Source organism: Schistocerca americana, chromosome 1, assembly GCF_021461395.2.
Source record: "Schistocerca americana isolate TAMUIC-IGC-003095 chromosome 1, iqSchAmer2.1, whole genome shotgun sequence".
In the NCBI taxonomy this organism is placed as follows: Eukaryota; Metazoa; Arthropoda; class Insecta; order Orthoptera; family Acrididae; genus Schistocerca; species Schistocerca americana.
Window position 1 is genome coordinate 1,111,878,710 of NC_060119.1, and position 72,089 is coordinate 1,111,950,798.

Here is a 72,089-nt window from a genome sequence, read left to right on the forward strand (position 1 = left end):
TGTGACGAAACGCGCCGCTCTTCTTTGGATCTTCTCTATCTCCTCCGTCAGACCGATCTGGTACGGATCCCACACTGATGAGCAATACTCAAGTATGGGTCGAACGAGTGTTTTGTAAGCCACCTCCTTTGTTGATGGACTACATTTTCTAAGCACTCTCCCAATGAATCTCAACCTGGTACCCGCCTTACCAACAATTAATTTTATATTATCATTCCACTTCAAATCGTTCCGCACGCATACTCCCAGATATTTTACAGAAGTAACTGCTACCAGTGTTTGTTCCGCTATCATATAATCATACAATAAAGGATCCTTCTTTCTATGTATTCGCAATACATTACATTTGTCTATGTTAAGGGTCAGTTGCCACTCCCTGCACCAAGTGCCTATCCGCTGCAGATCTTCCTGCATTTCGCTACAATTTTCTAATGCTGCAACTTCTCTGTATACTACAGCATCATCCGCGAAAAGCCGCATGGAACTTCCGACACTATCTACTAAGTCATTTATATATATTGTGAAAAGCAATGGTCCCATAGCACTCCCCTGTGGCACGCCAGAGGTTACTTTAACGCCTGTAGACGTCTCTCCATTGATAACAACATGCTGTGTTCTGTTTGCTAAAAACTCTTCAATCCAGCCACACAGCTGGTCTGATATTCCGTAGGCTCTTACTTTGTTTATCAGGCGACAGTGCGGAACTGTATCGAACGCCTTCCGGAAGTCAAGAAAAATAGCATCTACCTGGGAGCCTGTATCTAATATTTTCTGGGTCTCATGAACAAATAAGGCGAGTTGGGTCTCACACGATCGCTGTTTCCGAAATCCATGTTGATTCCTACATAGTAGATTCTGGGTTTCCAGAAATGACATGATACGCGAGCAAAAAACATGTTCTAAAATTCTACAACAGATCGACGTCAGAGATATAGGTCTATAGTTTTGCGCATCTGCTCGACGACCCTTCTTGAAGACTGGGACTATCTGCGCTCTTTTCCAATCATTTGGAACCCTCCGTTCCTCTAGAGACTTGTGGTACACGGCTGTTAGAAGGGGGGCAAGTTCTTTCCCGTACTCTGTGCAGAATCGAATTGGTATCCCGTCAGGTCCAGTGGACTTTCCTCTATTGAGTGATTCCAGTTGCTTTTCTATTCCTTGGACACTTATTTCGATGTCAGCCATTTTTTCGTTTGTGCGAGGATTTAGAGAAGGAACTGAAGTGCGGTCTTCCTCTGTGAAACAGCTTTGGAAAAAGGTGTTTAGTATTTCAGCTTTACGCGAGTCATCCTCTGTTTCAATGCCATCATCATCCCGTAGTGTCTGGATATGCTGTTTCGAGCCACCTACTGATTTAACGTAAGGCCAGAACTTCCTAGGATTTTCTGTCAAGTCGGTACATAGAATTTTACTTTCGAATTCAATGAACGCTTCACGCATAGCCCTCCTTACGCTAACTTTGACATCGTTTATCTTCTGTTTGTCTGAGAGGTTTTGGCTGCGTTTAAACTTGGAGTGGAACTCTCTTTGCTTTCGCAGTAGTTTCCTAACTTTGTTGTTGTACCACGGTGGGCTTTTCCCGTCCCTCACAGTTTTACTCGGCACGTACCTGTCTAAAACGCATTTTACGATTGCCTTGAACTTTTTCCATAAACACTCAGCATTGTCAGTGTCGGAACAGAAATTTTCGTTTTGATCTGTTAGGTAGTCTGAAATCTGCCTTCTATTGCTCTTGCTAAACAGATAAACCTTCCTCCCTTTTTTTATATTCCTATTAACTTCCATATTCAGGGATGCTGCAACGGCCTTATGATCACTGATTCCCTGTTCTGTACATACAGAGTCGAAAAGTTCGGGTCTGTTTGTTATCAGTAGGTCCAAGATGTTATTTCCACGAGTCGGTTCTCTGTTTAATTGCTCGAGGTAATTTTCGGATAGTGCACTCAGTATAATGTCACTCGATGCTCTGTCCCTACCACCCGTCCTAAACATCTGAGTGTCCCAGTCTATATCTGGTAAATTGAAATCTCCACCTAAGACTATAACATGCTGAGAAAATTTATGTGAAATGTATTCCAAATTTTCTCTCAGTTGTTCTGCCACTAACGCTGCTGAGTCGGGAGGTCGGTAAAAGGAGCCAATTATTAACCTAGTTCGGTTGTTTAGTGTAACCTCCACCCATAATAATTCACAGGAACTGTCCACTTCCACTTCACTACAGGATAAACTACTACTAACAGCGACGAACACTCCACCACCGGTTGCATGCAATCTATCCTTTCTAAACACCGTCTGTACCTTTGTAAAAATTTCGGCAGAATTTATCTCTGGCTTAAGCCAGCTTTCTGTACCTATAACGATTTCAGCTTCGGTGCTTTCTATCAGCGCTTGAAGTTCCGGTACTTTACCAACGCAGCTTCGACAGTTGACAATTACAATACCGATTGCTGCTTGGTCCCCGCATGTCCTGACTTTGCCCCGCACCCGTTGAGGCTGTTGCCCTTTCTGTACTTGCCCAAGGCCATCTAACCTAAAAAACCGCCCAGCCCACGCCACACAACCCCTGCTACCCGTGTAGCCGCTTGTTGCGTGTAGTGGACTCCTGATCTATCCAGCGGAACCCGAAACCCCACCACCCTATGGCGCAAGTCGAGGAATCTGCAGCCCACACGGTCGCAGAACCGTCTCAGCCTCTGATTCAGACCCTCAACTCGGCTCTGTACCAAAGGTCCGCAGTCAGTCCTGTCGACGATGCTGCAGATGGTGAGCTCTGCTTTCATCCCGCTAGCGAGACTGACAGTCTTCACCAAATCAGATAGCCGCAGGAAGCCAGAGAGGATTTCCTCCGATCCATAGCGACACACATCATTGGTGCCGACATGAGCGACCACCTGCAGATGGGTGCACCCTGTACCCTTCATGGCATCCGGAAGGACCCTTTCCACATCTGGAATGACTCCCCCCGGTATGCACACGGAGTGCACATTGGTTTTCTTCCCCTCTCTTGCTGCCATTTCCCTAAGGGGCCCCATTACGCGCCTGACGTTGGAGCTCCCAACTACCAGTAAGCCCACCCTCTGCAACTGCCCGGATCTTGCAGACTGAGGGGCAACCTCTGGAACAGGACAAGCAGCCGTGTCAGGCCGAAGATCAGTATCAGCCTGAGACAGAGCCTTAAACCGGTTCGTCAGACAAACTGGAGAGGCTTTCCGTTCAGCCCTCCGGAATGTCTTTCGCCCCCTGCCACACCTTGAAACGACCTCCCACTCTACCACAGGTGAGGGATCAGCCTCAATGCGGGCAGTATCCCGGGCAACCACAGTCGTAGTCCGATCAGGGGATGCGTGGGACGAGCTGGCCGTCCCCGACAAACCCCCATCCGGACCCCCACAGTGATGCCCATTGGCAACAGCCTCAAGCTGTGTGACCGAAGCCAACACTGCCTGAAGCTGGGAGCGAAGGGATGCCAACTCAGCCTGCATCCGAACACAGCAGTTGCAGTCCCTATCCATGCTTTTCTTTCTGTTGGCTATTATATTCCTCTCTGCTTTGGCCAACATCAGTTATTTTACTGAACAAATAGCTTAACTCACCTACTACTTTTAGTCTCTCCTTTTCTTGACTAACTCTCTCAGCATCTCCGGATTTCATTCGATTTACCTTCCACTATCCTTGTGTTACTTTGTTGATGTTCATCTTATGATCTCTTTTGAAGATACTATCAACTCCGTTCAGTTTTTCTTCAAAATCGTTTCCTGTCTCTGACAGAATTGCAATGTCGTCGGCAAACTTTTTTTTTTTTTTTTCTCCTTCAACTTTAATTCTCGTTCGAAATTTCTCCTTCTTTTCATTTCTTGCTTGCATACTGTACGGTCTGAATAGTTCTGGCGTTGGGTACAATCCTATCTGGCTCCCTTCTGAACTACAGCTTCCCTTTTATGCCCATCGATTCTTACAACTGTTGGATCCTTTCTATACAAGTTGTAAATAACTTTTCACTCCCTGTACTTTGCACCTGCTACCTTCAAAATTTCAAAGACTTTGTCCAGCTAACATTCTCTAAATCTACAAGTGCTATAAATATAGGTTTACATTTCCTCAGCATATCTTCTAGGATAAGTCGTAGTGTTAGTACTGGCCTGCGTGTTCCTTCATTTCTCCAGAACCCAAATTGATCTCCAGAGAGGTCAGCTTCTGACAGTTTCTCCATTATTTACGTAAAAATAAAAAGGATAATTTGACATCGATCGCGCAAAACTTCTAATTCTCTGGAGAGTAGTCCAATAACACTCGTCAACTTCGTCTCACTCATATTAACAAAAGACTGACTAAATGAGTTCCTTGCTTTCCACGTCGATTTATTAGCCACTGCGTCCACAGTAATTCTCCTTCCATATCAAGTAGCAAACAGAAACCCACAGATGTAATACACTCAGCAAAATGTGGGAGCCGGTACACAGGGTCCTGTTCTGGGTCCGTTGCTTTTCTTGATACGAACCAATGATCTGCCATGACACATGACTTCAATGTTCTTCTGTTTTGCAGATGACACAAGTTATTGGGAAAGATGCTGAATGCAATGCAAGTTATGTAGCTACTACGATAGTCGATGATACCAATAAAGAGATTCCGGACAACAAACAAAATACAATTTACACAGTTTCTGACATGAAACTACTGCAAAACCAAAGTTTACTATCCCAATGTGGTCAGCCAGTGAAGTCAAGCACTTTAAATTCTGAGGACTTAGGATGGATAAACTCTTTCTTGTCAGTATCTTTACTGCAAGAATAATCTCCACCGTCCGTGACACTGAAACGAGAAAGTTTGTTTGCTTATTTTCAGTATATTATCACGTATGGTATCATAATTTGGGACATCTCAGTGCATTAACTAAGGATATTCTTTGTCCATATTTGCGTTGTCAGTTCGCGAAGTTTTCTCAGAATTCTAACTGGGCTGTCCTCGTACATGGAACATGTTGTTGAATCTCTCAGAAGAAACATTCAGTAAACAGGAGAAAGACATACGATTTGCACTTGAATAACACTCCTTTAAGCATTTCACAAAGGTGTACACCATTAAGCAGATTTCATTTTAAATAGGTTTCCGGCCGAATTGAAAGAAAAAAAATATTGAGTAGTAAACTGCAAGTCTTCAGATTTAATGTGGAAAGCTTCATTATAGCATACTCCTGTTCTGTGAAGGAATTCTGTGCACTACTTGAAGACTTTTCTCTGCAATGTATTATTTCTTAGTTTATTCTCACACAGCTGACGACCTAACATTCTAAACTTGCTAAGTACCATTTGATCAAAATTGATTTTACTTGCTCGAATGGCTCTGCAAAAAATACTACGAGTACTGTGAAAACAATTCCAGCAAAATTCGAAAAAATAGATGTGGGCACTCCGCTTGCGTACTATATGGCTCTATTGTTGTCGGAACTAGGTTTGATTCTAACATGACTGGGAAACTGTGTAGAATGTCTGCATTAAAGTATTTATTTTAGTGAGATTCGTAGACGTTCCTAGTATAATAAAAAATTTCAGATGAATTGCAGATGTAGAATATCATGCAATTCTTTGTAAAATGAATTAAGAACAAATTTAATTCACGACTTCTATAAGCAAAATGAAACTATTCAAGTCACATTTCTAATTTAATGAAAATCCTACCAGTCTCCATGAAGTGCAGTGCTAAATACGACGAACCTGATGAAAGTAATAATCAATCAAGTGTGATATATATGGTTCCTGGTGGAAATGGAGGTCATTCCAGAGTTTTTCGTAAAGCATTCATTGACGTGTTCTGTGTTTCAGTAGGGAGGATTATGACATTAACCAATAAACTAAAGATGGGTGAAGTGACTTGATATCAGAGATGTTTCATACAGTTGCAGATACACAGAGGACGACATGCTACTGACAAAGCTACACATAATGTCTATACCAAGAGAGGACATCTATTATAAGAGAATTAAGTCTTCTAATATTAGTCGTTTATACAAAACATTTAAAGTCAAATTTTCAGAGGCCAATGGTTCTGCAAAAGCAATACAGAAATATACAGCATTTTTAAATAATTTCCAAATTTATCATTTGGAAGACCAAGGTCGGATACTTCTTAGAAATGTGACTTATTGCACCTTGTGGTTAAAGGACACTCACCAGACAACAGAAAAGTTCAGAAAACAACGTAGGAAGGCAGAATGTGCAATTACAAACATGAAGAATGATGGGACTTTTTCAACCATGCCTGGAAGTAACACTTGTACATTAACGATCGATATGCATGAAGTATTGTTTGTCCCAACTCTACCGCACTCCAATATGCTCTACTTAGACCAGCTTTCATGTTACAACTCCTGCGTTCATGCTCATGGAAACAGTGAGGCAATCATGTCTTGGTGGCGTGGTGGTATATGGCCAAATAGAACTAACAATTTATCAACATGTCAATTCCACGTCCTGAAATACTCCAAAAATACTGTAGATGTATTTTATATATATATATATATATATATATATATATATATACTCCTGGAAATGGAAAAAAGAACACATTGACACCGGTGTGTCAGCAGACCCACCATACTTGCTCCGGACACTGCGAGAGGGCTGTACAAGCAATGATCACACGCACGGCACAGCGGACACACCAGGAACCGCAGTGTTGGCCGTCGAATGGCGCTAGCTGCGCAGCATTTGTGCACCGCCGCCGTCAGTGTCAGCCAGTTTGCCGTGGCATACGGAGCTCTATCGCAGTCTTTAACACTGGTAGCATGCCGCGACAGCGTGGACGTGAACCGTATGTGCAGTTGACGGACTTTGAGCGAGGGCGTATAGTGGGCATGCGGGAGGCCGGGTCGACGCACCGCCGAATTGCTCAACACGTGGGGCGTGAGGTCTCCACAGTACATCGATGTTGTCGCCAGTGGTCGGCGGAAGGTGCACGTGCCCGTCGACCTGGGACCGGACCGCAGCGACGCACGGATGCACGCCAAGACCGTAGGATCCTACGCAGTGCCGTAGGGGACCGCACCGCCACTTCCCAGCAAGTTAGGGACACTGTTGCTCCTGGGGTATCGGCGAGGACCATTCGCAACCGTCTCCATGAAGCTGGGCTACGGTCCCGCACACCCATCGTTCTACCATTCCTAGACCGGCAAGGGAACTTGCTGTTCCAACAGGACAATGCACGTCCGCATGTATCCCGTGCCACCCAACATGCTCTAGAAGGTGTAAGTCAACTACCCTGGCCAGCAAGATCTCCGGATCTGTCCCCCATTGAGCATGTTTGGGACTGGATGAAGCGTCGTCTCACGCGGTCTGCACGTCCAGCACGAACGCTGGTCCAACTGAGGCGCCAGGTGGAAATGGCATGGCAAGCCGTTCCACAGGACTACATCCAGCATCTCTACGATCGTCTCCATGGGAGAATAGCAGCCTGCATTGCTGCGAAAGGTGGATATACACTGTACTAGTGCCGACATTGTGCATGCTCTGTTGCCTGTGTCTATGTGCCTGTGGTTCTGTCAGTGTGATCATGTGAGGCATCTGATCCCAGGAATGTGTCAATAAAGTTTCCCCTTCCTGGGACAATGAATTCACGGTGTTCTTATTTCAATTTCCAGGAGTATATATATATATATATATATATATATATATATATATATATATATATATATATATATATATAAACACCCTAAAGAAGGACAAAACTGTTGACGATTTCATTAATACACAACTTTCAGTAGTGCAAAATTTTCCCCGCCTGTCTGCTGAAGAAAAGGACTTGCCAGCTGTAGTGCCCTGTAAATCACATCACTATCGCCAGTTTTTCGAAGGCTTGTGCAATGATACTGCAAAGTGATGATTTTTGTTTCGTACTGTTTAAGATATATATGTTTAAATACGTTTTGTTAATCATTAAAGCATGATACCTCTGGTGCGTTTAGCCCATTTAGTAATGCGTAAGCCACCTTCAGCTCTCAATTTATTAATTTTGTTTTCTGGATGGTTCAGAGTAATTTTGTCTGGACTTGCCGTATGGTTTATGTTTCTTAGATGATAATAAATTTTTAATATTATAAAACATGCGTGTTAATTGCGTATGTGATACAATATTGTTTTTTTGTTATAACTCAGAACATTACCTTTGGTCCTCAGGACGTTTACAATCTTACGTCTTCAATTGTTTTTCAGGTGTTATTAATTAGCTTCTTTTGCTTACAAAATTTCTAATTAGAACTTCGTAATCCATGTGTTGGCTCGAACCATGACTAAACAGCTTTGGCTAACGTAGTCTTGCAGAACCTAACAAATGAGATTCACATGTCTCGAGGAAAATTTAATTGTGTAAGATAAATAAATCAAAATAAATATACAAGATCTGATAGTTACAGTACCTTAGAAGTACCTCATAAGGATTACATTAAATCTAACTCCAGTATCCCCCATTCAACCTACGGCTCTGGAACAACGCACTCAGTAACCTGCATACAATTCAGAAGTGTACTGCATTAAAAAGAAAAAGCTTCACTCGTTATCACTAGAGTAGCTCCCCTCTCGACATATCCCAGCTACTTTTCTTCTATTCAGCAAAGACACAGTATTCCTGTCAACTGTCAACCACATCCTCACTTTACTCATCCATACTTTCCTGTTTTTCCTTCCATTTTTTTCTAACTATGATCTAATGTTTCTTCGCCCTAACTCAGATGAATCAACTTCTTATTCACTTAGGCAGTTTCTGTACCGCTTAAGCACAGCTCTGCTACATCTCATTGCTCATTGCCCCATCGACACACACACACACACACACACACACACACACACACACCCACACACACACGCAATGTACGAATAAATAAATATCAATCCCCCAGCCATAAGCAGTCTTAAGTTGACATAATCTTAAGCCCATTGTTGTTTCTGGTATTCCTCAGAAAATTTCCATTTGTGATTTGTAAACAAAAACCGTTTATGTGGTTGCAGAATGGGTATGTGCTAGAACTTACGATTGTGTAGGAAACAGAAGTCAGAATTATTTTGGAACGCAGAAGGTTGAAGTTAACAGTACAGATAGCCTGCAAAAATCAGCAGAGTCGTCTAACTGGGGAGGTAACAAAAACAGAGTCCTACAGGGTTCATTCTTGGGTCCCTTATTGTTCTTAACATATTTCAATGACTTGCCACTCTTCATTCATGAAGAAGCAAAGCTGGTTCTTTAAGTCTAGAAATCACAACAAATAAACAAGAATTGCCCGAGGAAATTGTAAATAATGTCTTTCAGAGAATTATTAAGTGGGTCTATACAAACAGACTCTCACTAAATTTTGAGAAAACAGAGTATATCCAGTTCTGTACAGTAAATGGAATAATAACATTGATGAATATTGACTTTGAGCAGAGGTCTGTTGCTAAGGCGGAATATTCAAAATTTCTGGGTTTGTGCATTGATGAGAAATTGAATTGGAAGAAAGTCATTGATGATCTGCTGAAACATTTGAGTTAAGCTACTTAAGCTATTAGGGTTATCGCAAATTTTTTTGATAAACATAGCAATAAATTAGCCTACTATACCTGTCTTCATCACTGATTTCAAATGGTCTCATATTTTGGGATAATTCATCATTAAGAGAAAAAGTATTCATTGCATAAAAGTGTGTATTCAGAATAATAGGTGGAGTCAGGCAAGATCATCTTGCAGACACTTATTTAAGTAACTCGGGATATCCACAGTACCTTCGCGCCGGCCAGACTGACCGAGCGGTTCTAGAGGCTTCAGTCTGGAATTGCGCGACCTCTATGGTCGCAGGTTCGAATCGTGCCTCGGGCATGGATGTGTGTGATGTCCTTACGTTAGTTAGGTTTATGTAGTTCTAAGTTCTAGGAGACTGATGACCTCAGATGTTAATTCCCATAGTGCTCAGAGCCATTTCAACCATTTTTAGTACCTTTATAATACACACATTACCGAACGAGGTGGCGGAGTGCTTAGCAGACTGGACTCGCATTCGGGAAGACGGCGGTTCAATCCCGCGTCCGGCCATCCTGATGTAGGTTTTCCGTGATTTCCCTAAAATCGCTTCAGGCAAATTCCGGGAGGATTCCTCTGAAAGGGCACAGTCGACTTCCTTCCCTAATCCAATGAGACCGATGACCTCGATGTTTGGCCTCTTCCCCCAAATCAACCAACCAAGCAATACACGCATTCACTTATGAAATTTGTAATTTAAAAACAAATTAAAAGAATTTCTGAATTACGACTCCTTCCACTCAACAGATAAATTTTTGATAGGAAGTGGTGCTAAACTGACACATTTCACATCATTACGAGATGTATTCACGGTCTATGGAAAAAGTGTTAATGTAATGTAAATCTAATCATTGGTCTTCTGACTGCGCTTAAGCGGCCCCTCGCGGCTTTCTCTTCTGTGCCAACATCTTCATCCCAGGGAAGCACGTACACCCAACAGCCTTGATTATGTGGTTGGATGTGTTGCAGTCTCTCTCTTTTCATATCTTTTTACTGTCAGCAACTTCCTCTAGTTCCATAAAAGTTACTTCCTGGTGTCTTAACACATGTTCAATCGTCATCATCCTACCCCTTCCTCTAGTCAGTGTTTTTCAGATATTCCTGTCCCTGTCGTTTCAAAAAAAAAAAAAAAAAAAAAAAAAAAGGTTCAGATGGCTCTAAGCACTATGGGACTTAAAATCTGAGATCATCAATCCCCTAGAACTTAGAACTACTTAAACCTAACTAACCTAAGAACATCATACACATCCATGCCCCAGGCAGGATTCGAACCTGCGACCGTAGCAGCAGCGCGGTTCAGGACTGAAGCGCCTAGAACCGCTCGGCCACAGAGGCCGGCCCTATCCTTGTCGGTTCTGCCAGGAATCTGGGCGTTTATTTTGTTTTCAGTTCACTTAAATTTCAAACGCTTAGATTTTTTTTTTTACGGTCCCACACTGTATGATTAACTTTCACGCAACACATTCTCAGAAATGTAGTGCTCGTATTAACACTGATACACTTCTTTGTTTGTGCTAGTCTATTCCCTGTATCTTTCTTCCTTCCTCCGTCATGTGTTGATTGGCTTGTAAGGCAATGGAATTTGATCTTTCACGTACTTCCCGAATTTGTTTTTACTTTTGTTGCTGATCTCATTTCATCTGACGTTCTTTACTTTCATTTCTCTTTTGTTTATACTCATTCCACACTCTGTATTCGCTAGACTGTTATAATCTGTTGGGGGTCAGACGACAGAACAGTGAAGTCATCAGTCCCTCGTTCATGGGTCAGCCAATATGGAGCTGTGACATCAGCCAGATACATGATAAAATTGTGAGTGTAGGAGTGTCGAATCGAGGCGATGGTATTTTTAGACATGAGAAATAATTGAGTGAAAGATGAAAGTATATAATTGCTCTGAGCACTATGGGACTTAACATCTGAGGTCATCAGTCCCCTGGAACTTAGAACTAGAACTAACCTAAGGACATCACACACATCCATGCCCGAGGCAGGACTCGAACCTGCGACCGTAGCGGTCACGCGGTTTCAGACTGAAGCGCCTAGAACCGCACGGCCACAAAGGCCGGCTTGAAAGTATATAGTTCGGGCTGATCGGCAGTCCAGAAACTAGACGAGGAACCTCACGGGCTCATCAGCAGCCAGAGGCACCACGCTCACATCTCAGCCCCATTCCCCTGTCTACCCGACACATGGGTAAGAGAGTTACGGAATAAACAATTACTGGTTGAAGCGGTGACTCTTCAGTTAAAGGTGAAGAGGATAAAAATGTAATGAACGCCAGTGAGATAGACAACAGCAAAACAAGGTGAGAGAAGTTGTCAGGCCAGTAAGTGGATGGCTGGAGTCGGGAGTCGAGCGGGGATCAACAGATGACAGGAATGTCTCTCCAACAACCTACCCTCCCCTGACACGAAATAGTCAAAGTGTTTAAGTTGGGAATAAAACCCTCTAAAAACCGGACTAAAAGAGGAATTGCTTGGGTGTCTGGAGAAAGTGGTGGTGTTGAGTGTCTCCGGGCTCAACATGTGGCGGAAGGTACCCCAACCCCAACAACTCGGCCCCATCCTCAAAGCAAATTCAAATGTTAGATCTGAGGATAAAAACCATTCCCTCAGAGAAAAGGAAGAGGCAGTTCAGTCCTCCGTATTCTTTCTGCCAACGTTAGAGGCAAAGAATTTGGAAGAGCATGCTTGTACTGGAGAACCAGAAAGAGAACTCATTCGACCAGGGTATGAGATCTGCAACCGCAATATGGGGGTGGCTCATTACGCAAGATGAAACAGTGGGTCAGCTCTGGTATAAGGGATGTGAAGCCAACATAACCTGGTGGAGTCCTTTCGGGAGGAATGTAAAGAGAAATACAATGCAGCCGTAGTCTTCTTGATAATGCTGAGTTGATTACAGGCAACACTTTATAAAGGCAACTGAGCATATCAGAGGGAAAATCGAAAATTGCACGTATCAGTGACATGAGTAATACAGATCAATAGCCTGGAGACGGTAGAGCCATGATACTCCTAAAAATTTTGGAGGAACAGATGACTGAAGCTGTAGGTCCTTGAAGAAAAAAAAACGGTCTGGTTGCTAAACAACGAGGAGTGCACGGGACTACACGAGGAACACATTCCAAGGAGAGCCGAGGCTGTAGATCCTGACAGAGAGTCATAAGGTGCATTCTAATTAAGAGACCCAACTGAGATTGAGTGTCATTAATTGGACAACTCTGTACAAAGAAATATTTCATTATATTGGATGATTCGGAAATGATGGTATGGTGATTGTGTGGAAAGGCAAGAGTTACTACCATTGGAATTGAAAAGGTAACATCCCTGCTTTGGCGAGGTGATTACCTACGGTGAGGAAGAGGCCAGTGATCAGTCTTATTCCATTATGAAGTACTGTGCGATAATTGCAAAGCTGAAGTGTCTGCTGAGCCGTACACTTGTCAGTCGTAGTTCAGTTGGTGCGACCTATGCCCTTTTTCCGATCGGGGGGGGGGGGGGGGGGAGGGGGGAGGCGGTTAGTTTTACTGAAGAGACATTAACAGTTTTAGTTGATGAACATATCACAAGCCAGACCCGCGCCTCGATCATTACTGCTTTTTGTTCTCTTACCATATACGTCTGACTTATTTATCACGTTTACAGTGTAGGGTGTTTCCTGTACGTCACAAGCAATGTGCACGGTTACAAATACAGGGGACGAGGGCTTCATGGCTTCACTCGCCGCAGATGCTTTGGACTGTTTCTCGGACTACGATAGGTGGCGTATCGATATTAGCCGAACTAGACGAGATAGGAGTGGCCTCTGGAAGATGTAGTAGAAACTCGTTGCAGCATTTAGTAATGCAGACGGGCGAGCATCTGCTCACATATCTGTGCACAAACCAGTGTGAAACATTACACAGTATTGATAGTGCAGTGACTGAACAGTACACTATCTGACCAAAATAATCTGGACACCTATTGGTGGACAGTAATATGGAATGTGTGCATCTGTCGCCTTGATGGCGACTTCAGCTCTACTGGGGATGCTCTCACTGAGGTATCTGAATGTCTGTCTCAAGAAGCGAACCAGAGAAGTAGTGATGCTAGGGTCTGGACCGAGATCAACGATGCATTTCACCTCGAAGGTGACCAGTGGGGTCCACTCAGGACTCCGAGCATGCCAGTCCATTTCAGGAAAGTTATTGCTCACAAACCATTGCCTCACCATTGCCTTTACAGCTCACCTCAAAAGTGTCCAGTGGTTCCGGTTAGGACTCTCTGGATGCCAGTGAGCCATGCATGGATCGTGTTCATGCCATTTATTGTTTGTCACCTTCTATTACGGTGCTGCCGCCTCGTTTTCTTATTCCATTTACTGACGTCACTAACTTCCTGCCTCACTGGCCCGTGAGCGGCAGCAGCAGCGTCTATCGATAAGTGCACTGACGTACCTTCTGTAGAGTGACCGATAGTATTTGCGGGTTTTCGTGGGTCTGGCAGTGAGTTGGAGACGGACCAGCAGTGTAGTCGCGACAGAGCAGCAGTCGCGGACGGACCGACAGTCCAGTCGGTCGGTTTGCGTGGCGCAGCAAGCAAGCCCCCGTCGCGTGGAGTCGGGCTGGAGTCGCTGGCGGCGTGCACGCGCGGTTGGAGTCTGAGGTGCTGCTTGCGAGAGCTACGAAGTTCGTCGCCCAGCGATCTTGGACATGAAACTTGAGTCCTCACTTAACTTACTATCGAGTCTCAACTGTTTACATTCCTTCATTTGATCCTGGTTGTCGCTTTTGGGACATTCCAGCAAGCAACAACGTGTGTGTATTTAAGTCAGCTAAGATTCCAGCCATCTTCCTGTGGAGTTTAACTTAATTTAATTTATTCCCTGTTATTGAAGTTGTAAGTAGGCTGTTTAGGTTCTTATATTGGTAACGCCATCGCCACGTAGCGCTCTGTATGAAAATCGCTGGCTGTGCAGTCTGTGGCTGGGTGGCATTGTTGGAATTTGCTATTGTAGCGTTGGGCAGTTGGCTGTTAACATCGCGTAGCGTTGCGCAGTTGGAGGTGAGCCGCCAGCAGTGATGGATGTGGGGAGTGAGATGGTGGAGTTTTGAGAGCGTATGATCTGGACAGAGACAGTAAATTTGTAAGACTGGATATCATGAACTGATATATACATATTATGACTTCTGAACACTATTAAGGTAAATACATTGTTTGTTCTCTATCAAAATCTTTCATTTGGTAACTATGCCTATCAGTAGTTAGTGCCTTCAGTAGTTTGAATCCTTTATTTAGCTGGCAGTGGTGGCGTTCGCTGTATTGCAGTAACTTGAGTAACGAAGATTTTTGTGAGGTAAGTGATTTGTGAAAGGTATAGGTTAATGTTAGTCAGGGCCATTCTTTTGTACGGATTATTGAAAGTCAGATTCCGTTGCGCTAAAAATATTGTGTGTCAATTTAAGCACAGTCATGTGCAATTTTTCTAAGGGGACGTTTCAAAGTTAACCAGCGGTATCTTATGCCTTGTGGCCATTGACGTTCCGGTTTCCTGCCCTGGTCGTTGACGTAATTTTCGGTGGTGTATTTTCCTCGTCGTGTTGTTGCTGTCCAGCGTGGCGTGTAGTTCGACAGCTGCGAAGTTGCTGGACGTTGTGGGGGCCAATATTCTGGTGTCATTGTGGTCGTTTTTCTGGTTGCGTCGAGCCAAACTGATTGCTTGATTCGTCGGTTGGCTGTCTGTCGGTTGGGTTGCCTTCAGATTAAGAAGTCGTTGGACAGGCTGCCTGTCTCACCTAAATGGACCTAAATGGACGTTAGTGTTACAATCCCAGGCCGGCCCTTGGAAACATCTGGGCACCGTTCATTGTGTGCTACATAGTAATTTCCCTGTTTGGGTTTTAGTTATTTGGTTGATGTGCGGCCTTCAGCCGAGTTTCAATATTTCTTAAATTAATGTTCTTGTTTTGCCCTTTTGCATGAAATGTTTTAAGGTAAGGCCTTCTGCCTTTTGATTGTAACTTTTCTTGTTGCTTAATATGCGGCCTTCAGCCAAGTTCCATCAAAATTAAATTGCTAAGTCCTTGAGCCTGTTTAGATTGAAGACTTAGAAAATGTTTTTGGCTGAAACCTCCAGAAGAACCCTGTATTTCAATTTCTTGGTTAAGCTCTGTGTCTTGGATTTTGAGTGTGGCCTACAGCCGATTAAAATTTTAAGTGTTTTACATCCTTGTTGTAATATTTTGTGTTGATAAATAAAGTTTGTATGTTGAGTGCAACTGTCAGGAACTCATTTTGGGCCCCTTTCCACAACCTAATCCGCTCGGTCCTGGTAGCGCAGGCGTTTCAGTCAGTCCATTTCAGGAATGTTATTGTCTACAAACCAATTCCTCACGCACACTGCTGTATTCTTATGCTCATAAAGACGATTTCTTCTCTGAAATGTTCCTCTAATGTACTCAGAACACAGTTCAGTAAAACGCATTCTCATCCTTCTGCATTTAGCGTTTTCTTAAGCGCAATGAGGGGAACACACCTTATTGATGAAAAACACCCTCATACCGTAGCACCATTTTCGCTGTACTTCACTGTTCACTGTTGGCATTGCACATTATGGCACGTAACGTTCTCCATGCATTCGCAAACCCTTCCACTGCATTGCCACATGATACAGCGCGATTCATCAATCCTGTTGCGGCCACATGTAGTAAGCGTTGCTTCATTTAGTGGAGGATGGCAAAACAGAGGTAGCCGGCGATCGAGGCATTGCGAAGTAAGCACGGCACAAATAGCTTGCTGACAGTTGCAGTCTACCAACTGGCTGACGCAAGGACGCACACAGACCGAGCGCTGAGCGAAGCCTGGAGAGTGCTGAGTAAGGGAAGTGAGGCCAGTACGCTAAGTTACGCTGCAATATACTGCGGGAGTAACAACAAAAAGCTACCACCGAGGGTAAAGAACGTCCTCCTGTCGGATATAAATAGTGGAGCACAGGCAGCAACAGAGAGAAGCCATTAGAAAGCAGTTCGCATCTGAGGACGGACGTGGTCCGTGTCCGAATGTTCAATCTTCGTAGGTGACGATTCCGGAAGTCTGTTCCAGCTCGCAGGAGTCACCCGTTCGCCACCAGATGTCAACTTCAGCTCTCGGGGCGGCCTGAGTTCGGTCGGCACCATGGCTGACTGACTACAGCGAGAACTTCCAGCAGGACCGGCCTGAGGCTACAGAGTGCGATCAGTGGCAGCCAGGCGGAGGGATCCGCAGGGCTGAGCAGCGACGACGAGGGAGAAAGTGTAAAGAAAGTTCAATAAATAATTGTAAAACTCCACTTCGTATCAATCTTTGGCACAGCCACTGTGTCTGCTGGTAACATCTGCAGGAGTCGTAACACATGGCCAACGGTCATAACAATCCAAATCACTCGTTTCCAATCATCCATTGTCCAGTGGTGTCGCTCTTTACGCCGACTCAACCGTCGCCTAGCATTGACTACAGAAATGTGGCTTATGAGGAGCTGTTCTGCCATTGCACACCATTCTCTTTAACTCCCAACGTACATGCATTGTGTTTTCTGGACTACTGGTAGCACTTCGGAACTCGCGAGTGATTCCGCACACAGATTTGATTTTGTAAACCACTCGTAAAACTGCCGGACGGTCCCTGTCCGTCAGTGCATGAGGCCTGCCACGTTTTGATGCAGCTGTAGTTGTTGCTTCACGTTTGCACCTCGCAGTCACCTCATACACAGTAGACTTGCGCAACTTTAGAGGATCCTGATGGATTTGTTACTAATTTTATATCCTGTGACTAGACCACTACACAGTGGGCTCTCCTGACTGATCCATTCTGCTGTCACTGTTTCTTTACTGACAACACAGTACACCCTGTCTTATTTTATACCGGCGGGTCGGCCTCTCTTGAAATAGTGATGAGTTGCACATTACATAGGGGTGTCCGGGAACTTTTGATTAGATAGTCTATGTCATCTCTCCTAAGTCGTCATGCGTGTCTGACTCACTGACTTTTCCTTTCCTGTCATTGAAATGTTGGTAGATTCTTAAAGTTTATAGTCCTAAATTCCTCTCACGTGTCCAAATTCCCAGGCAGATAACTAGCTTTCTTTGCATTGTGTCTGAGAGTTTCGGAATTTTTTGTACAGTATTTCATTACTTCCTTAATTTGTAGTTGCTACTTTCGTTAGTGTAGATCCCAAATTTTTTGGATTCTTCCCCCTTTTTCCTCCATTTTCTCTATCCCTCCTTCTTTAATTATGCACTCTGCGGCATAGAGCGTCTGTGGTCTTTCATATCTGTTCCATAGTTCGTAATACTCACTCTAATAAAGACTGATTTTTTTATTGTAACTGCCATTGGAGAAATGTTACGCCATTTCAATTGGTTTGAATAACTTCTACGACACTTTTGAGCTTCATTAACATTTCCGACATCTGTTTGCACCTATTCTGAGGCACCTACGATATCTTTCCATGTATTCTGCTTTCGATGTCGAGATTTGTAAGCCTGATTTCTCTGATATTCTTCCGAGAAGGTATATTTGGTGAATAAATGATTATAAATCTTTGACAAAGTTTGCAAATTCATCCGCTGCGGCCATGCAGTTGATCTCGATTTCTTCGTGTCGCATGCCTGTCAAATGTTTTGGTTTGGAGGAAACGATCAGTACAATAATCCATGTTTCTGTAACTGCACAGCACACGCCAGTTTTCACATCACGCAGTAGCGTTTGCTGTAACTGAAAGCGATTCTCAAACTTCCAATGTTAATTATTCTACCCATCTACGTACCTCTATAAATGCTGCCATGTTTCACCGGGAAAAAGATGATTTCAGGATCAAACACCCCACAACGCACAACCTACAATAGCCAGTTTCAGTACCAACCTCGAGCAAGAGTATCTGCATTCGTCAGTCGATTGTGAGGTTGGTTTGCTTTTGTTCACAGCTCTGTGACCCGATGTTACTGATTCACCTGTGCGAAGTTCTGACAGGCTCAACGTTTTGTTCGAACTTCCTTCCAAGGACGCTGAAGACGATTCTTTTTTGTGAATAAAACCGATTAGATTGCTTAACATATATCTTTTTTTATACCGTCGTTTCGGGTACTGCCGTCGTTAGATCTGTAATTAAAACGAAAATAACATAAGAATGAGAGGTTTTGTCATACATTATCACGCTAAAAAAAATCCAATGTCGTGTTAAAAAAATTCTTTCTCCAAAACTTAGAACTAGTAAAACAACGTTCAGTCTGAATAATTAATAAATCTATACTCATAAAATGACAGAAATTCTTTAAAATTATATACGTTCAAACTTATAATCTACGATTTACATGAGGTGAGAAAACTCATGGGATAGCGATCTGAACATATACAGATGGCGGTAGTATCGCATACACGAGGTGTAAAAGAGCAATACATTGGCAGAACTGTCACTTGTACCCAGGTAATGCACGAGAAAAGGTTTCCGATGTCATTTTGGCCGTACGACGGGAATTAATAGCCTTTGAACACAGAATGTCAGTTGGAGCTAAAGGCATGGCACATTCTATTTCGAAAATCATTAGGGAATTCAATATTCTGAGATTCACCGTGTCAAAATTGTACCGGGAATACCAAATTTCTGCATTACCTCTCACCATGGACAACACAGTGGCCGACAGCTTTATTTAACGACCCAGAGCAGCGGCGTTTGCGTAGAGGTCTCAATACTAACAGACAAGGCATACGGAGTGAAATAACCACAGAAATCAGTGTGGGACGTACAACCAGCATGTCGGTTAGGACAGTGCTGCGAAATTTGGCGTCAATGGACTCTGGCATCAGAAGACCAAAGCGAATGCTTTTACCGATAGCACGACATCGCTTACAGCTTCTCTACAGGCCTCATGACCGTATCATTTGGATGCTAGACGACTGGAAAACCATAGCCTGGTCAGCTGAGTCCAGATTTCAGTTTATAAGAGCTGATGATAGGATTCGAGAGTGGAGCAAATCCCACGAGGACATGGACGCAGGTTGTCAACAAGGCACTGTGCAAGATGTTGGTGGCTCTGTAATGGTGTGGGCTGTGTTTACATCGAACTGACTGAGTCTTCTGGTCCCAGTGAAGCGATCATTGACTGTAAATGGCTATGTTCGGCTACCTGGAGACCATTTGCAGCCATTCAACGATGGAATTTTTATGAATGACAATACGCCATGTCACCGGGTCACAACTGTTCGCTGCTGGTTTGCATAACATTGTGGACAGTTCGAGAGAATTATTTGCCCACCCAGATCGCTCGACATGAATCCCATCGAACATTATGGGACATAATGGATAGGTCAGATCGTGCACAAAAGCCTGCACCGGCAACACTTTCACAATTATGGACGGCTGTAGAGGCAGCAGGACTCAATATTTCTGCAGGGGACTTCCAAGGAATTGCTGAGTTCATGTCACGTCGAGACGCTGCATTAAGCTGCGCAGAAGGAGGTATCCCATGACTTGTGACCTCAGCGTAAATGGGTGCAGTTGTACGTATGGACTTCAGAAAATAATTTACAAATGTAGTCACAAGCTATGATCATTGCGTAACAAGAAGAGCGTGAAACTTCCTGGCAGATTAAAACTGTGTGCCCGACCGAGACTCGAACTCGGGACCTTTGCCTTTCGCGGGCAAGTGCTCTACCAACTGAGCTACCGAAGCACGACTCACGGCCGGTACTCACAGCTTTACTTCTGCCAGTACCTCGTCTCCTACCTTTCAAACTTTACAGAAGCTCTCCTGCGAACCTTGCAGAACTAGCACTCCTGAAAGAAAGGAGTTTCATATCAGCGCACACTCCGCTGCAGAGTGAAAATCTCATTCTGGAAACATCCCCCAGGCTGTGGCTAAGCCATGTCTCCGCAATATCCTTTCTTTCAGGAGTTCTGCAAGGTTCGCAGGAGAGCTTCTGTAAAGTTTGGAAGGTAGGAGACGAGGTACTGGCAGAAGTAAAGCTGTGAGTACCGGGCGTGAGTCGTGCTTCGGTAGCTCAGATGGTAGAGCACTTGCCCGCGAAAGACAAAGATCCCGAGTTCGAGTCTCGGTCCGGCACACAGTTTTAATCTGCCAGGAAGTTTCATATCAGCGCACACTCCGCTGCAGAGTGAAAATCTCATTCAAGAAGAGCGTGTCAGAGGAGAGTTCATGTCCCGGGCCTCATACGGAGACAGTTCTACTGCAGTACGAATAATAGCTTATCATAGTGTGCGATTGAAATGGTGCGGTCAATGGATGCGCACTCCAAAGTTCACATACAGTACGTACATTACTATTCTTGATGGCAAACGTCTAAACTGGACACAGATTCACCTGAAATTCTGGTGGTAAGTGGATCAGATTCAGTATTGCCTCCAGCCGTAGTGAAATGGTGCCAAGAATTCGCGTAAGGCCGCACAGATGTGAGCGATGCTGATTGAGAAGTCCAGATCTCGCACCACGCGCTTCCATCTTTTCGGAAAGCTGAGAAAACAAGAAATTTTCCAACTGTGTTGTCGTTCACATAAGGCTTCTCGAATGGCACCGTGATCAAGGAGAGAATTTCTAACGACAAGGAACTGAATGATTGGTTGAACGTTACGACCGTTGTTCGTAGCGACTTTGTGACTATATTGCAAAAAAGTGTCCTGCATCTCTGTCACATTTAAGTGTAGTGTAGCATCCAATAAAATTTACTTTGCCTGTAATATTAAGGTGTAAGTTACTTTTTCAAATCCCGTCGTGAATTACTCGACTCACTTTCTTTGGCCATTATGAAGGCATAGAAAATCCAGAAGAATTCACCATCTCCGGCCATTTCTCTCCATTCCGCCCAGGACTTGCCACCGTCCTCTTCCATGTGCCTCTAAGCCTGTCTTTCTTCCCTGTTCTTCGAGGATTCCACGCGAGTGCCTTCTTTATGATCGATCCCCCTGGATTTCTTAGTGTACGTCCAGCCAGCTACACTTTCTCTCATGTATCTGTTCTTCTACATGTGCCTGTTTTTCTCCAGAGGCCCTCATTATTAACTTTTTCTCGCCATTATGCTCCGGAACACGTATTTATGAAGCTCTGAAACTATAACGTTATCTTTGTATCTACTTTCCAAATTTCATTGGCGTACGGAAAAACGGCCTTCACATTTGTATTAAAATACGAATTTTATATTTATATTGATGTTTCTGTATCTCCATGTTTAAGATGGTTGTAGAGATACAGCATTTGCCTTCTTCACGAAGTTCTTCACATCTTCTACTTCTCCACAACTTTCTGTCACCACACTACCCGGATACAAGAACGAACTGACAGCCTCCACTTGTTGCTCCCCAACAAGCAGCGGCACTTCCATTTTCCCAGACTTTATTCTCATTTAGTTTATTTACTTAGATTTATCTTGAGCCCAGAAGTCTCGGCTTTTCTTTCGGTGAATTAATTTAGGTTTCATATCTGTCAGCCTTAATTTTAGCTTTCATATCTGTCAACCTTTGCCGGCTGTTGTGGCCGAGCGGTTCTAGGCGCTTCAATCCGGAACCGCGCTGCTGCTACGGCAACAGGTTCGAATCCTGCCTCGGGCATGGATGTGTGTGATGTCCTTAGGTTAGTTAGGTTGAAGTAGTTCTAAGTCTAGGGGACTGATGACCTCAGATGTTAAGTCCCATAGTGCTTAGAGCCATTTGAACCATTTGTCAGTCTTTGTGCTAGTAAAACTATGACGTCTGCAAAAATCCAAATCCCCCGGACGTTCACGGATCGCCAATTAGATTCCTCGCCCCCTGTCCCCGTGATTCCTCTCGTCACTGAGTCAGAGGCAAGAAGGAAGAGCGTTGGTGAGAAAATACAATCCTGCCGGACTTCATTCCTTACCCCTACTGGATCTGTAAGAATTCCATTGTGGAGCACACAACATCTGTTGCCATCATACAGATCTTTGACGGCGTTTAGAGTATTCTCTGATATACCATACATCCGTGACACCTGCCACAGTACCTCGTGTTTCACAGAGTCAAAGGTCGTTTCAGAATCAGTAAATGCCAGGTACTTTGTTGCCTGAGATCATTTGCTATGGTCTAAGATGATACTAAGAGTATTAATACGATCAGCACAGCTGCGATTTGCCAGAAAACCGGCATGTTCTTTGCACAGTCACTTTTCAATTAAATGTTTAATCCTATACAAAATAGTGCCTTACTGGGCACTAGCAGCTAAGTAGTACCACGCCACTTGTTACAGTCAAACCAATTTTTCTTTTTTTCGGTCGGGGGCGGGGGAGCACTTTTGCACTCATTCGGGAGTTTCTCTTCAAGCCAAATATGCTTCAGCAAGGGATGGAACATCTTAACAGTACTTTCGATATCGGCTTTTAACAGCTCCTCTCGTACATTCGTAAAATTATTTTTCCATATGGCAGTAGTAAGTTTATATGAAATTGGCCTAAAAACGACAACCAGTTCTTATTAAATCTGATTTGTTAATAAAACCATATTCACCATCTGTCAGAGTCCAAAGAACTGGCCGCATTGTTACCGGCTATCGAAGCTATTGGTTGCTGTGCTTCGCGGTTCATAGCGATTTGCAGGGTCTTAGGTCCTTTACCTTCTGATCGCTATTTCCCTGGGAATGTCTGATGTAGCATGCTAACAATACGATGATGTAGAGTGCAGACGAACGCTGGGGGATACGCCACGCTTCGCTGAGAGCCGCATCCACTGTGTTGTCTTGCAAAGACCCTGCTACTGTTAACGGCCGCGTTAAGTGGCTTCCTGCAGGTTTCCAGATGCAGAAGTGCTTAATGAACGAGGCGCTCCTGGGAGCGGTAAGACTGCTACCGCTGGAATGCAAGCAATTAATTAACAAAGCAAATCGCTCCTTATTTTCGTGCCACAGCTTCTCGCGCGCATGCCAAACCACATTCTACTCTGCGAGTGCTCGTAATTACTTGAAAAACCACAAGCAAGAAAGTGCCGGAAAATCCCTCCTGTTTTGCTCATTTCAGCGTGATGACTTGCAACAGAGGTTGAACGGCTTCCGCCTTCTCTATTTTCATCTCGACAGTTACTGAAAATTAGTATCTGGAACTAAGCAGTTTCGTTATCATTGCGTGTATTTTAAACATTACACGGGGTGTTATTAAGGAGTCGTGAGGGTTGACGCGCTATACTTACCGGTATAGTACAAATTCTGACTATTACATAGGAATCTGCAGCCGAGCGAGTAAGTGTTAGTTTCATAAGCGCCAGATTTATTATGACGGTGTAAATTATAAATATTAACCATTCTTTATTATTTATATGATCTTTATCCTGAGAAAAGGAGAAAATTTTTTCTTAAGCAGACTCAGTGTAAAAATGGGACGGACAACAGCTTTCAATAAAATCAGCTTATATTATTGTATCTACACTCATGCTCATAAATTAAGGATAATGCTGATACATGGTGAAACAGCCCTCTGGTGGGCGGTTTGCGGGTTTAAATCACGTCGGGGTATGACCATGCGGTGCGACTTGCGGTCATCTCACGGTGGCGCTGGCAGCAGTCCACATACGCAGAAGTGTGTTGGTGCATGTCAGAGTACGGTGGAGCAAGTAAGTGTGCAGACGTTTTCAGACGTGCTAATGGTGACTGTGTGTTGAAAATGGCTCAAAGAACACATGTTTATGACGTTGTGAGTGGTAGAATACTAGGGCGACTGGAGGCTGGTCAAACACAGAAGGTCGTAGCACAGGCCCTCCGTGTGCCACAAACTGTGATCTCAAGATTATGGAAACGATTTCAGCAGACAGGAAACGTGTCCAGGCGCTACAGTACGGGACTTCCACAGTGTGCAACACCAAAAGAAGACCGATATCTCACCATTAGTGCCCGCAGACGGCCACGGAGTACTGCAGGTAGCCTTGCTCGGGACCTTACCGCAGCCACTGGAACAATTGTCTCCAGACACACAGTCTACAGACGACTGAACACATATGGCTTATTCGCCCGGAGACCTGTAAGGTGCATTCCACAGACCCCTAGCCACAGGAGAGCCCGTAAAGACTGGTGTCAAGAACACAGTACGTGGTCATTGAAACAGTGGTCTCAGGGTATATTCACGGACGAGTCCAGGTATAGTCTGAACAGTGATTCTCTCCAGGTTTTCATCTGGTGTGAACCAGGAACCAGATACCAACGCCTTAATGTTGCAAGGGACCTGTATGGAGGTCGTGGTTCGATGTTGTGGGGTGGGATTATGATTGCTGCACGTACACCACCGCCTGTCTTTGACAGAGGAACTGTAACACGTCAGGTGTATCGGGACGTCATTTTGCACCAGTATGTCCGCCTTTTCAGGGGTGCAGTGGGTCTCACCTTCCTCCTGATGGATGATAATGCACGGCCCCACCGAGCTGCCATCGTGGAGGAGTACCTTGAAATAGAAGATATCGGGCGGATGGAGTGGCCTGCCTGTTCTCCAGACCTAAACCCCACCGAGCACGTTTGGGATGCTCTCGGTCGACGTATCGCTGCACATCTTCAAACCCCTACGACACTTGAGGAGCTCCTACAGGCACTGGTGCAAGAATGGGAGGGTATACCCCAGCAGCTGCTCGACCACCTGATCCAGAGTATGCCAACCCGTTTTGCGACCTGTGTACGTGTGCATGGTGATCATATCCCATATTGATGTCGGGCTACATGCGCAGGAAACAGTGGCGTTTTGTAGCACATGTGTTTCGGGACGGTTTTCTCAACTTATCACCAGTACCGTGGACTTACAGGTCTGTGTCGTGTGTGTTCCCTATGTGCCTATACTATTAGCGCCAGTTTTGTGTAGTGCTACGTTGTGTGGCACCACATTCAGCAGTTAACCTTAATTTATGAGCATGAGTGTACATTCGAGAAAACTGTAATGTGTAACCTATGGAGTACTGCGCAGATCAGGATGATTGTGATCGTAGAAACATGGAAAACAATAATTATTGCGACTTACAGCACATGTGATGATAGGTAAAAATTTGCATGTGCATGATTGCTTCGGTGTGTGTATGGAAAAGCAAACTTGGCTTACATTCATAAACGGTTCTTTGGCCATCACACAGTTCCGTCTCGTACCACTCATATCTGTTGTCTGACTTACGGGGAGTGAAAAACGGAAGAACCAGAAGCGATACTCGATCCAGAGACCTCCTGATTATGAAACTATGCACTTACTCGATCGGTTCCGGATTCCAAGTGTAGTAGTTGTAATCTCCCCACGGAAAATTACCCTCTACCACGCAATAATTAATAATTATCAATCAAATCATCCACATTTATTCACTTTTGGAAAGTATCTGATAGGATTTTCTACTAATATATGCGCCGACAGCTCGTCGACGCCAAGGTATTTTTCTAGTACGTTTATTCTTTGGAAGAACAGAGATACATATATGTATTCTCCATGGTTGTTAGGGACGGATAACTAGGACAGCTTCGGAAGTATCTGTTGGAAGATTGTCGGGTTACTAAAAGAGACATATTTGCTCTTCTTCTCGCTAAAGCGAGCTATTAACGTTTGTGCCACTAGCGGGTTATTTTGAAGAGAGAGAAAAACTGTAAACGCAAATTAAGTAAGACTTGGAATCAACAGAAAACGGAACATGTAATGGAGATGGATTGAATATACAATTTTCCTCAGAAATAAGGTTTGTGGCCCTTTTATTCTAGAGTGAATGACGAATGAGTTCTCTGTCTGAATCATTGATGATTGTCTTGGCCCTGTAATTAGTGGGGAAGTTTCAGTTGTGACGAAGAGAGCCTGCAATCACCGAGATTTTATAAAATCGTCCAAAAAGGCTTCGGACGCATCTGAAATTCTAAATCTGTCGTAAAATGAACGAATTGTTCAAACGATCGATTTTCCCAACTGAATGCAGCGCTTAACAATAATAATAGATATAAAGATCTTTTACAGCAAGCCAGCCGCTGATTATTAAGACGAAGGGCTCCACCAGAGATTCTATTGGGCTGAGTTCACGTAATCAAATATTATATTTAAAACTGTATATTGATAAAGGACAGAGAGAGAGAGAGAGCGAATGAAATTAGAGAAAATACGCAGAATCCTCCATTAGTATAATTGTTTGCCTGTCTTATCACGGATCAGCCTAAAGATAAAACAGGAGGCCCTTACTTTACTGTACAGGTTTATGTGTGAGAGACATTACACCAAGTTAGCGGCAAGCTGCATTCACATACTTTCATCACTTACAGTATAATCCATTATATAGCGATCATACAAAATATGTACATTGATCAGGCAAGACATAATGACCTCCTACCTAATAGCCGATATGTCCACTTTCCAGGCAGATAAAAGCGGCGACGCGTCGTAGCATGGGAGCAATGAGTCATTGAACTGGCACCACATCTGCATACATAAATCACCTAACTCCCGTAAATTCCGGTGTAGGGGCAATGAGCTTTGACGCCACGTTCAATTACGTCCCAAGTGTGTTCGATCGGGCTCAGATCAGGCGAGTTGGGGGGCCAGCACAAATTGGCATTCGCCACTGTGTTCCGCGAACCATTCCGTCCCACTTCTGGACTTAAGATATGGCGCATTATCTTGCTGAAAAATACCACTGCCGTCGGGAAATATGATGGTCATGAAAAGGCGTACGTGGTCAGCAACCAGTGTACGGTACTCCTCGGCCGGCATGATGCCTTGCACGAGCTCCACTGGAACCATAGATGCCCGCGTGAATGTTCTCCTGGGCATAATGGAGTCGCCGCTAGCTTGTCTCCGTCTCGCAGTACAGGTCTCAAGGAGCTGTTCCCCTGGAAGACGGCGCATTTGCGCCCTCCCATCGGCATGATGAAGAAGGTATCGGGATTCGTCAGCCCATGCAACGCTCTGCCACTGCGTCAACGTTGAGTGCCTATGGTCACGTGCCCATTTCAGTCGTAGTTGCCGATGTCATGGTGTTAGCATTGGCGCATGCCTGGGTCTTCGGCTGCGGAGGACCATGGTAGGAGTAGGCGGTGCTCTGTGTGTTCAGATACACTTGTACTGTGTCCAGTACTAAAGTGTGATATTAGTTCCGCCGCAGTTCGCCGCACGTCCTGTTTTACCAGTCCGCCAAGTGTACAACGTCCGACAAGTGTAATGATGGGTGACCGCCAACCCCACGACGTCTGGACGCAGTTTCACCTTGGTTTCGCCACGGGTTGAAGACACCCCTCCAACACCCGACAAGCCGTGTAGTTTCCGAAATGCTCGTGCCGAGCCAGCCGGCCATCACAGTCTGCCCTCAGTCAAACTCAAATAGATCGCTGGCCTTCCCCGTTCTACACTTGAACAGCGCGCTCACTGATACTACATCCACTGTGCGTGTGGCTGACTAGCAGTCATTCCTCGTCAGGTGATGCTGATATCGTCTGGACAGTAGGTCGGTGGTCATAATGTTCTGGCTGAGCAGCGTGAACTTTCCTAAAATTTTCAAACTAGATTTTCTCTAAAACTGTTGTTTGTGTGTAGCACGCGTCTGCAATGTAGTATAACTGATACACCAATACGAATGACGACCAAAAATATACATACGCTGGTTTAAGCCCGGCACAATCTCAGATTAGGGACACATGTTAAGTCAGCGTGAAGAATATGTGAAAAAAAATTATGCTGAAGCAGTGTGTCGCATCTATAAGCTTCAGCGTAAAAAAGACGGAACTTACGTTCTGAAGGCATCAGTGCACATAGATTTTCCCTCTCTTGCTGTGTGTAACCCTGATCATTACTAAACTCACATGAATGTAGCATCTCATTGTTCAATTTTATGAAGTTTAGAAAAAAATGACTAAATGAACAATGAGAAACAACAAAAGCAATCAAAGAAAATTTCGTGTGGTAGTTGCAACACCATTCCAGTCTGCAATGTGAACATAATCAGGTAAGTGGAAATGAGCGTTTGGCGTCATTGACCGGGAGGGCCCTTACGGGGCAGGTCCGGCCGCCTTGGTGCAGGTCTTATTACATTCGACGCCACATTGGGCGAATTGCGCGCCGGATGGACATGAAATGATGACAACACAACACCCAGTCCCTAAGTGGAGAAAATCCCCGACCCAGCCGGGAATCGAACCCGCGCCCGTAAGACGGCAATCCGTCACGCTGACCACTCAGTTATCGGGGCGGTCAACATAATCAGGTCATGGAAGACTAATAACAAAGTATGTGCGTTACCGTTTCCAACGTAGCTGCTAGTAAACAGTCAAAGAGAATCTTAACGCGACTCACACTTCAGCGAAATTAATACGTCCTAGTCACCAACGATATAGAACGAAGAGCCAAAGAAACTTGTACACCTACCTAATACCGTGTAGGGCCCCGCGAGCACGTAGAAGTGCCGCAACACCACCTGGCATGGACTCGACTAATGTCTGAGGTATTGCTGGAGGGAACTGACACATGAATAATGCAGAGCTGTCAATAGATCTGTAAGAGTTCGAGGGGGGTGGAGATCTCTTCCGAACGGGACGTTGAAAGGCATCCAAGATATGCTGAATAATGTTAATGTCTTTGGAGTTTGGTGGCCAGTGGAAGTGTTTAAATCCAGAAGAGTGTACCTGGAGCCACTCTGTTGCAATTTTGGACGTGTGGGGTCTCGTATTGTCCTGCTGGAATTGCCCAAGTCCGTCGGAACAACGAACATGAATGGATACTGGTGACCAGACAGGATGCTTACTTACGTGTCACATGTCAGAGTCGTATCTACACGTACCAGGGGTCACATATCACTCCATCTGGACCCGCCCCACGCCATTACAGAACCTCCACAAACGTGAAGAGTCCCCTGCTGACGTGCAGGGTCTATGGATCCATGAGGTTGTCTCCATACCCGTTACCGTCCATCCGCTCGATACAAACGAGGCTCGTCCTATCAGGCAACATGTTTTCAGTCATCAACAGTCCAATGTCAGTGCTGACGGGCCCGGACGAGGCGTAAAGCTTTACGTCATGCGGTCATCAAGGGTACACGAGTGATCCTACGGCTCCGAAAGCCCATATCGATGATGATTCGTTGAATGGTTCGCACGCTGACACTTGCTGACGGCCCAGCAATGAGATCTGCAGCAATTTGCGAAGGGTCGCACTTCTGTCACATTGATCGATTCTTCTCAGTCGCCGTTGGTCCCATTCATGCAGGATCTACAGGGTGTTACAAAAAGGTACGGCCAAAGTTTCAGGAAACATTCCTCACAAACAAAGAAAGAAAATATATTATGTGGACATTTGTCCGGAAACGCTTACTTTCCATGTTAGAGCTCATTTTATTACTTCTCATCAAATCACATTAATCATGGAATGGAAACACACAGCAACAGAACGTACCAGCGTGACTTCGAACACTTTGTTACAGGAAATGTTCAAAATGTCCTCCGTTAGCGAGGATACATGCACCCACCCTCCGTCGCATGGAATCCCTGATGCGCTGATGCAGAACTGGAGAATGGCGTATTGTATCACAGCCGTCCACAATACGAGCACGAAGAGTCTCTACGTTTGGTACCGGGGTTGCGTAGACAAGAGCTTTCAAATGCCCTCATAAATGAAAGTCAAGAGGGTTGAGGCCATGAGAGCGTGGAGGCTATGGAATTTGTCCGCCTCTACCAATCCATCGGTCGCCGAATCTGTTGTTGAGAAGCTTACAAACATTTCGACTGAAATGTGCAGGAGCTCCATCGTGCATGAACCGCATGTTGTGTTGTACTTGTAAAGTCACAGGTTCTAGCAGCACAGGTAGAGTATCCAGTATGAAATCATGATAACGTGCTCCATTGAGTGTAGGTGGACGAACTCGGGGCCCAATCAAGACATCACCAACAATGCCTGCCCAAACGTTCACAGAAAATCTGTGCTGATGACGTGATTGCACAATTGCGTGCGGATACTCGTCAGCCCACACATGTTGATTGTGAAAATTTACAATTTGATCACGTTGGAATGAAGCCTCATCCGTAAAGAGAACATTTGCACTGAAGTGAGGGTTGACACATTGTTGGATGAACCATTCGCAGGAGTGTACCCGTGGAGGCCAATCAGCTGCTGATAGTGCCTGCACTCGCTGTACATGGTACGGAAACAACTGGTTCTCCCGTAGCACTCTCCATACAGTGACGTGGTCAACGTTACCTTGTACAGCAGCAACTCCTCTGACGCTGACATTAGGGTTATCGTCAACCGCACGAAGAATTGCCTCGTCCATTGCAGGTGTCCTCGTCGTTCTAGGTCTTCCCCAGTCGCGAGTCATAGGCTGGAATGTTGCGTGCTCCCTAAGACGCCGATCAATTGCTTCGAACGTCTTCCTGTCGGGACACCTTCGTTCTGGAAATCTGTCTCGATACAAACGTACCGCGCCACTGCTATTGCCCCGTGCTAATCCATACATCAGATGGGTGTCTGCCAACTCCGCATTTGTAAACATTGCACTGACTGCAAAACCATGTTCGTGATGAACACTAACCTGTTGATGCTACTTGCTGATGTGCTTGATGCTAGCACTGTAGAGCAATGAGTCGCATGTCAACACAGGCACCGAAGTCAACATTACCTTCCTTCAATTGGGCCAACTGGCGGTGAATCGAGGAAGTACAGTGCATACTGACGAAACCAAAATGAGCTCTAACATGGAAATTAAGCGTTTCCGGCCGCATGTCCACATAACATCTTTTCTTTATTTGTGTGTGAGGAATGTTTCCTGAAAGTTTGGCCGTACCTTTTTGTAACACCCTGCATTTCCGGCCGCAGCGAAGTCGGAGATCTGATGTTTTACCGGATTCCTGTTATTCACGGCACATTCGTGAAATGGTCGTAAGGGAAAATCCCCACTTCACCGCTACCTCGGAGACGCTGTGTCCCACGCTCGTGCACCAACTATAATACCACGTTGAAACTCACTTAAATCTTGATAACCTGCCATCGTAGGAGCTGTAACGAAGGTAACGACTGCGCCAGACACTTGTCGTCCTACATAGGCGTTGCCGACAGCAGCGCCGTATTCTGGCTGTTTACATATTTCTGTATTTGAGTACGCATACCTGTACTACTTTCTTTGGCGCTTCAGTGTATTTTCCACTTTACTTAGTGATTCGGAAAACTATCAGATACACTACACAGTCGGTCTAAATAATTTATGTAACAGTTAGTACTTACTGTCAATGTTCTGTGGCTGCAGTCCGTGTTGTCACGTGATCAGTTACCTATTTCATGTAGACTTGAACTGTTAAGTACAGTGCTGGAGACATTTACAGATTGAAATGAAATTACGTTTTAGATGCTACTCGCTTTATTTACTGATGAATAATCACAGTTCAGTATCTTCTCAATAGAACACTGAATGAATACGTGTTACCATATTAACATCGAACATTTCAATCACCGTGATACATAGTTGGTTATAGGATTCTCTCATTCTTCAGATCTTAGATTGCCGTTTAGCCTTTTCCACAAGTGGTTGGTTGCTTCTGATAAGTCACACAACTAACATGGGGTTTCTGATGTCGTAGTACAATTGTTTAGTATCATGACGCTTATTTCAGCATAAAATTAGGCAGATACTTAAAAATATTGGTGCTGTGTTCATGAATCTTGAAGAGTGTTCTTTAAATCCAGTACCATTTTCTCAATTTAGTTTCAGGAACGCGCTTTATTATAACTAGTTACTGGATCCAGAAATTTAGCCTCACATATTTCAACACAAAAGTCACTGCAGTTTTGCCAAACAATCAACCATGTTGAAAGAGCTTGTAATACGTTAGGAGCGTCCATTTCCTTTATACAGGATTACTATTACAAACGTAAGGAGCCAGTAGAGGACAATGAATCAAGCAAATAATCCCAATAAACACACGTCTAGAATCCAATGGTTTCCCCGATACCATGTATGACGACTGAGTAAATAATTTCGTGTGACTGAATGGTCTGGTGCTAGTCTATCAATTTCACGCCACTTGCGTGTCCGTAGCCTGCCTTAGTTATCCAACTGGGAACAGAGGACCTAAAATTTAAAGTGGACTCCGAACGAAGTGTCGTTTCTGACGAATGCTCGGATCGTTGCGAGGTAAAGACTAGTTTAAAGGCGAACTGAAAAAAAATCATTTTGAAACGTCCCCTTAGAATAATTAATGAATTACTGTGCTGATAAACCTCTTACATTATTTGATTTTCAAACAGCTGCGCAGAAGTGAACGTACTCAGACATTTCGCTCTTTACCTATTCTGGTCAACGCTAAACTGACAGCCAATATTTTTTAGCGCAACGGAATCTGACTTTCAATAATTCCTACAAAAGAATGGCCCTGACTAACATTAACCTGTACCTTTCACAAAACACTTACCTCACAAAAATCTTCGTTACTCGAGCTATTGCAATACGGTGAGCGTCACTACTGCCAGCTAAATAAAAGTTTCAAACTACTGAAGGCACTAACTACTGATAGGCATAGTTAGCAAATGAAAGATTTTGATAGAGAACAAACAATGTAGTTACCTTAATAGTGTTCAAAAGTCATAATACACTCCTGGAAATGGAAAAAAGAACACATTGACACCGGTGTGTCAGACCCACCATACTTGCTCCGGACACTGCGAGAGGGCTGTACAAGCAATGATCACACGCACGGCACAGCGGACACACCAAGAATCGCGGTGTTGGCCGTCGAATGGCGTTAGCTGCGCAGCATTTGTGCACCGCCGCCGTCAGTGTCAGCCAGTTTGCCGTGGCATACGGAGCTCCATCGCAGTCTTTAACACTGGTAGCATGCCGCGACAGCGTGGACCTGAACCGTATGTGAAGTTGACGGACTTTGAGCGAGGGCGTATAGTGGGCATGCGGGAGGCCGGGTGGACGTACCGCCGAATTGCTCAACACGTGGGGCGTGAGGTCTCCACAGTACATCGATGTTGTCGCCAGTGGTCGGCGGAAGGTGCACGTGCCCGTCGACCTGGGACCGGACCGCAGCGACGCACGGATGCACGCCAAGACCGTAGGATCCTACGCAGTGCCGTAGGGGACCGCACCGCCACTTCCCAGCAAATTAGGGACACTGTTGCTCCTGGGGTATCGGCGAGGACCATTCGCAACCGTCTCCATGATGCTGGGCTGCGGTCCCGCACACCGTTAGGCCGTCTTCCGCTCACGCCCCAACATCGTGCAGCCAGCCTCCAGTGGTGTCGCGACAGGCGTGAATGGAGGGACGAATGGAGACGTGTCGTCTTCAGCGATGAGAGTCGCTTCTGCCTTGGTGCCAATGATGGTCGTATGCGTGTTTGGCGCCGTGCAGGTGAGCGCCACAATCAGGACTGCATACGACCGAGGCACAGGGCCAACACCCGGCATCATGGTGTGGGGAGCGATCTCCTACACTGGCCGTACACCACTGGTGATCGTCGAGGGGACACTGAATAGTGCACGGTACATCCAAACCGTCATCGAACCCATCGTTCTACCATTCCTAGACCGGCAAGGGAGCTTGCTGTTCCAACAGGACAATGCACGTCCGCATGTATCCCGTGCCACCCAACGTGCTCTAGAAGGTGTAAGTCAACTACCCTGGCCAGCAAGATCTCCGGATCTGTCCCCCATTGAGCATGTTTGGGACTGGATGAAGCGTCGCCTCACGCGGTCTGCACGTCTAGCACGAACGCTGGTCCAACTGAGGCGCCAGGTGGAAAAGGCATGGCAAGCCGTTCCACAGGACTACATCCAGCATCTCTACGATCGTCTCCATGGGAGAATAGCAGCCTGCGTTGCTGCGAAAGGTGGATATACACTGTACTAGTGCCGACATTGTGCATACTCTGTTGCCTGTGTCTATGTGCCTGTGGTTCTGTCAGTGTGATCATGTGATGTATATGACCCCAGGAATGTGTCAATAAAGTTTCCCCTTCCTGGGACAACGAATTCACGGTGTTCTTATTTCAATTTCCAGGAGTGTATATATAGCAGTTCATGACATCCATTCTTACAAATGTACTGTTTCTGATGGACACACGTGCAGATCATACGCTCTCAAAAATCCGCCATCTCACTTCCCCACATCCACCACTGCTGGCGACTCACCTCCAACTGCGCAACGCTACGCGCTGTTCACATCCAGCTGCCCAACACTACAATGGCAGACAACAATGCAAACTAGCCACAGACTGCACACAGCACAGCCAGTGATTTTCATACAGAGCGCTACGTGGCGTTACCAATAAGAAAACCTAAACAGCCTACTTACAATTTTCTTACCGGAATTCGATACCGCGACCCTGAGGAACCTATAGTCGAACATCTATGTATTAAGCATATAAACCTGGACTTCGTATATATTCTTTGAATAACTGGTAATTAAAATTTCGGAAAAGTGCATATTCGCATATGGACTATTCCATAATGAATCTTTTACTCTGTAGGAGGGTGTGCACTGTTTCGAAACGTCCTGGTTAAATAAAACTACATTCAGGACTGATTTTACAACCGGTAACTTCGGCTTCAACGGTCAATGATTTTATCGATTGAAATATCCAGGTATCACGAACCACCTTCACAGTCCTACTTCCGACAGTAACACAAGCTCTCATGCCGACCTCACAAATCTAGAAGAAAGGCTAAGACCTTTGCCTGCGGAAGCCAATGTTCCAAGCAAAGATCGTGTTAAGACTTCTTTATTTTTGACTCACGATTTTGACAAACTTTGCTTTCTCTACTGGACTTAATTTTTGTTCTGGAACGTATTTTGTAAGTTGCAACCTCATGCTATGTTGCCAAATTAGTAGATAAAATGTAGCACATTGTGCAAAGGTTTGTCAAATAATACATAATGTGCTACATTTTATCTACTAATTTGACAGCTTTTCATGAGATTCCAACTCACACTGAACACATCACATTCTGTAACAAGAATTTTTGAAGGGCAGGAGAGGACAACAAAGCCTGTGGAAACCGCTTGTCGAAAATAAGTAAGTATTCATACGCTCTTGGCTATTGAAAGCATTTTATCAAGTAGAACAGTTCGATCCTTCTCATTTTTGAAGCTGAGAAATTTCAATCAGTCTTCCTGGTTCGAGAACTGGCCCAGTATGGAATACCGTTTTTATCTGCCAGCAAATTTTGACAGAACCACCTTGAAGTTATTTTCTCTCATAAAACCTTATATGAATGCTTTATGCTTACTAAATATGCAGCTCTAGGAAGAATCTGTTTGTTGAGATCAAATGTTGGAAGTTTTAAACTTGACGACAGACTCGCAAATGTACTTGGAATGACTATAATCAAGAGAATTCCTGAACTATCAGCTTTCTAGTAAGCTATCAGAAACAAGGGTTACGCTGCGAGAAAAATTTTATACATAAAGGACTTGAAAATCTGTAATGATTCAATTTAGGTTGCTAAAAGTCCATTTTACTCAGATACGGAGTCACAGATCGATACATACATCAACCGGCAGCATGAAATGAAGATCAGATGATTTTAATGAGGTGGTTCCCAGTGATGAATCAAGTTAGGTCACATGGTCTTTCCTCTGCCGGAGCGTGTCACTTTTCACTAATTAACGTTGCCATTAAATTCCACCGAGCGAGGTGGCGCAGTGGTTAGCACACTGGACTCGCATTCGGGAGGACGACGGTTCAATCCCGTCTCCAGCCATCCTGATTTAGGTTTTCCGTGATTTCCCTAAATCGTTTCAGGCAAATGCCAGGATGGTTCCTTTGAAAGGGCACGGCCGATTTCCTTCCCCATCCTTCCCTAACCCGAGCTTGCGCTCCGTCTCTAATGACCTCGTTGTCGACGGGACGTTAAACAACACTAACCTAACCTAACCCATTAAATTCCATTACCTAACGGTCTGCCAGCCTGTCAGCACAAGGAAATTAATTCGTCTGATGACTCAAAATGCGCCAGGTAGCTTAAAATAAAATAGAAAAAGTTACACGACTGAATAATTTAACAACAACTTCATAGGAGGATATAGAGTCTCCCGTCGTTTTGATGGAGGCGGAGACCCCTCATGTCAGGAAATCCACGTCACTCCGAATAAGTTAGGAAGACATAATGACGCTTGACCGCTAAACCACCGGATAGATCTGACGGAAAGTGGTCGGATCTGGAACAAGACGGAAACATCGCTCAAAAGCATTCCATATATTCTGAGCGGAAGTGAGTTTAACTGAAGAGGGAAGCGTAATGCATTCATAAAAGACAGTTTGAAACATTAACCTGCGTCAGTCGCTTTTTAGTTTGTTCCGCGACACGATTTGGAGGATTAAACCCTCATCTTCATGGTGAACAGTTGTTTACACGTGTACTTCTTTTCCTGTATGTAGCCAGCTGTCTGCTGACGAATCACTTCCAGGCTATTTTTCTCTATCATTCAAGTCTCGAACAGCTTATGGGAAAAACGAACATTTAAGTTTTTCGGCGCGAGCTCTGATTAATCTTATTTTACTACGATTATTTCTCCCTGAGTGGACGAGAGTGAATAAAATATTTTCGTGTTTGTCGGAGAAAATTGGTGATTGAAATTTCTTGAAAAGATCTTAACGGAACAAAACACCCCTTTGTTTTAATTATTGCAATCCCAAGTTGCATATCATATCTGTGACACCCTCTCTCTTATTTCGCCGTAATACAAAGCAATCTCCTTTTCTTTGAATTTTTTCGGTATTCTCCTTCAGTCGTATCTGGTAACGATCCCATACCGCGCAGCAATATTCCAAAAGCAGACAGGCAACCTTATGTAGGCACGAGTTCGTAGAGGTACATGTTTTGTAAATCAGAAGGTACAACCAGCTAACGTAGCGAGTGAAAAGATAGACACCAGGCGCAAAGGTGATTACATCTTTAGGCGTTTCTCACATGAACATAGCATTTTCAAGGGAAAACTTACGTACGAAACTTCCAGAATATTTATTTGAAAATTTACGGTTCAATGGCTGATGATGTAACCTCTCGGAACGTGGAAGAAAAATAAATGATTCGCTGTGTAAGCTGCTAATGCTATTTGACCGCCACTGCATTTCGATACCTGTACAGTTTCTGGGATACCGTAATTGTTCTTATTTACAAGTTCTAGAAGATGTGGTCCATCTTTGGAACTAAATAAAAGGCTTTTTGTTATTATGCCATACGCGTTTCGTTTCCTTTATTTACGAAACATCTTCAGTGGCCTGAAAAACATGTTTGTTGTGTACGCACAACAAATGTGTTTCTAGACGCTATATTACGAGTTTCTCGTTATTATCTTATCATTAGGTAAGCGAAACGGCTTTGGCATAAAAACAAACAATCTATCATTTAGCTGCATAGACAGAAACCACACCTCCGTGTAGGCAACATAATAATAATATAAAAGCAGTTAAGGAACGACAGAAACATAAAAATAGCTCATTTCTGGGCTGTTTCGGTTCGTTTTTATGTGCGGTATTTAATGATATCACAAGGCTGTAATGTGCTTCTGACTGAAAGATCTTGTAAGTAGCTCTGTTATCGTTCCTAATACATGAATTCAGTGTCATATTGTGATAACAAGTGAGACTTTGAGACTTTGTACGCACAAAGACAAGTTATAACATGTCACGGACTGCGGGGCCCTCTCGCCGGAGGTTCGAGTCCTCCCTCGGGCATGGGTGTGTGTGTTGTTCTTAGCGTAAGTCAGTTTAAGTTAGTTTAAAGTAGTGTGTAAGTCTAGGGACCGATGACCTCAGCAGTTTGGTTCCTTAGGAATTCACACACATTTGAACATTTGTACAAGTCATAATTTTACACCCGTCCTTGATGCATTCTTGTCCAGACAATTTTGCATGCGCCTTCAAAAATGGTTCAAATGGCTCTGAGCACTATGGGACTTAACTTCTGAGGTCATCAGTCCCCTAGAACTTAGAACTACTTAAACCTAACTAACCTAAGGACACCACACAGATCCATGGCCGAGGCAGGATTCGAACCTGCGACCGTAGCAGTCGCGCGGTTCCAGAATGAAGCGCATGAACCGCTCGGCCACCGCGGCCGGCTGCACCTTCAGTTTATGTTTCCATGAAATTGAGTTTCTTGACTACAGTGTCATTGCACCATTTACCGTTAAGCCTTCGGCACACGGACCGTACATCACAACGTTGAGCGTTGAGCGTGCCGAGTTTCTGACGTCAGAGCGTGGAACAGGACGTTTGGGGGTCTTTCCGAACGTGCAGAGCAATATCTAGCACGTCCGATATTGTCAGCGTGCGTCTGAGCGTTTACCAATGAGATGGCACAACGCTACCTACGTCACTTGCACGCCACCTCCCTTTAGCACAGAGTTGTGAGGCGCCATATTGGCTTTCATTTCAAGCCTATACGTATATATGCCGTTTCTGAGCCCCAGCAAATTGAGACTCACTGAAAAACCTGTCTGTACTGTGTGATTTGTTCCAATAAAATAATGAAAAACATCATGTTCGTGGCAAAATAATTATTGTAACTTTCATATTATGAGAGTATGCTATTTGAAGGCAGCGACACGCTTAAGATCCACCCACTACCCATTGTTCTTGGTACAATTTCTTATAATAAAATGTCAATCAGTAACATATCTACGATTAACGTTTTAGGAAGTGGTAATATGTTCTGAATGGTTATTAGCAATGTGTTGCTGGTTTATCGGAGGGCGTGGTCTTACTTTGTCGGTGTAGCGTAGTGAGTAACGTCATTAATGCGTATTACTGAGAAGCTAGGGCGGTGGTTCGCGTCGCGGAGCATTCAAATTCTATTCATAACATTTGCGTGTTTGTTAGGTTGATATTTTATTATTAGTTTACTAAAGGTATATTCTACAACATTTGATGTTATGTAAATATAAGTTCATCTTCTTTCGAGGGGTGAGTTTCATCGATTGGTTAATGTACAGTACAGCTTGCGCTACTCGTATAAAGATATTTTGTTCCTTTTTCTTTTGAGTTCGTAATTTACATGTGGTAAAGATTCTGCTACTGGGTAGGAACGGTGATCAAGTAAGAATGGCCTTAGGATTTTACTAAAATGTGGGAAATACAAAATAATGTTTATCTTATGTGGAAAGGTATTGCAAATTTGTATCGCACTGTTTGTAATGGAACTTTTCTAAGCCTGTGTCCTTGTTGATTCGACATGATACTTTCCTTTTCGTGGAGGATGGAGGAAATGTGCGTTTTAACAGAGCTAACGTGGGAATTTTACGCGCACCCCTTTAGTAAGCCGGCCGGGTGGCCGAGCGGTTCTAGGTGCTACAGTCTGGAACCTCGCGACCGCTACGGTCGCAGGTTCGAATCCTGCCTCGGGCATGGATGTGTGTGATGTCCTTAGGTTACTTAGGTTTAAGTAGATCTAAGTTCTAGGGGACTGATGACCTTAGCAGTTGTCCCATAGAGCTCAGAGTCATTTGAACCCTTTAGTAACAGTGTGATTTAGGAATTAGGCCGGCCGAAGTGGCCGTGCGGTTAAAGGCGCTGCAGTCTGGAACCGCAAGACCGCTACGGTCGCAGGTTCGAATCCTGCCTCGGGCATGGATGTTTGTGATGTCCTTAGGTTAGTTAGGTTTAACTAGTTCTTAGTTCTAGGGGACTAATGACCTCAGCAGTTGAGTCCCATAGTGGTCAGAGCCATTTGAACCAGCCATTTACGAATTAGAAACATCCCGCATCTGCCGCTGGAGTGCGTTTTGAACGCGTATACCACGTTGGGGTCCACGTACCGTGTGCACAAGTCGCATCGTTTCTGAGCGTTCAGCTGCACATTGAACTCAGCACGCTCAACGTTGACGTTCGACAGCACGGTCCGTGTGTCGACGGCTTTAGCCTATCTTTCCAATATACAGAATTTCAGCTAAAGTTTCACTGCTGTCAGTATCGGGTTTTAGCCCAGCTGTGCGTAGCTAGCATTAGAAACAGCACACATACACAGCTACACACCTAAAGACTGATTCTGAGAGCTGAATAGCAAAGTTAGGCTTCGGCGGCCTGTGAGCGACCGTCGCACTCGCTGGCTGATGTGTCGAGCCTACGGTAGCCGCCCAGTGACGTCACGGGCGGTTCCCACGCGCTGCGTGCGCGCCCGCTCTCCCGGCGCCGGCAGACGTCGCCGCCTTTCACCGCCCCCGCACACGTCTGCGGTGCGGTCTGCCACTGCCGTTTCCCACCGAGCGCCGCTCTCCTGACCTCCAGTGACCCGGAGTGTGCATCGCACGTCGGCCACTCGCGGCGAAAGGCGCTTCTTCAGATTTACTATACGTACAGCTACGGCTCCAACGCGAATGTTGAAACGAGTTAAGTGTTTTAGCGTACCGTTAATGTAAACATGCAGAGAAGCGCCGAGCCTGACGACCAAATTGCTATCTACCCGGAAATTTTCTTACCTCATATACAGGCCACTATAGTGCCAAATTTTTCTTGACTACCTCAGAGAATTTTTTCTCTAGAAGCAAAGCAGAAGATTTATCAAGCAAATGTTGTTTAGCTGCCAGAGCACGTTAACCAGCGTGATTGCCTTTCTTATAACTTCGTTCGTTGCGAAGATTTGTACAGAATTACGTCTTTTTCAAACAGCACCCTATATTTTTATTTTTGTAATCCACTTCCTATCCTCAATACCTGTTCAAAAAATTTATCAATTTTTGACGTAAATACAACATTCAACTTGATGAGAAATAGAAACTAGGATCTTGAATACCACTTTGTAGTACTGTAATCCATAAATTACACCAAAAGGGTGCCGGCCGAAGTGGCCGTGCGGTTAAAGGCGCTGCAGTCTGGAACCGCAAGACCGCTACAGTCGCAGGTTCGAATCCTGCCTCGGGCATGGATGTTTGTGATGTCCTTAGGTTAGTTAGGTTTAACTAGTTCTAAGTTCTAGGGGACTAATGACCTCAGCAGTTGAGTCCCATAGTGTTCAGAGCCATTTTTTTTTTTAACCAAAAGGGTAACACACAAACGTGCTCAAACTAGTGACTATACTCAATAATACACTGCAGAATATTTGACCAGGTGAACATACCCAACTGAAAAACGTAGTAATGGAATAAAAAATCCAGTAATTTCTTACTTATGGAACGACCGATTTCGAAGCTTCCGCCGCTGCAATCTACTGGATCCTGGGCGGTTGTACAGTTCACCTCCGTGTAGTGCTGTCAACACGGACGCCGCTGTTGCTGGTCCTATGTTCCCATGCGCTTGTTTGATGTGGAAGTGACCCCCCATCCTACCCAATAACTGACTGGCCCAACCGTCACACACTTACGTCTCCATAACTATTTGGTGGCACCTGAAGATGAAAGGCTACGCTTTGAAAACGGTCATGCAGTAAATAAATTACTACCAACTGAACCGGTTTTCTGTTCTGTTGACGATACACTGGTCTACGCCTTGGATAAAAGATTTCATCGTTGCTACCAGTGTCACTTGCTGAACGATATGTTCCTGCATGTTCTCTGGAAATGTTGGACTATCTCGATTGACAACGTATTTCCTGATCCTCAACGAGAAAAGGCACTAGGAATTAAGCCAAGATTCAGATCAGATACATGCATTGTTCCTCCACGACCAATCTGTCCAGCAGGATATTTTCTATCTAGAACACGTGACGTGAGCACATGGCATGATTATTCACTGCCTTGGTTCGGTACTACAAAAGCATTCTGCTTCTTAGCAGAACTTCTAGAAGATGCGGAAAAATTCGTGTGAAAAAGTTGGCTTTTGTCATGCCTTTTAGTGGTAACAATGAGGGATCATAAATGTAGTAGCAAGCATCCCACGTCAGACATCAACTCTTTATACTGATGTATTACCTATCTAAGCCATCGTGGGCTTTGATGGACCGACAACGCATGGTACGTTCTTTGTATTTCTAAGAGGTGACATCCCCAGGTGACAAAGATAAGGAACCTAATACATTTATGAACTTATTTAATTGTCTTCATCGGAATAATAAATTTGCAACTAATTTCGACTGCTAGACAAAACTTCAAACAAGTCTTACTAGAGAACCAGTGTCTGTGCACAAGTGCCAAAGAAACTGGTACAGGCATGCGTATTCAAATGCACAGATATGTAAAAAGGCAGAAATGGTTCAAATGGCTCTGAGCACTATGGGACTCAACTGCTGAGGTCATTAGTCCCCTAGAACTTAGAACTAGTTAAACCTAACTAACCTAAGGACATCACAAACATCCATGCCCGAGGCAGGATTCGAACCTGCGACCGTAGCGGTCTTGCGGTTCCAGACTGTAGCGCCTTTAACCGCACGGCCACTTCGGCCGGCTTAAAAAGGCAGAATACAGCGCTGCGGTTGGCAACGCCCTTATAGGACAACAGTCTGGCGCAGTTGTTATATCGGTTATTGCTGCTACAATGGCAGGTTATCAAGATTTAAGTGAGATTGGTAGTGGTGTGATAGTCGGCGCACAAGTGATAGGACGCAGCATTTGCGAGGTAGCGACGAAGTGAGGATTTTCCCGTACGACCATATTGTGAATATCAGGAATGCGGTAAAACATCAAATCTCCGACATCGCTGCGGCCAGAGAAAGATCTTGCAAGAACGGGACCAACGATGACTGAAGAGAATCTTTCAACGTGACAGAAGTGCAGCCTGTCCATAAATTAAGCAGATTTCAATGCTGGGCCATCAGCAAGTGTCAGCATGCGAACCATTCAACGAAACATGATCTATATGGGCTTTGGGAGCTGAAGGCCCACTCGTGTACCCTTGATGACTGCACGACACGAAGCTTTACGTCTGGCCTGTGCCCGCCCACAGCGACATTGGACTGTTGATGACTGGAAACATGTTGCCTGGTCGGACTAGTCTCTTTTCAAACTGCAACGAGCGGATGGATGTGTACGGGTATGAAGACAACCTCGTGAATACATGGACCCTGCATGTCATCAGGGGACTGTTCAAGCTGGTGGAGGCTCTGTAATGGTGTGGGGAGTGTGCAGTTAGAGTGATATGAGACCTATGGTACGTCCAGATACGTCTAAACAGGTGACACGTACGTAAGCATCCTGCCAGATCATCTGCATACATTCATGTCCATTGTGCGTTCCGACGGATTTGGGCAATTCCAGCAGGACAATGCGACACCCCACACGTCCAGAATTGCTACATAGTGGCTCCAGGAACACACTTCTGAGTTTAAACACTTTCTCTGGCCATAAACCCCCCCAGACATGAACGTTATTGGGCATATCTGGGACTCCTTGCAACGTGTTGTTCAGAAGAGATCCCCAGCCCCTCGTGGTCTTACGGATTTATGGACAGCCGTGCAGGATTCATGGTGTCAGTTCCCTCCAGCACTGCTGCAGACGTTAGTCGAGTCCACGCTGCGTTGTGTTGCGACACTTCTACGTGCTCGCGGGGGCCCTACATGATATTAGGCAGGTGTAGTAGTTTCTTTGGCGCTTCAGTGTATATCTTGGAAAACGCTAACTAAAGAGCCAGGCTCCTATTTACCTGTCCATTGTTTGAGAAGGAACATTTGTCGATAACGAGAACATCGAAGAAGAAGTTCTATCTGGCGGGGATTTGCTGTTATGCCTGCAACAGAACTGTACACGATACTGGAAGCTATTCCTAAGCCATTCTTGTTAAGTGTACGTGATAAGATCGGAACTATTGACGTGTTAGAATGTGATGTACATTGATTTCAGGAATTCCGGTCTCCGGTTCAAGCTGTTATGTACTCAGGTTTGGATACATTGTAACAGAAGCGAGAACAGTGATATCAGTGCCTTCGTCTGTGTGAATACTAAAAAAATTGCCTTGGGTCGAAACTTGTCATTTCCTTAACTTTCACAGGAAGAAGAGAACACATCCGTCGGGAAGGTGGATTCTTGTCACAATATGGCTTGTAGAGTGACATTACACCTGGCTTCAATCACAATGATATAAACTAATGATGATGCAGTTTTTAATCAAGGACTCCCTTTACTATGCACAACATATCGTTTAAAAGTACTACCGTACTGTACTATACCTGTATATACCTGTGCGGTAAATAAGAAAACATTAATGCGTTCTGCTAACTGACGTTCTCCGTAAATCAGTACCATTCCCATTGGTGTCTAAAAAAATTCTTCCAGTGGGTGGGAGGGGCAAAGCTCTAAAATTAACATTTTTATGTAAATCAATTCTTTGGTTTCCTGACATGTATTACCAGAAGAGCCAAATTTTGTAGGTGGCCCAAAAACCTTGTATCTCAGAGAATCGATGGTTATATACTCGATCATCATCATCATCATCAATAGTCGATTTACTCATTGCTCAGGTTTTCACCTCGTTTCTTCATTCATCCACTCAAAAATTGAATAAAATCTACATACTCCTGATTCTGGAGATAATCCCTCTTGGTCCGCTTTGCTAATATGTAAGGGGAACATTAATATTTTATCTAGACAGCTTGCATTTTAACGTTTGTAGGTGGCGAATTGTGATACCGACTATGGTTTTCTTCTCTTTTTAATAGAAACTGTATAGCTTTTTCTGTCGCATTATCAAAAGCCTTCGATGAGGGCTACAACGTCAGAACATGTGTGGAACTTAGACTTACAGTAAAAAGGTAACAGCTCCGCAGAACAGCGTTTTCCCGTCAGAAGAAGAAGTTCAATAAAGTTCTGCCTTTTGGTAAGAAATGAAAGCAACCTGTCAACCCAGAAAGTGTCTTTATCTGTGCACTTGTAGCTGACCATTCTGTGTTGTCCTGTTACAGTGATCAGACACCTTGCACGTGAAGCTATTCATGTTTTCACAGAGTGTATGACCGTCACAGACGTGGATGAAGTTTTCGTAAACGACTAATGTAGACAATCCGTTAGAGCTGCGGTGTGGTTCTGAGCCGAAAAGTATTCTGATTTTACAAAAGTCTGAAGATCATATTTGCAAACACGCAAGTAGGACACGCGCTTTGATGTTCCGTACAAACTGTTACATACATGAGTATATCATCTATAGTTTTGATGAGTGATTTTGTGAGTATCAAAATATGTGACACATATAGCCACGTCTATTGGTTGCATTGACTTAAAAGCTTAAATTATGTACACTTTAAAGGGAGCGTAGACCTTAGTATTTAACTTAAATTACAATTAGATATCTTTACGTGTTCCTATGGAAAATGAGCATTAACAGACAGAAAGACAACACATAGTGAAAAGAAGTAATGTAATGATTTTTTCACTTTACTTATACTGTGAGACCTTTCTTCTTGCCGAATTTTGTGATTCTAGGTCAAGGGAAATTACCCAAACGTTTTGATGAGTGAGGTAGCAAGTATCGAAATATGTGACATCAATGACCGTACCTTTTGATTGCATTGACTTAGATGCTTAAATTTTTCGCATCAACAGTTTACCTTAGACCTTAGTATAAAATTCAACTTGATACCTCGATCCGTTCCGAAAGATAGATAGACGGATGGGCAACAAAGTGATCGTAGAATTTCGTTTTTGGCGACTGAGGAACGGAACCGTCGAAATCAATATAAACAACTAAAAGTATCTTCAGTTCCAAATACATACGCTGCCGCAGATTCTGTAAGAAATCCGACAGGCTGTTCGTCTGGTCCAATATGACGGATGTCTCGTCAGTTCCCCACAAGTAATTACAAACCTTTTCAATAGCACATTTGAAGGTGGAAGTACATCGCTAGTATTTTGTCTGTGGAAAAAACTGAAACAAGATGACTACAAGGAAACATCGACGTCTTCCGGTGACCTACAGTGCCTACAGAGGCATGTGCAGCGCTAAGTTAAGACGAAATGCAATACGAAATATTGTCTTCGGAATCTGTTTATATCATGAAGCAGTGCTCCCTGTCATTTGATATGACACTCGTAAGAATAAATACGCAGATGGACCTGAGTTTGCTTTCAGTTGCTAAAGGAAGACGGACGTGTGTGAAATCTCTTCACATGATGGAGGTACAGTGATTTACCGAGCTATTACCTAATTATTATTTAATCAAGTTTCACATGCACTACGTCCCTGAACTCGTCTTCAATAGCTCTTTCCAAAGCCACAGGAAAGGGTATATTTCAATTAGAAAAAGACGGTTACATACTTGAGCAGCCCAAAACATTGAAACTTAACTTAACCACTTTAAAATTGGTTACATCATCCGCTATAAGCTTGCGAAAATAGCACCTCGAGATGTTTACTCGTAATGGATACACACTCTCTGAGACGAGAACAGCTCTGAGGATATTGTTGGCCATGGACGACCCTCAGAATCATGCAGACAGTTAATCGACACATGTGCATATGTAGATGAGCGTAGTGCTTTGAAAAATGACACCTCGATAGTGTCGCCTGTGTGGTGACACATATAGAAACAGTTTCCTAAGTACTTGTTTTGCAAATGTGCTCTGGAGGTCGGACTACCACTTTTATCACTGCCATATAATCACATCTTTGTGTTCGCGCCCTCCAATCACTGTTCACCATGTTTCTCACTCGTTCTTGTGGTGGGCTATTGTTCTTTTGTCACTGGATACAACTATCTCGTCGTACACTGTTTTTCACAACGTAAATATTGCGATTCCATTACGTGTTTCATCTTCGTTGGTATGTTTACCTATTTGATGCCAACCAAACGAAGTATATTTTCGAGACTAACTTCTATTCATGATGTTTATACCGTGTGTGTGTATGAGCGAGAGAGAGAGGGGGATAAAGCCGACAAGTCTCTTTTTCTTTTGTTTTGGGGAATGGGGGCTGGTGTAGTAGCTGTTAGCAAGTGGTTGAAAACTTTGGTGACATCTGATTTGACTTTTCGTTTCAATACTCGGTGGAGGGGTTCATGGACTAACTCGTCCATTAACCCCTCCACAGAATATTGAAACAAAAAGTCAAATCAGCTGTCACCGAAATTTTCAACCACTCGCTAACAGCTAGTACAACTCCCCCCCCCCCTCCCCCCCCAAAAAAAAAACAACTTGTAAACTTGTCTGCTCTATTCCCCTCTCTCTCTCACTTACACACACAGATGATATAAACATCAAAAATAGAAGTTACTCTCGAAAATATACTTCGTTAGGCTGGCAACAAATAGGTAAACATAGCAAAGAAGATGAAACACGTAATGGAGTCGTAATATTTACGTTGTGAAAAACATTGTACGACGTTATAGTTGTATCAAGTGACAAAAGAACAATAGCCCACCACAAGAAAGAGTGAGAAACATGGTGAACAGTGATTGGAGGGCGCGAACACAAAGATGTGATTATATGGCAGTGATAAAAGTGGTAGTCCGACCTCCAGAGCACACGTGAGGAAATGGAGATCAGCAAATCGTAAGTAACTACCTTTTTTACAAAAAAAATCGTGAAGTGAACTGTTTAATAATCTAAAACTAACAAAACTGTATCGTTATAGATCCCACTGATGATGCCTTAGAACAGGAGAAGGCGAATCTCGTATGGGATAAATAAAGTAACTAGCAGCAGGAAAAGGCAGTTTTACCTACAAAACAAGTATTTATATGCTTGCTGCGGAGGATGGCCACACAAACAAACTTGTTAGTTCTCTAAGTGATTACTAGCCGTGACCTGACGACGTAAGCGATGGGTCCCTAAACCATAACGCCTGGAGAAGTACCACTGTGCCTTTCCTAAAAACTGGAAAATGGTTCCTCTCCTCACATCGCCAACATATTCGTCGACGATTGTCATTCCAGGCTGCAGAGATCCGCGATTAACCGCTGAACACAATGCTACATTCTTCATCAGCTGTCCATGCTTTCCGGTTTCGTCAGCAAACTAAATACAGCTGTTCTGTTGTGGTGCTAACCGCAGCCTACGCATGGGACGGTAATTCTCTAAACCGGCTCCTGCCTTGTCTCCGACTATTGGTGCGGGTCGACCACTGACGGGATACCAATTCGATTCTACACAGAGTACGAGAAAGAACTTGCCCCCCTTCTAACAGCCGTGTACCGCAAGTATCTAGAGGAACAGAAGGTTCTAAATGATTGGAAAAGAGCACAGGTAGTCCCAGTCTTCAAGAAGGGTCGTCGAGCAGATGCGCAAAACTATAGACCTATATCTCTGACGTCGGTCTGTTGTAGAATTTTAGAACATGTTTTTTGCTCGCGTATCATGTCGTTTTTGGAAACAGCGATCCTGTGAGACCCAACTCGCTTTATTTGTTCATGAGACCCCCAAAATATTAGATACAGGCTCCCAGGTAGATGCTATTATTCTAGACTTCCGGAAGGCGTTCGATACAGTTCCGCACTGTCGCCTGATAAACAAAGTAAGAGCCTACGGAATATCAGACCAGCTGTGTGGCTGGATTGAAGAGTTTTTAGCAAACAGAACACAGCATGTTGTTATCAATGGAGAGACGTCTACAGACGTTAAAGTAACCTCTGGCGTGCCACAGGGGAGTGTTATGGGATCATTGCTTTTCACAATATATATATAAATGACCTAGTAGATAGTGTCGGAAGTTCCATGCGGCTTTTCGCGGATGATGCTGTAGTATACAGAGAAGTTGCAGCATTAGAAAATTGTAGCGAAATGCAGGAAGATCTGCAGCGGATAGGCACTTGGTGCAGGGAGTGGCAACTGACCCTTAACATAGACAAATGTAATGTATTGCGAATACATAGAAAGAAGGATCCTTTACTGTATGATTATATGCTAGCGGAACAAACACTGGTAGCAGTTACTTCTGTAAAATATCTGGGAGTATGCGTGCGGAACGGTTTGAAGTGGAATGATCATATAAAATTAATTGTTGGTAAGGCGGGCACCAGGTTGAGATTCATTGGGAGAGTCCTTAGAAAATGTAGTCCATCAACAAAGGAGGTGGCTTACAAAACACTCGTTCGACCTATACTTGAGTATTGCTCATCAGTGTGGGATCCGTACCAGATCGGGTTGACGGAGGAGATAGAGAAGATCCAAAGAAGAGCGGCGCGTTTCGTCACAGGGTTATTTGGTAAGCGTGATAGCGTTACGGAGATGTTTAGCAAACTCAAGTGGCAGACTCTGCAAGAGAGGCGCTCTGCATCGCGGTGTAGCTTGCTGTCCAGGTTTCGAGAGGGTGCGTTTCTGGATGAGGTATCGAATATATTGCTTCCCCCTACTTATACCTCCCGAGGAGATCACGAATGTAAAATTAGAGAGATTAGAGCGCGCACGGAGGCTTTCCGACAGTCGTTCTTCCCGCGAACCATACGCGACTGGAACAGGAAAGGGAGGTAATGACAGTGGCACGTAAAGTGCCCTCCGCCACACACCGTTGGGTGGCTTGCGGAGTACAAATGTAGATGTAGATGTAGATGTAGAAAGTTGCAGGGAGTCTATTACTTGTTCTCGAATGACAAGAAGATGTGAACGGATTCTGATGTGCTTGGTGCACAATACGGCGATCCTCCCTTGCTGTGGCCAGACGAGGATGAACGGTACCTTGACAACGAGCACTCATACCTTCTCGTTTCCACGCAGTCCAACATCGGTGAACTGTCACATCCGATTGCCCCACAAATATGTATCCTGCACGATTCGACCAGGCGGCCAGAAGGAGACACAAGATGAGGCCTCTTTCAAAGGCTATGAGGTGCTGATAACACTGTCTCCCACGTGTAGTCGGCATCTGCGTGTTCTTCACGATGATCACTCAACATCTGACATTGTTCATGCCCCATATGAACCCCACCTGTCCTGGCAACAGCAGTAAACACGAACAACACACATTCTGAGGGTCGTTCTACCTGTAACAGAGAATTCCAGCACTAATCATTTACGTATCCGCCGATGTTGTCTGTGCGTGGGAAGTGTAACACGCCAAGCATAGATCCCATAATGAACACCCTTTTTGTTGCAAAAGAAATAGCAAAATTGGTCATCCTGACAGTGACGGCAGCTACTGACAACAAAATTTACACTCTTTTCAGTTTGATTAACGGAAATGTTATATAAATACTAATGCTTATCATAAAGAAAGGACTGAATGAAAAAATACCATACGATTCAAAACAGGAACTTTAAAGAAAGAATTCAAAAATTATTATTTACGAAGGTTAAAGCCCAGACCATAAATCGACCAAAGATAACATTTATCCTAGAAGAAAGTTGTACCGCCTCGAGCTGTAAGTTCGCTGTGACTACAATGTAAGTCGGCAATGGAGATGTTCAGCTCTCTCTTGTACTCGGGCAACAGTAGTACGCATGTTAAGCTCTACTAGATTGTTTCAAAACCGATCTGAAGTTTAAAGTTTTACGATATAGACCGGAATTATCAGTCAGAAATCGGACTAAAGTAGGATCATCTATACCGTTAGACAAATAACGGGATTTTGATGTATGTGACAGAAAAGTGAATTGTGTGATTACCGGTTTGTGATGGAACTTACCCTTTTAGATACTTAATAGTCACGAACATCAAAGGACACAGAAAGAGACTGATCGCCTAAATAAACTCGATTATTAGACTTGAGTAGGCTACAACATAACGCAACCACGAAGAAATTACAATTTCGTCGTGTTAGCAGAAGTCGACATCTGGGTCAGAATTACTGATGTTAACATATGCAGTTCCCTAAATGACATATCGGTGTGTGTGCTTAGCGTAGGGACAAACAATAATTACGAAAGACAATAAATCTTAAGTCAACGTTAATTCGCCGTGTCGCCTACATCATTTCATCGACATTTAAAGCTTGTTTGTGGAATTGACTGAATCTCGGGATAACCTAGAAGTGCCAAGTGAATTAGTGATAATTTAAATGTGAACAGCAATAACTTAACACCAAAATTACAACGCATTCTGAACATTGCTCAAGGGTATGTTATCTCTGGAGTGATACTGCAGTTGTTGAATACGCGACGCCTTACGACGGAATAATAATTAACAAATTAATATCCTCGCAAAATTCATAATGTGGCCTCGGCTTGGGGGATGGAATGATGATTAAAGACACTATTTTCTAACGTTTGAATAACCATTCTCAAACCTGGCATAAGAGCTATAGTCAGCAAGTTCGCGTAAACTGAAGGGTCTGTCGCGAACACGCAAGGGAATTTTGGTTATTTCAGACCAATTGAGGCATCGCGTTATCGAGTCGTGCAGTCGCTACATTTATAAATGAAGAGGATCGACAGACAACGAACGCAATCGCTTTCATTACAAGCAAGGGCGGCGTACACACTCCGGCGTGCTGCTCCATCAAGATATTGATACCAGTTTCGAGATACAGTATCAGAAAATAACCAATCCACGCGAGGAGTCTGTTTTCTTTTCTAATAGTTACAGATTGGCATTGTCGTGCTCGAAGGACGCCGTTCCACGTCATCTCGACTGGGACACCCATCACCATCGAGACGAGAGAGAGAGAACAGCGTCGCAGAAGCTGAATTTACGCCCAAGAATGTCTACGTCTACTCCGCAAATCACATTTAAGAGCCTGGCAGAGGGTTCATTGATCCAACTTCACAATTCTCTATTATTCGAATCTTGCATAGCGCGTGGAAAAAACAAACACCTATATCTTTCCGTAAGAGCTCTGATTTCCCTTATTTTATCGTGGTGATCGTTTCTCCCTATGTAGGTAGATGTCAACAAAATATTTTCGCATTCAGAGGAGAAAGCTGGTGTTTGGAATTTCGTGAGAAGATTCCGCCGCAACGAAAAACGCCTTTCTTTTAATGATGTCCAGCCCAAATCCTGTATCATTTCAGTGACACTCTCACTCATATTTCGCGATAATAGAAAACGTACAGCCCTTCTTTGAACTTTTTCGATGTACTCCGTCAGTCTTATCTGGTAAGGATCCCACACCGCGCAGCAGTATTCTAAAAGAGGCCGGACAAGCGTAGCGTAGGCAACTTCCTTAGTAGATCTGTTACATTTTCTAAGTATCTGTCAATAAAACGCAGTCTTTAGTTAGCCTTCCTCGCATCGTTTTCTATGTGTTCCTTCCAATTTTAGTTGTTCGTGACTGTAATACCTTGGTATTTAGTTGAATTTACGATCTATCGTGTAACCGAAGTTTAACGAATTCCTTTTAGCACTCATGTTGATGACCTCACACTTTTCGTTTGAGATGTGGTGCTATAAAATGCTGTCGAAAATCAGGTGTATTGATGACATAAGGAATGAGGATGCACTTTGCAGTACCATTGAGGAGACGAACATGCGAAAATAGTGGTCAAGAAGAAGAAATAGAATGATAGGCTATGCCTTAAGACAAATAAGTGAGGATGTTGGGTTCAAGTGCTATTACATGAAAAGTTTGATTGGTAGAAGAGGTTGCGTGGCAGGCTGCATCAAACCAACCATAATACTGATGGCGAGAAAGAAGGAAAATCTGATGTCATCCTGAGACTCATTGAACGAATCTGAAGCAAATGTAATTCGACCAGGAAAGTAGCATGCAAAACACTAGAGCGACCGATTCTTGTGTATTGCTTGTCAATGTGGGACTTTTACGTGAAGGATAATCAAAAGAGACAGAGAATGTCTAACAAAGAGCTGAGCGTTTCGTCGCGTGATCGTTTAGTAACCGTAAAATGTTGCGGAGATATTCAGTAAACACAATGGTAGACGCATCAAGAGAGAAGGTATCTGCGGGAGTTACAGAGAATTGAAGCAACATATTACCTCCTCACTGCTTGCATCTTGCGAAATGACCACGACAAGAAAAACAGAAAAATTGGAGCTCATACGGACGGTTTCCTCAGTAGAATTTCCTACGCTATGGTCACGAATGGAACAAGGAAGGGAGGAAGTAACAGTGGGAACAGATGCGCCCTCCACCACACACCATAAGACAGCTGGCAAAATTACAGGTATAAATGAAGAGAGCAGCATGGTCCCACTCTTCGGACAGAAGACTACAGCAACTAATCAAAATTACTTTACACTGGAGTGAACAGGCTGTCTTGCCACGATAGAGCCAGTCGCTTGTACGGAACAAGCACACGCAGAACGGCTTGCTGGAGAGTAGCAAGGGTCCTGTAACGAGGCAGCAGTATTGATGAGTCACGGCGCCAAGTGGGTGGAGGCGGGTGTCTATCCTTGAAGGACCCGCCGTGGCCGACTTTTCGGGGAACACCTGTCGCTTCTGCCGACCTAGGACCGTTAGCACCTAGGTAAACAGCTCGCTGCCTCTCTCCGCGACCTTTCGGCACTGCCGTGTTGAGAGACGTGCCGTCTCGTAATGTCAAACGAATTAGCCGGGCACCTATAATTCTGCCGGCGAGGAATATTGCTACCGTAAGAAGTCTGTATTAGGAAAGGTGGTCCGAATTTTTGTTGCGTATCAGTGAGCCTTTTTTAATTTTTTTATCTTGATTCTTTTTTTATGAACGTTTAACATTCTACCAAATAAATAAACCCGCGACAACTCAATTATTACGAAGGTTAGCACCTCGAGTACGCGAAGCTGCGACATTGAAACCTATTGATGGTGTTCGTCTTTCGCTACATAGAGGGTGATTCCGTGATGATGTTATAGACTTTCTGGGACAGTGGAGAAGGGTAAATTTATCAGTTTGAGGTGAGTAACCCTAGTCCGGAAACGACCGAGTTGAAATTTATACTCTAAATCATCCTTATACTTCTGACAATTAAATACCTGTACCGGTACTGTTGATGCTGAGGTCGTACGGTACACAACTTTCAGAGGTGGCTGTATGGACCAAAACCAGCAAAAATTGTCTATTAAACATGGACTTTAAAATGCATGGTTTATGGCTTAAGAGTTACTGTGAAACTCATCTGTACAAGATCAGCTCTTACGGTATGCATTTTAGAGCCTATATTTATTCGATATCTGTTCTTGTTTAGGTCCATATACCTCCTCCAAATCTGTGGAAACGAAAGAGCTTGCAATGGAAGAGATGTGCTTCACTGCAATGAACATGAAGAAGCGTTCATATTACTCAAGGTATGCATTTTGGAGCCCATATTTGTCCATACTAACATATCTGAAAGTCACCTACGCTACAATCTTAGCATTAACAGTACCAGTAGAGGTATCCCATTGTCAGAGGTATCAGAACAATTTATACTTATAACTTTCGTCTCCGTCGTTTACGAACCAGTGACTATGACTTCAAATTGATACATATTGCCTTCTCCATCGTTCCTGAAAGTTTGCAAAATCATCACGGAACCACTATGTATATTCTCTTGAATGCGACATATTTTTAACAACGACAGAGGACGTGGTGGAGACTTTGGTCTGCGAAAGTCTGCACTTAGGCGGTTCAGGAAAAGGTCTTCCAATTAGATCACCTCGTCGCTGTCCTGGAAATACTTGCCAGAAAATGCTTTAATCACCTGAGGAAAAAGGGAGAGGTTAGTGGGTGCCACGCCAGAAAATTCATCCAAACTTTTGCAGCCCAAAGAGGCAGCATATGTGTCTGTTTCCAGTGCAGAGTGAGGAGGGGCGTTGCAGTGCAGCAAAAGCACCCGATTTACACCTCCCTGCGACGATTTGTCTTTACAGTCCCCGGCAACAGTAATTTGTTAGCAGTCACAAAACCTACTAAGGGTCAACTTCCCCAACGATGGAGATGATGAATCCACATGTTTCCTCTGCTTGCTTTCCTCCTTTATCTCGGGGTAGTAATAATACGACAGTTACTTTTTCTTTATTGAAGTTCACCTACCACCTACCTCACTACACAGCCGCCACTTCGACTCCACAGCTACCAACTTTCTGGTACTCTCGTCATAGAAGGCAGCCACGTTGTCATTTCCGGCAGTTCACTTTGCTGGTATGCAGCTCGTTGTCTGTGCCAAAATGCTGTCTCCACAGCGAGCGGTTCTTGTGAGAGAAGAAAGGCAAATTAAAGGGAGTGAAGTCCAGGCTCTATCGTGGATGATCAAACACTTACCATCGAAAACACTGCAGGAGCATGATCATTGCACCTGCAGCTTGGGGCCGAGAATTGTCACGAAGAAGGAAATGCATGACCGTCGTGTTACGTGGGCTGCTTGAAATCAAGCGAAGCACCTCTGCAAATTTTCACATTTGTCGGAAGACAAATTTTTAAGCAGCCTTACGTGCCGACTGTGCAGTCAGAACTGTAAATTGCGACGTGACGCTATAGACGGACATTACTTCTGTGTAAAGATACACCGGATTTTCACTGTAGTTTTAATTTTACAGCCGATCGGAGGTTGGAAAAAAAACCTCGTGCACCCACCATTCATCCGCAGTGATTAGGTGATTGGGCGACTGAAGAAGTCATCTGTCATCTGAATTGGCCTGACACGGCTGGTAGATTCCCGCTGCCGCCTCGGATCGGTGGGCTATTTGAAAGGGTTGAGCAGTCGCGGAATCCAGTCGGAGGCGTCCTTTGTCGTGTTCAAATTGTTGTGCAAGGTTTCAATAACTGGTCCGTAACTGATTTTAACTTTTTCCATTACCGCCTCGATTGTGATTCTTCGGTCTTCGAGCACCTGGCTCAACACTTCTCTTGTGACTCCCGATTCTTGACTGCAAGATGATCTGCCACTTCGTTCTTCCTTGTTCGGGCCTCTCTGGTCGCACTGAAAGTGTCTGCTTCAACTATGTGGTATCAGGGCGTATAGTATCCGTACACTTACAGCAACTCTGCACAGATTATTGCAGCGTTGACCATCTTCAAACGTAAAAAACGAATTTAGGGAAGATATTCCACTTTATTAGTGGTCTACACTATATTGTTTTGGCGTATGTAGCGTCATGTTACTGTGACGTGGCGACTTGAATGTGAACCGTAACTGCACTCACGTATCTGCAGGCAAACAAAAAATAAATAATTTTAACTTTATAATCAACCTCGTACAGTAGACCTAGTAAACTTCCACAATAGTTGCTGATTTGGCTCATTTACAGAACACTTTCGGATCAATAGCAGATGTAGAGCATTCAGTTAATTGGTTACTCCATGTTTAATATCGATTCGATGTTCTGCAGAAAAAAAGAAAAATTACTCGTATATTGCGAAAGAAACTCGGATAAGTGTGAGTTTGAATCGCGTATCGAGGGCTCCGTGCGAACTTAATTATCTCATATTGTTTACACCGCAACTGGACAGTGGACTTTAGTATCTGACATAAATTTCAACTTGATACGTCTACTAGTTCTTGACAAAAGACGGTCTTAACAGAGTGCCCTTAATAGACGGACAGAAAGACCGTGGAATAACACGACACAAAAAAATTTCGTGTGATATAATTGTGGGATTTTTTCCTTTACTTGTACTGTGAAACCTTGCCTCTTCTAAACTTCATGATTCTAGGTCAACGGGATGTACGCTGTATATGGGTTTTGTAGAGTGAATTTGCGAATATTATACTACGTAACATAAATGGCCGTATTTTTTTATTGCATTGACTTGGAAGCTTCAATTTTTTACATCGTCAAAGGACCATAGGCTTTAGAATGTGACAAATTTCAGCTTGAAAAATTCGTGTTAATAGTCGCACAGGCAGCCAAACGGACAACGAAGTGATCCTGTTAGGTTCCTTCTTTACCGATTGATGTACGGAAACCTAAAAACCCTATTTTGTGTGTCTCAGGGCTGTTCCCAGTTTGCAGTTAGTCGGGACGTATTTCATCATAAGTCTTTTCTAATCCAACATCTTGATCATTTCACCCGATACATCATATTTATTTATTAAAACAGCCGTATAATAATCTAAAGTAGGGGGTCTTCTTTAAAACTGACTGCAACAGAAACTTGTAAATGATTATTAATATTGGCGATTTATATTAATAACTGCCAAAAAGTCACCAGAACATTAGCAACAGCTGCGGTCAACTATGGGCGAAGTCCAAATTGTTATCTACAACATACGGTCTATTGAAGTTCGTTATTTTCCTTGACGTTGGTGTGTTAGACATCTCTGTCATTTGTACGTTTGGTATTAACTCAGTGTATAGAGACACACGTGTTTACTGGAAATCAATTTTGTTCACTGGAGTAAAAGTTTGTGAAACTTCTCGTCTTATTTAAATTCAGTTACGCATATCATTACTTCTACCTTTTTCTTGAAAAATATTTTATTACGATATAAAACTTTTCTTTTGTATTGAAAATGCGTCTCCTTCCACTATTTTTTCCAATCAAACCTATTAAGTAAGGAGCTGACGAGGTGGAATTCGCTGCACATAAGCGGCAAAGATGGCACTGGTGTATTGAGCAGACTCAAGTTACTGTACGATGAAACACAGTCTTCGCAGTCGAAGTATCTGGAACTGCTGTAAAAAAACATTCAACGAAGCATTTGCAAATAACTTTCTTCTCAGGGACTAGTCTCTGATTCTTCAGAATCTAAATATTCAACTGCTGACACGTCAATCACATAACAAATTTTCATACAACTCGTATGAAGTTGAAGTAAATGTAATCATCATAAATAATCAATTGTCTGATAATTCCTTACAATATAATCCAGCATACACAAATCCCAAAGTAGGATTGGCAGTTATGGTGAATAATAACCAAGCCGAACTTAGGCTGAATACAAAGTTTTTCTCAAGAGTGTACATAGCAGAATAGAAGGAAAGGAAAGTCACTAAATTAGTTTAGCCAATTTGGCTGGAGAACACCGCAGTTCTTTTCGTAAATTACACTGTAGAAAATACTGCAAGCATCCACAAGTTTTCTTGAAATGATTTTATTATACCATTACTAGTTTCGAGCCTGAACCCATCGTCAGATGGTAGCGTTGACTTCTTGCAAGTTTAACATTTATTCCGAAAATATAACAAAATTATTGTGATGCACAGTTTATAAAAGATTTTTCATTTTACATTTGCTTCCTAAAATTTAACAAAGTTTTTGTGATTACATATTTTTACAAAAAAATGGCTCTGAGTACTAAGGGACTTAACATCTACGGTCATCAGTCCCCTAGAACTTAGAACTACTTAAACCTAACTAACCTAAGGACATCACACAACACCCAGTCATCACGAGGCAGAGAAAATCCCTGACCCCGCCGGGAATCGAACCCGGAAACCCGGGCGTGCATATTTTTCACTTATGTATGCTCTATGCATTGTACTTACTTCCTGAAAAGCCATGCTATACGTCTTATAACACGGAGGTTTGGTTTTCTTTTACAATTGCATTTGCTTACATAGACAATTTAAACATTTGTTTAAATCGGCTACGTAAACAAATGTACCCGCCTGATGATCCCCTTGTTAGCTCTCGCAACTAACTTTTCCTTATTGCTACTGTCGTCTTTAATCCGAAGATTGGTGTAATGCAGCTCATTCATTTCTGAATAATTGCTGAAAACTACATTCATTTCATCCTGCTTGCTCCAGTCAAGCCCCAGCGTCCCTCTGCAAGTTTTGACCCCCAAATGTCCTTCCGTTAGCTAACTAACTTTTGCCTGATACCTAAGAATGTGTCCTATTAACCGATCCTGTCTTATATTTAAGCTGTGCCATAAATTTCTTTTTTTCCAAATTCCATTCAGTACCTCCTCATTTATTTAATCTATTCAATTAATCCTCTGCAGTGGTCTGTAGCACTACATCTGAAAAGTTTCTATTCTCTTCGTGCAAACCTTCCTCTGTGTCGTCTGATTTAATCTGTCACAATCCATTACCTTTGTTCTATTTCTGTTGATGTGCATCTTGTAACTTCTTTTCAAAATATTATCCATTCCAAATTTTGTTCACACAGCATTACAATGTCGTCGGCAAACCTTCAAGATTTTATTTCTTCTCTGTACTCTGTTCCTTTGTTGTTTGCTCAATGGACAGGCTGAATAGTGCCGGGAACGTGCCCAGTCTCACTCACTTCTCAACCACTTCCTACTTTACACGTCGTTCGATTCTTACAGCTGCCGTCTGGTTTGTGTACAGGTTGTAAATAACCTGTCGCTACCTATATTTTAGCCCTTTTGTCTTCAGAATTTCAAAGAACGCATTACAGTACCATTGTAAATAGCTTTCTCTAAATCTACAAATGCTATAAACGTTGGTTTGCCTCTCTTCAGTCTTCTAAGCTAAGAGCTTCATCTAAGTCACATATCTCGATTACTTTTGATGTATGGAAAGCGTTGAGATTGAAGTTTAACAAAATGGACAATAATACATTGAAGGGGAAAAAAATCGCATCACCAAGATGGAGATGAGCAACATAAACGAAAGTTTTGTGTGATTACAAGCTTTCTCGGCGTATTTCAGCTATGAAACCTTCTCGTGTTATCAGCCGAGGGGCTTCTTCGTACTGTCGCAACGTTTCAATGGATTCATTGTGTTCAGGCGAAGACAAGGACGCCACCCGGCTGATAAAACCAGAAAATTTCATAGATAAACGAAAGTTGGTAGGCGTCTTTCTGCATCTGAAAAATGGTGTCTCTTCAAATTTTGCGCCAGTCGCAAAATAGTGGCGCTAATACCCCCACTATGAGTATGCAAATCAGGTTTGCTTTAAATGTATCCGGCCGATGTGGCAGAGCGGTTCTAGGCGCTTCAGTCTGGAACCGCGTGACCTCTACGGTCGCAGGTTCGAATCCTGCCTCGGGCATAGATGTGTGTGATGTCCTTAGGTTAGTTAGGTTTAAGTAGTTCTAAGTTCTAGTGGACTGATGACCTCAGATGTTAAGTCCCATAGTGCTCTGAGCTATTTGAACCATTTTTAAATGCAGGTCGAAACGGTCGTGACTTTTAGTTGTTGTTGTTGTTGTTGTGGTCTTCAGTCCTGAGACTGGTTTGATGCTACTCTATCCTGTGCAAGCTTCTTCATCTCCCAGTACCTACTGCAACCTACATCCTTCTGAATCTGCTTAGTGTATTCATCTCTTGGTCTCCCTCTACGATTTTTACCCTCCACGCTGCCCTACAATACTAAATTGGTGATCCCTTGATGCCTCAGAACATGTCCTACCAACCGATCCCTTCTTATGGTCAAGTTGTGCCACAAACTTCTCTTCTCCCCAATCCTATTCAATACTTCCTCATTAGTTATGTGATCTACCCATCTAATCTTCAGCATTCTTCTGTAGCACCACATTCGAAAGCTTCTATTCTCTTCTTGTCCAAACTACTTATCGTCCATGTTTCACTTCCATACATGGCTACGCGCCATACAAATACTTTCAGAAATATCTTCCTAACACTTAAATCTATACTCGATGTTAACACATTTCTCTTCTTCAGAAACGCTTTCGTTGCCATTGCCAGTCTACATTTTATATCCTCTCTACTTCGACCATCATCAGTTATTTTGCTCCCCAAATAGCAAAACTCCTTTACTACTTTAAGTGTCTCATTTCCTAATCTAATTCCCTCAGCATCACCCGACTTAATTCGTCTACATTCCATTATCCTCGTTTTGCTTTTGTTGATGTTCATCTTATATCCTCCTGTCTCGCGGTTGCGTTCTCGCTTCCCGAGCACGAGGTCCCGGGTTCGATTCCCGGCGGGGTCAGGAATTTTCACCTGCCTCGAGATGACTGGGTGTTTGTGTTGTCTTCATCATTTCATCATCATCCAGGAAAGTGGCGAAATTGGGCTGAGCAAAGGTTGGGAAATTGTACGGGCGCTGATAACCGCGCCGTTGAGCGCCCTACAAACCAAACATCATCATCATATATCCTCCTTTCAAGACGCTATCCATTCCGTTCAACTGCTCTTCCAAGTCATTTGCTGTCTCTGACAGAATTACAATGTCATCGGCGAACCTCAAAGTTTTTATTTCTTCTCCATCGATTTTAATACCTCTTCCGAATTTTTCTTTTGTTTCCTTTACTGCTTGCTCAATATACAGATTGAATAACATCGGGGAGAGGCTACAACCCTGTCTTACTCCCTTCACAACAACTGCTTCCCTTTCATGTCCCTCGACTCTTATAACTGCCATCTGGTTTCTGTACAAATTGTAAATAGCCTTTCGCTCCCTGTATTTTACCCCTGCCACCGTCAGAATCTGAAAGAGAGCATTCCAGTCAACATTGTCAAAAGCTTTCTCTAAGTCTACAAATGCTAGAAACGTAGGTTTGCCTTTCCTTAATCTTTTTTCTAAGATAAGTCGTAAGTTCAGTACTGCCTCACGTGTTCCAGTATTTCTACGGAATCCAAACTGATCTTCTCCGAGGTCGCTTCTACTAGTTTTTACATTCGTCTGTAAAGAGTTCGTGTTAGTATTTTGCAGCTGTGGCTTATTAAACTGACTGTTCGGTAATTTTCACATCTGTCAACACCTGCTTTCTTTGGGATTGGAATTATTATATTCTTCTTGAAGTCTGAGGGTATTTCGCCTGTTTCATACATCTTGCTCACCAGATGGTAGAGTTTTGTCAGGACTGGCTCTCCCAAGGCCGTCAGTAGTTCCAATGGAGTGTTGTCTACTCCGGGGGCCTTGTTTCGACTTAGGTCTTTCAGTGTTCTGTCAAACTCTTCACGCAGTATCGTATCTCCCATTTCATCTTCATCTACATCCTCTTCCATTTCCGTAATATTGTCCTCAAGTACATCGCCCTTGTATAGACCCTCTATATACTCCTTCCACCTTTCTGCTTTCCCTTCTTTGCTTAGAATTGTGTTTCCATCTGAGCTCTTGATGTTCATACAAGTGGTTCTCTTTTCTCCAAAGGTCTCTTTAATTTCCCTTAGGCAGTATCTATCTTACCCCTAGTGAGATAAGCCTCTATATCCTTACATTTGTCCTCTAGCCATCCCTGCTTAGCCATTTTGCACTTCCTGTCGATCTCAGTTTTGAGACGTTTGTATTCCTTCTTGCCTGCTTCATTTACTGCATTTTTATATTTTCTCCTTTCATCAATTATATTCAATATTTCTTCTGTTACCCAAGGATTTCTACTAGCCCTCGTCTTTTTACCTACTTGATCCTCTGCTGCCTTCACTACTTCATCCCTCAAAGCTACCCATTCTTCTTCTACTGTATTTCTTTCGCCTGTTCCTGTCAATTGTTCCCTTATGCTCTCCCTGAAACTCTCTACAACCTCTGGTTCTTTCAGTTTATCCAGGTCCCATCTCCTTAAGTTCCCACCTTTTTGCAGTTTCTTCAGTTTTAATCTACAGGTCATAACCAATAGGTTGTGGTCAGAGTCCACATCTGCCCCTGGAAATGTCTTACAATTTAAAACCTGGTTCCTAAATCTCTGTCTTACCATCATATAATCTATCTGATACCTTTTAGTTATCTTTTAGATTTCACGTGGTGGGTCGATATTACTCACGAAAGTGATTAATGCGACAAAGACGCAATTATCAACACCTCACTGAGTTTGTACGAGGTCGTGTAATAGGGATAGGAGAAGCTGGATGTTCCTTCTCCGTTATTGCAGAATGATTTGTCAAAACTGTACCCACTGTAGAAGACTGCTGGCAGCAGTGGACACGGGAATGTACGTTCAGAAGAAGACCGGGCTCCGGATGCCCACATGGCACTACTGAGAGATCATCGTTTTCGACATGTGGATCTGACGCATCGTACACCACCTGCAACAAAAATCTGAGCAGCAGTTGGCACCACTGTGACGCAACGAAGTATTGGTTACTTCAAGGACAGCTCCGAGCCAGACGCCCTGTAGAGTGCATTCCACTGACCCTAAACCACCGCCTTTTGCGACTTGAGTGGTGCCTAGCGGATGTCATTGAGGACCATGGTGGAGATCGTGTTTTCTGGCAAAAGATGGTTCTGCCTCGGTGCGAGTGATGGCTGTGTATTTGTTAGAAGGAGCCAGCAACGAACCTGTTTGCATGCTAGACACAGAGTACCTACACCTGGAGTTATGGTCTTCCAGCAGGAGCACTCTCTGGTTATTCCACAGACCTGCCAGCAATTCAGGGGGTTTCTTTCCAACAAGATAACGCTCACCCACATACCGCTACTGCACCCCAGTGTCGGATATGTTGCCTTGGCCTGCTCGGTCACAAAATTTGTCTCCAACGAGCCCATATGGGACATGATCGAACGACAACTCCAGCATCATTCAGAAACAGTATCAACCGTCCCTGTATTAACCGACCAAGTGCAATAGGCATGGAACTTCATCCAACAGACAGACTTCCGGTACCTGTACAGCAAAATGAATGAACGTTTGCATACTTGCATTCACGATTCTGTTGTTTACACCGGTTATTAATATACCAACATTTCACATTTGCAATGTCCGCCCCGATAGCTGAGTGGTCAGCGTGACGGTTTAACGACCTACGGCCCCTGGTTCGATTCCCGGCTGAATCGGGGATTTTCTCCGCTCAGAGATTGCGTGTTGTGTTGTCTTCATCATCATTTCATCCCCATCCGGCGCGCAGGTCGCCCAATGTGGCGTCGAATGTAATAAAACCTGCACCAAGGCGGCCGGACCTGCCCCGTAAGGTGCCTCCCGCCCAATGCCGCCAAACGCTCATTTCATTTCCACATTTGCAATGGCTTATCTCGGGCTTACATTAAGTTGTGATATTGCAGTTTTAATTACTTAAGTATCTTACCTAGAGAAATGTATTCGCGAAATTTTATTATTCTATATTAATTATTTTTTTGTATTTCGAATTTATTCCGTCAGTGTAGCGATAATAATAAAGTTCATCAAACAGAGTTAGTTCAAATCATAACATGCATTTTAACATGTAAAGGTACATTATTGGATGACATTTTTTTTTCTATTGCGACTCGTACAAATTTGCTCGTGTAAAGTGCGTTGCCAATACCACCGAATTTAATCTCAGAGTAATGTATAATCCAGGGTGACGTGAAAGAACTATATTCTCAGTTATTTCGAGTAATTAAACGTGCGATGATTTTATAGTTGAACAGATACTGCTTTTAGTATGTTTGGATGGTGTTTCAGAGGCCCCTGGGTGTTGGCGTAGTGTTGGCGCGTTGCCAAGGTAGAGGTTTCCGAGAGGCGGACGCAGCTTGCAGATTCCTGTTTCGGGTCGCTCTGAAACAACGACCAAAAGGCCTGCAACTATGGATACTGTATTCACAGAAGGTAATGTGTGGGTAAACAAATGACTTGTAGAACAATCGACAGCGTGAGTCCGTGGTGACCCTGGTACGGAAACGACTGAGTCGAAAGTTATTGGCGAAAAGCCGAAAACCCATCTAATACTTCTGACAGTGGATTACGTATACCAGTGCAGTTGTTGCTAAACTTGTAGGGTAGGCAACTTTCAGAGGTGGTAGTAAAGTAGTAAGCATGGGTTCAAAAATGCGTACCTTAAAAGCTACGAGCATTTGTTCGTCATCTAAACCGTGAAACATATCTCTCCTACCGAACAAGGGCTCACAGTTCTTAAGATATGCATTCTACAGCCGATGTTTCGTGGATTTTTTTTTGTCCACACTACCACCTCTGAAGGTTGTCTGCCCTACATTCTTAGCAACAACAGTACCGATACATGTATTCCACCGTCAGAAGTACCTGAAAGATTTTTGCTAATAACTTTCGACTCTTTCCTTTCCGGACCAGAGTCCATTACTTTAAACTGATACATTTTCCCTCCTCATTCGTCCACGAAACATCATCATGGAATCACTCTGTATGATTGACCACACCGAAGCAATAGTCAGTTGGAATCAAGTTTTGGTCAATAAACCTGAGCTTGAGGTTAACTGTCAGCCTATGAACTCTAATTGAAAAAAGAATGCAAAAGGGAATACAGACATGTAAAAAGTGACGTTGGCGGTAAGTGCAAAATACCAAAGCAGGTATGGGTGGACGCTAAGCTAAAGCTAAAGAAGCATGGATGACGAGAAGAATGATCGAAGCTGCCTACAGAAAAATTAAAGACGTCTTAACGCTACGACTTATCTCAGAAGAGAGACTGACGAAAATCTGTTTAGTACATGGACAGACCATGAAAAACAATAAACACTGCACACTTCTGATATCAGATCCGTGCATCTTGCAACGCTAAATTAGTCATTTCAATGTTTTTCTTTTTAAAAGAAAAATAAATAAATGTGCGTGAGTCGACACTAGCTAACAAATGGTTCAAAAAATGGTTCGAATGGCTCTAAGCACTATGGGACTTAACATCTGAGGTCAGCAGTCCCCTAGACTTAGAACCACTAAACCTAATCAACCTACGGACATCACACACATCCATGCCCGAGGCAGCATTCGAACCTGCGAACGTAGCAGCCGCGTGGTTCCGGACTGAAGCGCCTAGAACCGCTCCTCCACCTCGGCCGGCGACGCCAGATAACACGATATGCGAATTAGAAGAATACAAACTACTAACATCGCTTCCTGCACTAGATATTGTCCGCCTGATTAGCTGGGTGGTATGGTGCAGCGGGCGCGGGTTCGATTCCCGACCGGGTTGGAGATTCTCTCCACTCGTGGACTGGATGTTGTGTTGTCTTCATCCTCATCACCGACGCGCAAGTCGCCCAAATTGCCGTCGACTGAAATAAGACCTGCAGTTGGCGGCCGAACATCCCCGGACGGGGCCTCCCGGCCAAGGAGGCCATACGCTCATTTCCATTTTACTAGATATTAAAATAAAGAAACACGCAGTTATTCCTTAATGAAAATTGTATCTTTGTATCAGTTTCACTATTGTTGCTTGGCTGTAAGAAATTTTTCGGAATAAGCTGTAAGCTTCTTTGTACTAAATGGTATGTCAACCTCACACTTCAAGAACAAAATTAGGTGTTTCCTAATGTCAAACGAATTAGTCGCGCAGGTATAATTCTGCCGGCGAGGCTTAATGCTACCGTAAGAAGTCTGTGTTACAAAAGATGGTCCGAATTTTTTGTTGCGTATCAGTGAGTCATCTTTAATTTTTTCATTTTGTATTTTTTTATGAACGTTAATTTACTATCAAGTAAGTAAACCCGCGACAACTCAATTATTACTAAGGTTAGCACCTCGAGTACGTGAAACTGCGACATTGACACCTGGTGATGGCGTTCGTCTTTCGCTACACAGAGGGTGATCCAGTGATGATGTTATAGGCTTTCTGGGATAGTTGAGAAGGGTAAATTTATCAGTTTGTGGTGAGTAACCCTAGTCCGGAAACGATCGAGTTGAAATTTGTACTCTAAATCGTCCTTATCCTCTGACAGTGAAACACCTGTACCAGTACTTTTGTTGCTGAGGTCGTACAGTACACACCTTCAGAGGTGGCTGTATGAACCAAAACTAGCAAAAATTGTCTATTAAATATGGACTCTAAAAAGCATGGCTTAAGAGCTACTGTGAAACTCATTTGAACAAGAAGCCACAGCTCTTACGGTATGCATTTTAGAGCCTATACTTATTGAATATCTGTTCTTGTTTTGGTCCATATTACCTCCTCCAAAACTGTGGAAACCAAAGAGCTTGCAGTTCAAGAGATGTGCTTCACTGCAATGAACATAAAAGTGCTCATATTACTAAAGGTACGCATTTTAGAGCCCACATGTAATAGACACACTTTTTCTTGTTTTTGCCCATAATAACAGCTCTGAAAGTTACCTACGCTACAATCTTGGCATTAACAGTATCAGTATAGGTAACCCATTATCAGAGGTATCAGAACAATTTATACTTATAACTTTCGACTCCGTCGTTTACGAAACAGTGACTCTGACTTCAAATTGATACATATTGCCTTCTCCATCGTTCCTGAAAGTTTGCAAAATAGTCACTGAATCACTACGTACATTCTCTTCAATGAGACATATTTTTAACAACGACACAGGATGTGGTGGAGACTTTGGTTTTCGAAAGTCTGCACTTAGGTTGTTCAGAAAAAGACCTTCCAATTAGATCACCTCGTCGCTCTCCTGGAAATACTTCCCAGACAATGCTTTATTCACCTGAGAAAAAAGGGCCGCACGGGATTAGCCGAGCGGTTTCAGGTGGTGTAGTCATGGACTGTGCTGCTGGTCACGGCGGAGGTTCGAGTCCTCCCTCGGGCATGGGTGTGTGTGTTTGTCCTTAGGATAATTTAGGTTAAGTAGTGTGTAAGCTTAGGGACTGATGACCTTAGCAGTTAAGTCCCATTAGACTACACACACATTTTTGAACAAAATTAGATGCAAGATTCAGTTGGTGTTTCCACAATGCGTTCTTTGGCCTTCTTCGGTTGAAAAGGATATCCATTATATTCTTCCTGTTAATTATAATACGACCAAGTTATTTGGTACACTGTTAAATTCATGCACCCTCAGTCAACGTTGCAAAACGGTCGTATACGTATGTAGGTCGTGAAATAAAAAAATAAGTACCCCACATCGCTGATTTCACATACGTGCGTCCCGTAACGCCGAAGAAGCCCGTTATACGGTTTTCCACTTCGAAAAGAAAAAAGGGAAGAAACTGAGAAGTGAGAGGTGACTGCAGCTGAGGAGATTCGCGAGATGGTCAGATGAGAGACGCGCCACGGGAGATGACCCTGTGACATAAGGCCCGCGTTCCGTGCCGTGTGCTCCTTAGGCGGCGACTGGTCAGCGCTTTGCTACCCTTCGCGTGCCTTCCCCCCCTCCCAGACCACACACTCGCCACATCCCGCTACGTCGGCCTCCCGTAGCAACGCTATATAAGCTCGATGCTTCGGCGCGCAGGCGCCGGACGGCAACAGCGAGAGAGAGATATTGCCCGCGGTGTCGACTCCGCTCACTCTACGAGTGTTTCGATGCTGTCTGGGACGGTATGTTTGACATGCTCGGACGGCTGAAGAGGATCATCACGGTGTACATGACGTGATCATGGAAGTGCCCTACGTTTCCAGAACAAGGCCTCACATACACGTTCAGTTTGTGTCAAAGCTCAGTTTGGGTTGAGGAACATAGGAGTTAAAAGTGCTGTCTGTCCGCCCCCGGTAGCTGAGTAGTCAGCGCAACAGAATGTCAATCCTAAGGGCTCGGGTTCGGTTCTCGACTGGGTCGCAGATTTTCTCCGCTCAGGGACTGGGTGTTGTGTTGTCTTAATCATCATCATTTCATCCCCATCGACGCGCAAGTCACTGAAGTGGCGTCAAATCGAAAGACTTGCACCCGGTGAACGGTCTACCCGACGGCCGGCCCTAGTTACACGACATTATTATTATTAAAGTGCTGTCTCACTCACCCTCCCCTCCCCCCACCCTCCCACTCTTCTCACTCACCTCGATGTCGATACGGTATCGCTGCCCATTTCTCTGAAGAAATGATCATTACTTTAAGGGGGGACGCAGGAGAAAATCGACGTGTTGACACAATCTAACAGTTTTTGGTGTTTGGAAGATAATAGAACCAAGTTTTGCACCTAAGGTAATTATGTTATGGGCTACATTTTGGAATTTTTTTCTCAAAACATTTGATCATAGCATTGTTGGAAATTTTCCCAACACATGCTGTCAGACAAGGAACATTTTGACAAACATTTCTTTACTTACAACTTTCATATTGTGGTAGGTAATTCTTTGTAGTCAGATACGCAAATGTGTGGAACAGTTTTTTAATATCAGTTTTAGAGCTCTAACAATCTATTTAAAAAAAATTATGCGCTTCAAACAAAGCAATTTCACAGAAAAATAAATAATTTTCACAGAAATACACTTAACAAATATTTGTACCACAGGAAGTTGTGTTACGCTATGAACAAAGTTTGCAGAAAATTTCACTTTTCTATCTCCAATGGTTAAGGGGAAAATGTTCCTCATACACTGAAAAATGAAAGTTGCGATAAATGCACGTAAAAGATTTTATGAAGATTTACACCATAAACTAGTACCTTAATGTTGACATTTTGTCTTCTTGCTCTTCGTGAACCTGTGTTTCTGGCGTGCGCTTTTGACTATATCCGTCTCAGACAGTTCAGAAAGTGCAACACGTGCAGCATCTATCTTCTTCAATAGCTTCTCCGTGAAGCAACCTGCAATAAATTCTAGTCCCTTAAGGGTCCTTATTCTTCCAATGTTACCATCATTAAACACCAGACATGCATCATTTGTGGCAATTTTAACAACAGTAGATGAGCTAAATGTTGTTTTTGGGTATATTTTCCAAATGAGCCCTCATTCGGGTTTTGTGCTCTACCATGGGTGCCATCTGAATAAGCTGTAAACTGGAATGTTGGCTTTATGGTGTTTAAGACTGCTTCAGGAAGACTGTGTTTATGTGAATAGGTTTTGTTTTCTGCTTTTGCTTGCTGATATTTGCACCAGGATATATCACACATTTCATGTACTGGCTTCCCATCAGTTAACAACTTGTGAAAAAATATTTCCCACAGTGCCTTCTGCATTGCCTTCATGTCTCCACTGTTTTCTCTTATTGGTTTGCCGTAATATATTTGCAAATTGTGGATCTCTTTGTCAGTCAGGCATTGTGGCCCACCCTGTGGCTTTCCACCTTTGAATTTTCCACCTTTTTGTTCTCGTTTCAGTTTCACAAGTCTCCCGCCCATTTTCTTCTCAATGTGCCCCACACACTCTAGCTTTCCAATGTTGCATCCGCTTCCGTATGGCTTGCTTTCTACAACAGATTTGAAAGGACTAGAATCTCCATAGCCAAGATATTTCACATATCTAACTCCATGCCTCATTTAGCTCCGGTGAAATATTAATTTCATTCCTGTTGGGTCCATGCCACTACTAGAACCATCATAATTCTTGCCGCAAAATATGTTATGTTTTGTTTGCCATTGTCTCTCTTATTCCTTATCGTCTAACGTCTTCCTCGGTGCACAAATAGAGCAACATTTGAACATCACCTGTAAATCACAACTTTTCCGGTGTTAGCACTTATAACTCATGAAGCACTGTGTAGGGAGATATGGCCCATTTCATCCATGTGCTATCACATGAAGCACACCGATCTGTAGAAGACAAAGGGTCATTTACTTCTGTCTGAATTTCTTTGTTAAATAAAACTGCCTCTTTCACTCCTGCTGACAAACTGCTATTGCATTCTGTTTCCAAGCCGTTCTGAAGATGATTGTTTAGTGTTGAGTACGAGGCAGACGGAGTTGGCATATTCATTATTGCACAAAGCAAATTGTTACCTTCCTTGCCAACACCAACACATCTCATCCCACAGCAGAATCCTATGTTGACTTCATACACCAAATTCTTGGCAGTTGAATTGAATGTTAGTTTGACAGCTGTCACAAAACAAGTGCATACATATTACACTCAATACCATCTCTGCCATTGCTGTCATATAATCTTACAGATGTATTGCCACAGTTACTATATGCACACGAATTTCTAATAATAGAACACATAATTTCTAAATCAATTATCTTAAGACCACTCTTCACTTCGTCTTTAGTGGACTGACAGGTCCAAGTTTCTTCTGTGAACTGCTCGTCGTCTTAGCTTCACAGTTATCTTCCGCTTAATTATGTTGACTCACTAGTAGAAACTGTTTATTCACATGTAAATGGCGAACTCTTGCCACTTTCTTAAACACTTTACCACTATGTCTTGGAATTTTAAACGGTAAATCATACAAAAAAAGCTTGAACACAGTCGTAATTCTCACACTTACAGCAGAACTGAAATGTTTATATTTCTGCACCGTAGACAATAACAGCTGCCAAAGCAAGGCAAAGATAACACGAAGTAAACGATTCCACAGCTATCTATACTCTTACGATGCTTCTATGACAGCGGGAAGTAATAAAACGTCGCAAAAAAGAAGAGTGTCATCTAGAAAAGTAGGCGTGGCGCTGAACAATGATTGAAACAAGACAGCTTTTTTATCATTTGTACTTCGAATTAATCCGTAAAAACAGAAGACAGTATTTCTAAGATACTACAGAACATTCTGGCGGCAACTTTTCTAATCATTTTTGACCAATTTTACCTACGTCCCCCTTAAGTAATTAAATGTCCACTGTTCACAAGGACGATAATGGTAAACAAAAAATCAGTAAATGAGCAGATTATACTAGGGGACTTCAACACAAAAATTATTATGGTAGACCAAGTAACTCTTATTAAATACTGGACAACACTTCAGACTGGCACAGATACATAGTCATAGTCATCAGGTATCTGTAAACAACGGTCTTAACGTTCTACCTACAGTTCAGTTCTCGAAGATAGAAATCCGCTCCCTGGTCAAGGGGGGCATTCGAGAAGCGCTGTGTAAACGTCCTCATGGTTGGAGAATCTCTTTCCTCCAAGATGCTCCTCCAGCTTGCCGAAAACTTAGAAATCCCGTGCGGCGAGATCTCGACTTCCTGATCAGCATCAAGCTCGTCAGTGCGTCTTGGTCACACGGTTGGCACCATTTCACTGCAGCTGCAACGACATTGCATTTGGTCCAAATAACGCAAGAACTTCAAGATGAATCTGTGCGCTATTTAGACGTTTTGCTCACAAGAACTGCACTGTCTCAAATACTTTCGGAACGTTTCAAATTGCCATTTCACTTGCGCACTGTGATGCACCTCTCATCCGTACAGCTGCAGAGCTTATAAAATGACTTCTGTCTTAATAATATGAATATTTATATATGTGTTTGGAGAGAGAGAGAAATTGACTTTTGATTGAGATTTTTACTTTCAGTCGTAACTGGTACCTGAATTTTGGTTGCTGCCTCCTTGAATGATCAGCTTCTGCACCAGTTGTTGACGTATTACAATTTGGAGGATGTTATTGTTCTTTAAGGTTTAAAA